Source organism: Phyllostomus discolor, chromosome 8 (assembly GCF_004126475.2).
Source record: "Phyllostomus discolor isolate MPI-MPIP mPhyDis1 chromosome 8, mPhyDis1.pri.v3, whole genome shotgun sequence".
Taxonomy (NCBI): domain Eukaryota; kingdom Metazoa; phylum Chordata; class Mammalia; order Chiroptera; family Phyllostomidae; genus Phyllostomus; species Phyllostomus discolor.
This window is the reverse complement of record NC_040910.2, coordinates 25,924,992-25,997,080: the sequence shown is the minus strand read 5'-3', so window position 1 is coordinate 25,997,080 and position 72,089 is coordinate 25,924,992. Positions and strand designations below refer to the sequence as shown.

General features: G+C 38.2%; 1 protein-coding gene and 1 long non-coding RNA gene across 4 annotated transcripts; one reads left to right on the top strand and one right to left on the bottom strand.

Annotated features, from left to right (window-relative positions):
* Positions 1-23,345: 23,345 nt before the first annotated feature.
* GASK1B (golgi associated kinase 1B) lies at positions 23,346-67,585 on the bottom strand. 3 transcript variants are annotated; one of them, XM_028521027.2, is made up of 5 exons: positions 67,423-67,585; positions 65,073-66,216; positions 50,969-51,183; positions 27,977-28,203; positions 23,346-25,010 (listed from the first exon to the last, which is right to left on the bottom strand). In XM_028521027.2, the coding sequence occupies exons 2-5, from the start codon at positions 65,980-65,982 to the stop codon at positions 24,803-24,805; spliced, it is 1,560 nt and encodes a 519-aa protein (XP_028376828.1). In that variant the 5' UTR covers positions 65,983-66,216; positions 67,423-67,585; the 3' UTR covers positions 23,346-24,802. The 3 variants fall into 3 exon arrangements, with proteins under 3 accessions (XP_028376828.1, XP_035887857.1, XP_035887856.1); XM_036031964.1 differs by having other exon boundaries at positions 67,428-67,585; XM_036031963.1 differs by lacking the exon at positions 67,423-67,585 and adding an exon at positions 66,896-67,116.
* Positions 65,569-68,964, top strand: LOC118501953. Its single transcript, XR_004904609.1, has 2 exons — positions 65,569-65,653; positions 68,797-68,964. It is a non-coding gene; the product is annotated as an uncharacterized LOC118501953 (long non-coding RNA).
* Positions 68,965-72,089: the final 3,125 nt, after the last annotated feature.

The window sequence follows — 72,089 nt, the reverse complement described above, 5'->3', positions numbered from 1 at the left end:
AAGTCAGACAGAATGGGCACTTTTGACACAGGCTGTGACAGCCCTTCACTAACACCACATAGCAAAGAGGAAGCAGCGGAATTTCAAAAAGCAAGTGTAACAGACAAAACAAAAATTAGAAGCACACTGGTAACTGAACTGAAGAAACTAAAACTAATGAAACTAAACTGTGCACTGAACCTTGGAAAAAAAAGATTCTGAAATTTTTACACACACACACAAAAAATGGGTCATGAAGGAATTTATTTTGTTGAAAGTTTGCTTCATCGAAGGCCACAAATCACTCACAAACACTTAACTCATGGATGGTTTCCATGGTGACACAGAAGGCCCAAAATGGAAACAATTTTTACCGGTTCTTAACCCACATAATGACCAAAACTGTCTAGAATAATGGTTACACTCAAAACGTAATGGCTGTAAGCAATTCCACAGTAAAGTAATTTTATTAACAATAAAGAAATGATAAATCGTAGTATTCTAAAGCAATACACACAAACATTGAAACAAAGTAACACTTCCATATTTCTTAAAGTGTAGACTATTTTTACACTATTGTTGATTCTGTTCTTTTCCTTTCATATATTGAACTTGACTCTTTGTGGTTGAATAAAACCCACATAAGCTGCTGCTGTGGCATTTATGTATTCAGTACACGTTTCCTACAAGATAGTTTATGAAACTACATTTATAAAGACATTCTTATTTACAAGTTTGGCTATGCACACAGGGAGCAAAAGGTATTATTACAGGGCACTGGTGAAATGGCATTTGACTCTAGTTACTCATGATCTCTATTAAATAATCACTACTGCTCTCTGGGCTTCCCTCCTCTCATTTAGTGGAAAGGAAATTGCTGTACTATTTGGTGCCACCAACATAGCCTTTTCTAGATGGGAGAATTGCTGTCAGTGATTTGCTTCATCTTTGGATTTCTCTAGCATGTATTCCTTCCCGATACTGGAAGGAAAAGGATGGATTATTTGGGCTGACACACTGTGCAACAATCTTTGCTCCCTGTCTCACCTCTAACACTGCTGCATAAATTGAGAACTAAAATGCTTTTTAGGTTTCCTTGCAGGAGGCCCACTGATACTATCTCTGAGAAGATCTAGCAGTGTATTTCATTCCCTCTTGCAACAGTCTCAGAGTGATAAAACGCAAGGACTAGAATTATGAAATAGCTTATCTTTTCCTGTCATTATTCTGCAATGCTCAATATCATCAGGATGCTCTTTACCCCTAATTATATGTATTAAATAAAAGGACAATGACTTCAGTTCTATTAATTATCACTTCGTACATATTAAATGTTGGGTCTCTTAATATAAAAGCTGATCAGTCATATAAAACATCTTTAATGGAGTTTGTTGAAAGTAGGCACATTCTTCTAATGTTTGTGATAAATTTTTTCATCCAAAAGATATTTACTGGGTTGATATTTTAATCCAAGGACTGTGACACCATCCACTGCTTCTACTAACAAAAATATCTAGTGTTAGCAAAAGAAGTAGGCTTCCACAGCAGTAGGGCTGCCTTGTCAGAATGAGAGTAAAAGGATAAGTAAAACAAACAAGCAAAAAACCTGTGACAGACAGAGGGCGAAGAACAAAACCACTAGAGATGAAAGAATGGCTCTAACTGTGAGAAATTGAGTTGAAAATTAGAAATTAGAAAACTCTGATCGAAGCAATACCTCAGACATCATATTAGTATTTAGTAATTTCAAACATTCACTTTTTATTACACATTTCAAGGCTTCCCAACTATACATGTACTTAACCCTAGCAGCCCATCGGAGTGACATGATGTGTGCATCGTCAAGCCCATCACCACAGTCAGAACGATGACATGTTCACTGCCCCCAAACTCGTCACTCTCTTTGCCTCTTCTGCTCCGGTAAACATCGGTTTGCTTTATGTGACTGTAAGTACAGTTGTTGTTGTTGTAACATCTTTTGTTGTTGTTGTTGTTGTTGTTGTTGTTGTTGTTTCTAACATTTGTGGCAGTTCCAGGGCAATTTCAACTTTCTGATTACTCTTCCCATTATGAATTGTGTTTTCCCACTTCTTTCCATGCCTAGGAATCTGCAGCTTAACAACTAACATGGTGAATTTTGCCTCGTTTGGTTCTTTATTCTGAGATGCAGTTAAGGTGCTCAGATATAATTTGAGAGTTGGTTTTTTGGGGGGGTTATTTTTTTTTTTTGGATCTTGCCTTTCTGATTTTTTTAAGCATCTCCCGAAAGGTACTCAGTGTAGAGCTGGTAATTTCCTAGTACTTGGGCAGGAAGCTTCTTGAATTATGACCTAGCCTAGCTGGTGAAACCAGCAACTATTCTCAGCCCTGGGTGAGTGCCAGTCACTGTCTCCTCTAACCCTGTCAGCTGGCTGTTCCTCAGCTGTGGGTTGTTTTTTCTCCCTAGCCAGGTACTGCTCAGTGCTCTGCTAATTGCTCAAGGGTGCATTCTGCCCATCTCTAGGGACCTAAATCTGCAGCTCTCTTGTCTCCAGTACTCTCTCCTGAGAACTCTAGTCCCTTGGCCTCCCCAAAACAACCCTCCCATTTAACTCCTCAACTCAGGGAGCACCCTGGGCTTGCCTGGGTTCCATCATCCTGTCCTCTACCACAAGGGCCATAAACCGGGGAAGTGATAACACGCATTTCCTTTGCTTTCAGGGATCACTATGCTTCGATGCCTGGAGCTCAATGTCTTGAAAAACAGTTTTTATATGCCATTTGTTTTTATTGTTTTTGTGTTTCGCTCTGATTTTTGGTTTTATCAAGGAAGAGGGTATTTTCAGCTGCCATGTGTCTTGTACAGAAGGGGAAGTTCTCCTTACCCTTCAAAAAAACTACCAAAGGAACAAGGACAAAAGCTAAATACAGTTCAAGAGAGCAGGGAAGGGCTGAAAACGTCCCCTTCCTTGCTTGTTTAATGATGTACAGTAGCTGACAGATTAGCTTTCAATTTATGCTGTTATAAATTACCACAAATTAAGTGGCTTAAAACAACACAAATTTGTTATTTATAGCCATGTGGGTCAAAATTCTGACACAGTTCTCAGGGGGTTAGAATGAAGATGTCATCAGGGCTGCATTTTTTTTCTAGAGGCTTTAGGAAAGAATCCATTTCCTTGCTTTTCCCACTTCTAAAGACCACCGGAAGTCCTCCTCCCTTGGCTGCCTTGCTTCCCTCAAAGCCGGCAACCTTCCATCTCTCTGACCAGTCCCCTGTGGTCACATCCCCCTCTGACCACATCAGGGAATAGATGATCTGTTTTTAAGGATTCATGTGATTAGATTGTGTCCAAACAGATAATCTAGGACACTCTCAACTCCCTCAAGATCCTTAAGGCAACCATATCTGCAACGTTCCCTTTGTCACTTCGGGTAAAATAGTCACAGGATCTAGGGATTAGGAGATGGATATCTTTTAGAGGATCATTATTCTACTTTCCACAGCTAAGATCTTGTGACTTAAAACTTACTGCTCTACTCAGTGTTAGGTAATGAGAGTGACATTCAGAGAAAGCCTTTTAAAAATATTTAATCAAACACAAATTTTTAAGAAAAGAAATTTGCCCGTTTTTCTCTCCCACATATTTAATGAAAAAGAAATTAATAGGGCAGCCTGTTCTCTCTACACATCCTACTGACAAACCCTCCTTTCTTGGCCTTTGATACTGGTTCCTTCTCAGTTACCAAGATTAAAATAATGAAGTCTAACATGCAATAATATGTTCTGTATATTTCAGGGTTGAAGCATGCTTCTTAGCATTTATTCCCAAGAGTCTTCTCTAATTGTGTGTGTTTTTTTTAATGTTGGTCAGTACTGGTTCATACTATTCCTCAAACCAATTTTATTAGTAATATCAGTAATATAACAATACCAATATTTGATTCAACAGCCACTTAAATCAGCAACTACTTTATGGTTTATATACTCAACATCATGCTAAGAACTGTGAGGCTACAGAAAGTGCAATGCGTATGATATTAGGAGAGATCAACCAATCCAGTCTTCTCATTCATTGTCCTTGAAGGAGGAAACTAAGACTCAGAGAGGTTAGCTATTTCTTGAGTTAACCTTATAGTTAGTAATAGCGACAGATATCCCCAGGTACCAACTGCACCTAACCTTTTCTTATTTTCAATTCACTACCACACCACGATGCCTATATACAACAACACAAAAATATATATGGGGCAGTGTCGTTTCAATTTTTTCTTTCCTTTGCTCTCTCACCTTGATTTTAGCCAATGTGGAGCAGAGGGTTATCAATTTTGTCTCCAGGAGAGAAATTCTCCTCTCTTCATTTCACTCTGAAGAAATAGAATGTATTATAAGATGACAATAGGGCAAATGTTCATTACTAATACTGTTTATTTAATTAATAAACCTGCAGGAAAAGCCAAAGTCTCCTTCTAGTTCTATGCAGCTGCTTAAGTCTCAAAGTCAGGTTTCTTCACACAACTCTCCTAACTCTTCTCAACATTAACATTTGCACAAAAAAGCACTAAAGTGTTTGCTTGGGCAACTTCTCTCATCTAGCTCCGAATATAAAAACATAGTTGCACGTAGAACCATCACATTCTTAATCAAATCATGATTTATGCTCTTGAAACTGGGCAATAAAAATTCAGATGGACTTTTTTGTAAGTTATGGCTTCACTGCAATTCACTCATCCTTTCTCCAGTTCTCATTTTCTATGCAATCAGAAACCTGACACTATTGTGGCTTTATATGTGCAGAAATAAATTTTAGAATGAAGCATGATTAATATTACCTCAATCCATTTTTAAAAAATGAAAGGAGATATTTCAAAATATGCAATATTTTTGCAGTATGAAATGTGTTCATTTTTTAAGTTAGTTATCCACCATCCAAGAAAAGGGAAAGCCTGAGAAACTATACAGGAGAAAGAAGAAATTTAGTCAAGATTAAAGGTAAAACAATCCAATTAAACACATTTTAGCTCAGTTACTAAGACAAATACTCCTTAAAGATGTTGCTAACCATAATTTTGATAAGAATTAGACTAAAAATTTTGAACAGTATAATTAACCTACATAAAGTAGTTTGGAGCCCATAACTCATATCTTTAATGAAGAAACAGGGTAGAACCCTGTCTGGTATGGCTCAGTGGACTGGGCACCAGCCTGCGAACCCAAGTGTCGCCGGTTTGATTACCGGTCAGGGCATGAGCCTGGGTTGCAGGCCAGGGTCCCTGGTGGGGGGTATGCGGGAGGCAACCACACATTGATGTTTCTCTCCCTCTTTTTCTCCCTCCCTTCTCTTCCGTCTGAAAATAAATAAATAAAATCTAAAACAATATAAAAAAAGAAACATGGCAGAGTTATTTTCTGGAAATAGAACATTTTATTTTTAATCTACATAAATTCCACCCAAAATAACTTTGCAGAGACACCATATAGCATAACATTCAAATCAAGAACCCTAAAGTTAGGCTTCTTGGATTCAAGGCCAGACATTGCAATTTACTAGCCAAATGACCTTGGGCAAATTAATTAAATTTTATAAACCTTTGTCAATTTTCTTATCTGTAAAAGAGAGATAATAAGTAGCACCTAACTCACAGGTACGTTTCAGCAGATGTAAAGGGATAATTCATATAAAGCGCTTGTATTAAGTGCTCCATAGGTTATCTATTATTACCTGCCTTACGTTGATATGTTAAGTAAGGCATTTGGAGCATAAAATATGGAGCATAAAAACTAATGGAAAGAAAATGCTGCAGAAGGTTAACAGTGATTAACATCAGTATGGTACAAACATAACTGATTTTTTCCATTTTCAAAAAAAATGTTAAAAGCAATTTTAAAAAATGTTAAAATCAATTATATTGTATTAAAAACAAAATATGATTTTATGAATGTCATTAGAGCAAATATGTAACAACAGAAAACTTTAAGTTATTCTTAATATTTTCTCTATGGAAACCTCCAATCCCTAGAAGCTAGCATCTTTCACAAATATACCCACTTCTCACCCCAAAATGAAGCTTTACCAAAGTCTAAACCCCACAGGGCACATGCAGAGAACTCATATAATGGTATTGACTCAACCAGCCCTTTAAGGTTAAGAGTTCTGTTTTAAAACATTGCTAAAACTAGAAATTTGTGTTCTGCAGAACTCAAGAAAAATAAAATTGATTAATTTTTATGAGATATGGGTCGGTTTTATTATATCAAAATGCTGGATTTGCATTAAACACTCTCATAATATATTACTCAAATGTGATTTTATTAAAGTTAACTGGTATTGACTGAATATTGCTTTAAGGAATTGGGAAAAATAGACATTCATTTAACTTGAGGATGGCTTTTTCAACATTGAGATTATGCATGTCAACCTAAATGTCTCCAAATCTAACTAAAAAAATGCAATGATTTTTGGTGGGAAAAAGGGACAAAATTGACTTATTTATTTCTTAACAATAAGAAATTTAGGACTGATTTAAGGTAGCTTATGTAAATACATCTAGAAGAAAAACTATGTACATATAAGTAAAACTTTTTGGAAACGGACCTATGTGTTACATTAAGTGGATTTATGAATAGTTCACTTTGAAACACTTAAAACCCATACATAAGTGTTGCAGGTTTGATTCCCAGTCAGGGGTACATGCCTAGGTTGCAGGCCATGACTCCCAGCAACCGCACATTGATGTTTCTCTCTCTCTCTCTCTCTCTCTCTCTCTCGCTCCCTCTCCCTCCCTTCCTTCTCTAAAAATAAATAAATAAAATCTTAAAAAAAAAAACCCATACATAATTACCATGTTGAAGTTAGTTATTTTATTTATTTTACATAAATTTTCAAACACTATTTTGTTTATAAAAGGGGCAGGAATTGTGCATAAAGATAGGTTAAAGAATTTTCATAAAAATTTTTAATAAGGCTGCAAAAGATGAAAGTTTGGCCATGACCAGTGAAATTTAATCTGGGTTAATTTCCTTTTCTAAAAAAAAAAAAGTGGCTCATATGCTCCCCTGGAATTTAAAAGAATAAAATATTAAAAGCCTATTGTTTGCATGGCCTCCTCTGCAGATGTTTAAACAGAAGATACAGCAAATGGTAGTCAACACAGAGTGTGGCACCAGTGACATTTTCTATAGATAAAATGAAGAAAAAATATGCATCGGAGATGTCATAAAGTGACAGTTAGTCATGAAAGAAATAGGACAATCTGCCTGGACTTCTTGTCCCCCTACGAAGTTCCTTCGAGCCTTCACAATCTCTGAGCAGAAAGGGTAACGGTAGACACTCTGGAAGATGGCATGTGGGGTTGTAAGCAGTGACTGCACACCATGTCATTGTTTTCACCTGCAGACGGGGAACTCTGCCTTATTATCTTCCTGAAGCCGCTCATTCCGAGCAACATAAAGTGGGAGCAACTCTGGAGGCACATATACTTGAGAAGAATATTAACATGAAGAAGTATAAAAAAAAAGTGCCATTTACTCCTTACAGAGATTTGTGATACCAACCTAAACGAGAAAGCACTATTGAAATATCGTTGTTTGGGCCATCATTCTGAAATGTTTACAAGATCAACTGCAGACCAGCCAGCATTAGACTAGAGATTAAGTCCAGACACCTCTAGTAGGGAAGGTGAGACAGAGATTTTTATGCCTGCCAAAAAAGCAAATGTATAATTTATCGTATTTTTCATCTCCCAGAAGAGTGACATGTTTTATATTATTTTTAACTGCAAAATATTCTCATTCCCATGAAATCTTTTTTAAAAATTACTTATTTGCAAAATGTTAAGAAACCTGTGTTTTCTGTTCTTGGGAAATAACTTTGGCATTAGCAACTGTGGAAGCAGATGCTTGTCCACACTGTGATCCAGGAAAAATAAAAAAAATATTCCAAGGTCAGAGCTATCTGGAAAAAAAAAAAAACAACGGTAAATGGCAGATGAAGAAATTACAGGAAATGAAAGACGAACAAGGAGAGCTGGAACCAATGACTCTGTCACTGACTTACACTGAACTCAACAGTGTGTGTTCAGAAGCAGGGAAGGCCAGAAACTCAGAAGCATTCATTCTGACCAGTTTTTATTATGATTGGTTTTTATTATTAATCACCTAGGATTATAAAATTTTAGCAAAAACTTTATAATTAGGTTAAAGGCAATACCCTTAATTCCAGCTTTGTGAAATGTTGCAGAATTTTTTCCCTACATTGCGATGAAAGATTTTTTAAAGCTAAGGTTAAATCCAAAATCCATTCTGCAAAACAGAATATTCACCCCAAAAAACATGCAACAACAGAAATTTATCCAATGTCAACTAGCTGGAACAAAACGGGATAGCTTTACTGCTGTAAAAGATATTGCTGAAAGGAACAGTGAAGTCTGTCCCATCTGGACAAAACACATATAAAAGGAAGCGCCAGACAAATGCTGCTCTTTTATGAGTTTGTTTCAATATTGCTTCCATGCACTTGATTAATCTGAGGATTAACCCATGCCCAGGAAAAAGAAAAAATGAAAACAATGTCAAGGTTATCAAGTGATTAATTTGCTCTAATTAGAAGTAATTCTGCGGAAGCTTTTACAAATCTAATGGCCTGTAAAAATACTATATAAACATTCCCTGACCAACTGTTGCACATGATTTAACAGTGATTCTAGCACTTACTAGTACTTTCTAATGCTTATCTGATATGTCCGCTTGGTAATAAATATCCAGGTTAATTTCCAAGTCTCTATGCTTGGAGATGGGGATCAGGTGAACAGGCCTGTTAGTTAGCCTGGAGAGAAGCACAATTTTTATTTCCTGCTAGTAAGTTCAGGGAGGCAAATATCTTGACCCAGATTCAAGAGTTCCAGGAGGTGGCTGTTAGCTGCCATTGGTCCCCAAGGCAGAAGTTGTAGTTTTCACAGCTAGCCCAGTTCCTTTATCTCCCTCCTCCAGGGGCCTGGCAATTTCCAGGGTGTCAGGAGCACACAGGCCACAGGGGGCAAAGACAGCAGGTAGTTGGTGTTAAGCTTCTTCATCCTTCCCCACACTAAAGGGGAAGTTCATTTTCTCCACATTGGCTGAGAAATAATAATTGGAGATATTCCTAAAAAATTAAAGACAACTTCATCTTCAACAAGGAGGTATTTGGTAAAGCAACATTTTTGACATAAATTTAACTAATATTTTGTTTGGCCTGTATGAATTATGTAGGCTCAGGTAATAACTAGTTCCTAATTACTTTTATTAGGGAGCCACTCAATGTTATAATCCTGTTTTTCAGACATACCTCTGAGTACTAGATCCTACATCTCTTAAAAGCGGATATTTTATTTTACTCATTTTTGTAATGTCCGCAGCATCTGTCCAGCACAGTGCCATGAACAAAGGCTTATTACTGTTCTCAGATCTCAGCACCGAATCTCACTATTTCCTCACCTCCTGCAATGTGGAAATTAGGTCCTATGTCCGTTAGGGGTAATTAATACCATAGACTCCATTTCCAGGATTCACTTCTCTTTCAGCCCCCACCTTCACCCATTTTCTGCAGCTCTAGGTTTTTGCTTTCAGGGATTTGTTTGTTTGTTTGTTTGTTGTTTATGTCAATCCCACCACTGTTTAGTGATGACAGGTCACAGGGGAAGGTGCAGGCATGGGAGCTCATCAATAAATGCATGCCATTTGCAATTGAAAGTTATCAGGGAAAACAGAACAAGGAAAGTCAAGGAAGGTGCAGCAGGAAGAAAAAAAGTATATAGAACACAAGCCGAAGTGGTGCCTCAGGGATGTTCTAAACATAGAACGAGAGTTCCTGATATAAAACACAATAACCTAGAATTTATTGTACAACTTGGTCTCTCTGTTCTGAGAGTCAGCAACCTATCATCACCTGTGGTATTTCCGGACACTAGTTAGCGAGACAAGAGCAGCCTGAGGCTTTCTGCTGGGATCTTCACTAAAATATACCCATCAACGTGAAAGGAGCTTTCTCACGCAAGTCCCAGGAGTTTCTGTTTTAAGGCCATAAATAAAAAGGAGAACTGTTGTTCAAGTTTGACTCTTCCCTTTGCCAGATAAGGGTAATCTTTCATAAAATAAACTAGATCAGCATGTCAGGCTTGTGGAAAGATATGACAGAATTAATGGCCACTAACTTGCTAACAAAATTACAACCAAACAAGCTGTTTTTGCCTGTCAGTGTGATTGATAGGAGCATTGTTGAATCTAGCTTGTTTGCGTATCCACTGGTATTTTATCTAGAGCTACTGTTGCAATTTCCTCAAGAGTATCTTTAAAACAATACTGAATTTCATGGACAATGTGATAATGATTGGGGCTTTTAAAATTTCCTGCAGTAGATGGAAAATAAAGTTTCATGTTCATAAATGTTTATCATGGAAACTTTTGATTTGCTTTAATGTGACAATCCTTCCAATGCCATATATATGTATTCGAAAACTATATTAATACATCTAAACTACACAAAAAATGTTCAGAATCAAACACCAGCTTAGGAATCTCATCTGGAAAATTAAAAATTGATGTTGTTTATATTTGAGTAAATATAACTTTATAATATTAAATGTCTTTACCATAGAGATAGGTACTGCATCTGAAAATGTATGACTGAACTGATGGATTGTTCCATAAAATGTGATAGAAGATGAGTACAAGGCGCTCTTGACTTTATTGGTTTGGTCCTATACTGTGCAAACAAGCCTTTAGTTAATGAATTATTTTCACTTATCATGTATAGCCCTTACGTAGGATGATCTACAGCGTAGAGAGAGATAGAGGGGAAAAGGTCATGGAGTGCTGAGAAACCCAAAGGGCAATGTAATGAAATTAGACTTTCCAAGTGATACGAATTTTAAAACTGTTTTATTACACTAGACCATATTTCATTATATGCTTGTCATCTCCAATTTCTCTCCTCACTTTTTTTTTGAAAACCACTCCACTTGGACTTTCACCCCCACTACTCCAATGAAACATTATTTTTAAGATCACCAACGAATGGTCAATTCTCAGTCTCCAGACACAATTTCTCATTTCCTTCTCTTAGCTATATTCTATTGTGTTTTGTTTTTTCCTTTTCTTGTATCCCAAGCCACTAAAGTAGCTTGGTTTTCTACCTATGTTGTTAGTCACTTCCTTTCAAAACTCACGATACCTAATAAACACATCAATCTTAAATTGTTGCAACGTGAACTGGCCCCTCTGCCCTAAACCTATGGCCTTCCCAGTCTTGAACATCATCGACGCTTCTCTTCTTCTCATACCCACGCACAGTGTTATCTGACCACCTCTCTATGCTGCCACTGCTCTACTGAGGTCCAGCCAACGTCAGGGCTCACCTGGATCACTGCAACCACCTCTGATTGGTCTCTCTGCTTCTGCCTTTTCCCTTATAGTGTATTCACACATCAACTACAGTGAGCCTGTTAAAAGGGAAATTAGATGGTCTCAACCCTTAAATCTTTCAATCTGACAAAAATCCAAGTACTTACAATGGCATACAAGTGCTAGCTCTTTGTTACTCTTCTGATACTATCTATTGCAACTCCCTCTTCTCCAAGCACGCTGGCCTTCCTGTTCTTCCCAAAACACCAGGCAGCTATCACCTCAGGACCTTTGCTGATAGGTGCCGCCTCAGTTTGGAATGTTCTCCTCCCAAATACAGGTCCGATTCAGTCCCTCACTGGTGGGCTCAAGCATTTCTTGAATGTCACTTTCTCACACAGGTCTTCCCAAATCACTCAATTTAAAATTAAACCCCATTACTTTGGCACTCCTGGTCCTCTTTTAACTTGCTCTAATTTTGTCCCCATTCCACTTACAGTCTTTGAACATTCTATGCAATTATTAGATTTGGTTATCATCTGCCTTTGCCCTCCACCCTCACCGCCTAGAGTAGAAGCTCCAGGAGGGCATGGATTTGTAAACTGTTATTCATAAATCAGACTCTCAGTAAATATTTTAATTAATAAAGGATTAATATGTAAAAATAACACACTGTTTATTCATGAGAGGCTGAGAAGTAATACCCTACAATGGTCCCTGATTACCCACTTTCTCTGTTTATTATTTCATCCCCCCTCCCTCAATTTTTCTCTTGTCTCAGTTTTTCTCTCCTGAACAACTGTCTGAATGGGCATGTATCTGCAAAGTTTGGGAACTGCTGATCTAAAAAATGTAAGGTCAAATACACCCCACCCAACAAGGGATTCATCATCTCAAGTCAAACTTCTTCAGGAAGAGAGAATTTATGAATATCTCTGATTGTAAGAAAGTTTCTTAAGTTGAAATGAAACTACTCTCCCTATATCTTCCAACCACAGGTTCTGTTTTTGCTTTTAAGTAAGGCCATGAATATTTTCCCCCTTATACATGAAATCGCTTCAGATATTTGAATATAAAAATATGTTCCTTCTGTTTTCAAAGTCTTCACTTCTTTGCAAAATGGCATTTATTATTCTTATTAAATGGTTTAAAATTTTTAAACACAAAATTTGTTCTAGGGCAAATGATAGCACTCAGGGACTATATTAGGAAGCACATCAATTTGCATTATTTCATTTAACTCTTGCAATAATTTAATCAGACAGGTGCAACTGTTTTATTTCTCACTTTACAGATGAAGATCCCAGGATTCAGCACAGCTCAGCACCATGTCCAAGGACACAGAGCAAGAGAATGACCTAGCTGGGATTCAATGTCAGGCTTTGTCTAGCCCCCATACTGGATTGTTATCTACTACACATTGTAGTCTCTTGACAAATTACTGAACAATTAAAACATTCAATTGCCCATTACCAATTTATAGTCTGCTAAAGTTATTGATCGTTTCAAAAGATTCTATTTGTTGTGTCTGTAAACCAGGTTTCATGGTAAAGAAGTTCTTCATATTTTAATTTTTAATTCTGCACTTCTTTCAAAGGGGTTTGTCTTTGGCTGGAGCCTCCTGTGCTGCCAGGCTGACACCCCCGGGAGCTTTTGCTCCATTTCTTCTTTGCATCCCAAGGGTATCACGAAAACCAACTTTATATTACCATCTCAGCCGAGTGATTCTGGTCTTCTCAGGTACTGCAACTGAGGCCCCAAACCAAAGTAGGACATGGGGTCAGGCTTCTCACTGCTTAGAGTATCCTTTTCTCCAAACAGACAAATATGAACTTCCCTGTCAAATGTTGGGTCAAAAATGATGTATATATGATGCCATTTTCACTGAAGCTTTAGTTTTTTATGGTCCAGACTTTATTATGAAAGAGTTTTTCATAAAGATAAGTTAAATGATATAGATGCATATATGCACACAAAATACATGCCGCACACGATATATACCTATCATGCTGTGTATATATATTATATACATATTTATGAATATACATATGTGCAACATGTATTTTATGGGTATGTGTATTAAATATATACATGTGAATATCATATCTGTATATTAACATATACATATATAGCCATATATCTAATAAAATACTTTCAATTCATATTTAGTATATATACTATATAATGGAAATGTATTATACATATTTTAATTTGGTTCTAATACTGGAATTGGTGAAATTTTTATGTATCTGTGACACTGGAAACACATCTCTCTTACAGATTCATGAAATCTGCTTACACTTTGATTGCTCTAGTCCTGAGCGATTTGTTGATTTTTATTTTTTAATTTCATGAGGTCCTGTATTTAATACCAAACTTCTTCAGAATAATCACTTATTCCTTAGTTAATTTTCTATTTTCCACAATTCATATTTGAAATGTTCATGGTTCATGTGTGTTTTTATAGCTTTAAGTATTTTGCTATTCTTACCTGGAAACTAGGTGTTCCAAGTCCTTTTTGAAAAGACATAGGTTAATGCATTAATACAAATTAATCAATTGCTATACAAATGCATGCCTTCATATATACAATTTATGGAGTTCTGTTTTCCAACAATAGCCTCCTATAAAATGGTTTTTCTGTAACCAGTTTTTTGAGAATGGCCTCTCTCTCTGATGTCTCTGTTCTGGCAGTGGAATGGATTTGATAGATCATCTTGGCTTTATAAGAAAGAACACTGTATTCTTAAAAAGCACCTCGTCCCCCTAAAAATCTGAACCGCAGCCATGAATTCTGCATTGCTCTGTGTATCACGCTCTCAGCTGGCCCGTTGGCTACAAGCTCTGAGGCTGCTTCATTCTCATGATGAGATAGTTGTATGGAGACTCCCAGTGTTCCTTTAAAAGAAAACAAAACAAAACTGTGCATGCTTATCTATGAAAGATGTGTATGTTTCTACACCCCAATCTTCTGCAATCCTCAACATGAAAGTGTTAAAACTTCATATAAGCCAACAAAATAGATACTAGATTGTAGACCATACAGTGGGGACTTAGTAAAAATTTTAAGGGATTGTTACTCATATCACTGCCAAGAAGAATACCAAAAAAAAATGTTTCAATCAAATCAATGGAATACAGTTTTATAAAGTATCATTGTTTGGTCATGAAAATAGCTTTTTTATATGACACTAAGAGAAAGTAAGTCTTTCCCAGCACAGAGCTGATTTTATATGACTTTAAATCTGCTCTTTGTTTTTTCCAATCTCCTGCTTTAAAACATGCTAACTAAATCAGTTGACCAAAGCTCTACTGGCTATTATATATACTTGCAAACTAGCAAATTCAATTTTTGACATAACAACACAAAGTAAAATGAAGTGGAATGCTGTGATTTTAAGGGGGCTTTGCCCTCCTTTGTTCTATGAACTTGACCGGCTTTCACACCATTGCAGTCTCACAGCCCTTTGTTCAAATTCACATCAAATGTAAAGAATAGCTTTACATTGTGCTTTTCTTACCCGAGGAATCCAAATGCATCAAGAAAAATGCTCATCCAGGCTTGGAACAGAAAGAGGTATTTATTTAACATGTGCCTTTGTTCTGTGCAACTCAGCATCATGACAAATGGATGGAGATTGCAATTGAGAGTTGAAATTCTCTTTGTCTCCTATGAATCATGAAGCCCTACATGATAACACTTTTAAATATTAGGAACTGATACTGGGGGACATTAAAGATTACCATCTCACATAACATGAGTAGAACCAGACATAAGAGAGATATTATAAATATGACTGGGTTATGCTTATCTTTATCAGATGTCTATTAGTCAATTTTTCCACTTAAACACCTAGCCATGGTTTCTGCAATTTATCTCAGAGGGTATGAGAAATAGAAATCTCTCAGAGAAGTAAGTCACTGTGACAGAGTGGAGAGAGCACTGGATGGCATTGGGAAGGCTCTGTAATAAGGCTCTGGGAATAAGTATAAGTTGTGAAATCAGGTGGATTTGCATGTGAACCTCCAGATGGTCACTTCCTGGCTGTTTGTTCTTGGAAAAATTATTAACTTCTCCATTCTTCCATTTTCTTATTTGTCAGATAGTCATTAGGACTAAAGTAGATAATATTTCTGAAGCAGATCACATCACATCAGCCTTGTAGCAAGAACCTAATATGGTATTATTATTAGATTAGGACATCTGTCATATTGTTTTATATCACAACTCTCTAGAATGAATATGTAATAATTTTCAAAATGTAAATGAAAAATTTGTACCAAATGAGTCTCAATAATGGCCACATATCCAATTGTGTCATTCTATTCATTATTTGCCTCTGGCTTTATCTCATGCCCTTTCAGTTGATTTAAAAAGTGTCCAATTCTTAGATAAGAAACTTTTAGAGTTGAAAGGTGAGACAAGCAAGAGGTTTGTGAAGGTATCCAGAAATGGCCAGGCTAACTTAGCAATCATTTGCCAAGGCAGCAGAAACAAACTTACGAATTTCTTGAAGTGACAATATGGAAGCAAAGAGCAGATAGAGCCTTAGGGAAGTGAGCAAGCATGAGAACAGGACAGAATACCAAAGCCTGTATCTCTGTGCCCCAGAGAAAGGGGGAGAAATCAGCATTAGTAAAATAAAAAAAATAAAAAAAATAAAAAAAAAACAGAAAGAACCACTAGAGATTTTTAAAAGGTGATATGACTATATATTACAGATAAGTTATTCCAACAGTCAGAAACTGCATTGAAGAAGGTTCTAGAAAAAATAAAATAGAGGTAGCAATTCTTCAGTGCATGTGAAAACAAAATGCAAAGAGAAGAAGGCAGTTGATAATGAAGAAAGAGATCTGGGATAGTGACGGCCCTTGAAAGGGATTGTGTTGCAACAAAGGGAAACCGTGTAAGGGAGGATGGCTTCTTGAACTTCGCTGTCTGGTTCCCATTACTCTTCCTCTTTAAAAAATGTCATCCATTTCTTTCAGGGCAGAACATTTTGCCAAATATGCTATTTAAATATTGATTTTAGAGCATTTCCTTGATTTGAAAGCATACTACCAAGACTGGCAAAAATCCTAACTATTTCTTTCTGTACTCTTTGTTATGATTTATATAGGCAGGTTTTTTCTACCACAGATAAAATGGAGGAAGACCAGAATGCAAACTACATAAAACACACAATCCCTGATAATAAAATGCATTGGCTGGAGCTATTATGAAGCATATTTGAGCTATTGCTCAAGAGATTCTGATTATGTACATAAAGATGTCTGAAAAGTGATATTTCTTTTTTAAATAGGAACACTTGAAGAAAGAAGGGAAGGTTAAGGAAACTCTATATAAAATTAGTTCTTCTTAAGTATGAAAATTTTTTGGCTAATGCCGCTGATATCTCTTATACCACATATACACAGATACTACCTTAAAGTTTAATGATCAAAGATTTGAAGAAAGGAAGCTGCTAAACATGAAAGTACTCTCTTTTTTTTTTCCTTTCTCTCTGCTGTATCCAAGACCCAAAGCAGTGCCTGGCACATAGCTGGCACTCAGCAAATACTTGTTACAGGAATGAATAAATAATGCCCTAAAGCAATTAAATAGCAAATGAATTCTTTAATGATTACCAGCTGAGAGCAAATTGGGCCAGAAAATCCTGAGCCATGGATGTTATCTCATGGTTCTGAACACTCCAACCTGAGTTCAGAGTCTCAATCCTGATAACAGTAGCACTTTATAATCAACTGTAAAAAGAAATCAGTTCACTAAGAAGAAAGAAAAGTGATCTAGCTCCTTATCTGAACTTCTTGTTCCGTGTGCTCCCGTGTCTGGGTCTGTGTCCATCCTCCTGAAACTTCCTCAGTGACACAAACCCAGACGGCTTTCTCTGGTTTACATAGATCTCTTTAGAGAACAGTATGAGTGCGATGACTCTAGCTGAAGAAAATGTATCCAAAGCCCAGAGCAGTCTGTTTTATGTGTTTCTAGAATATCTTTTCAAGTTGTCTCATAGCAATGACATTTTTTCCAGAGTGGCCAGTTAATTCCCTTTGAATCGTAACATATGCAATGATACAAAACTACATATGAAAAATACTTCAGAATTAGACCCATCCTACCTCATTCCTTAATTATCTTACGCCTGAGTAATTTCTGGAGCTTCCTAAATTAAGCATACTTCTCCACATCTTCCCCATTTTCTCCCCACAAAGTACATTCCAATCCACTCTAACAAACACTAAGCCACTGAGATTTGATGGCATTTTTTCACTGGAGCATTTCTTAGCCTACCTTACTGAGACCCACCCCCTCCCATTCTATTTCCCACTCTGATTCCGTACTGCCCATTCATTGCTAACTGCATCATGGCTGAACCTTTCCACTCTAATTCCTTTTTCTACTCTTCTTCCACTTTTGCTTGTAAAGAAGCACCCTTCAGTTCTTTTGACCCTCTGCCAGAGGAGGCTCCCACAGGGCTGGTGCGCCCTGATGAGAGTATGTCTTCATTATAGTGCAGGCATCTTCTAAAGAATACAGATACTGGACCCTGGGACAGAGGGAAGGAAAGGTACAGATTTTCAAGCACTTTTACTTCCAAGTACATCCCCCCACTTCAAAATTTTTGCCATGATATTTTCTTTGTCATAAGTCCTACATTTATTTTTCACCTAATTTTTTTTCTTAGAGTCACGTCTCTTCCTCCTGACTCTCAGGTAGCTTGTTTCAATGATGCCTTTCCCCCAAGTCACAATGACTCTGGGCTCTGATGGATGTCATACAGCGTGGCAAAACATTCCAGTACAAGGAGCTGGAGAGGGAAGCTCTTCACAACCTGAATGTAGAGGCCAAAAGAAAAATTTATAGAAAACTTTCCATCAGTGGGAAAAACACTGGTCCTCAACCAGATGATTTTGCGTCTCAGGGATATTTTGCAATTTCTGGAGACATTTTTGGTTGTCACAGCTTGAACGAGTGTTACTATTGGAATCTGGTAGCCTGGGTTCAAGTCAAGATTTAATTAGGAATTTGTGTTTTTATTAGGAATTCGCTAGTCTGGATGCTGCCATGCCATTCCCCTGTAAACACAAAATAGTATCTCTGCTTGCAACCAACAAGAGTTAAGACAAAGGAAATGACACAATACCAGCAGCAAATAGCATTGTCACAATTGTCACCAAAACTCTTAGGAAAACGCTTATTTTAACTGTCACTTGCTACCTGATTAAAAAAGAGAATGACTGACTGTCTCCTAGGAGATGCTATGAATTATTTCATCATTCTCTTATGAAAATTCTGACTCTTACAAGCTAAGCTATAGTGCATTCTCACAAAGTTAGATGGGATACCTACATTACAGTTTATTTTTTAAAAGTACTGTGAAGTAAAAAAAAGAAAGAAATGTTGACCTCGATGTTTAATACTCCTGAGGGGCTGAAATGAGGATACAGAACAAGCTCTCTTGTTCTCCTAAACAGAAGTTGAGCCAATAACATAGAGTACTTTATGAGCCAAACAATGCGTGGTGTCCTGGAGCTAAAGGAAATGTTGGCACATGGTGCTAAATCACAGCTGTTTCGGTCTCATTTAGTGACTGGTCCCACTCTCTGCAGCCCAGTTCTCCTTTTGAAACATAGCACAGCTAGCTCTTCTGCAGCATGTGATTAAAGCCACTGACAAGGGAGGTTTTCTTTATATTTTAGCTCTTTGTCTCAAAAGCTTTAGAAATCTTGACAAGTGTTGCTAAGAAATACAGATCACTCTTTTAGAAAGAAGATGCATAGAGTTTTCTTAATGTGCACATAATCGTGTATATTTTTATCAACAAACTAAATGCAATCACGAGGGTAAAAAGATACCTTTCTAAGACGAAAAGAAGGAGCTAATTTAACCACACACAATGGTGTTATAAGAAAGGATTTCTGTGACTTCATTCACTTACCATGTGCATTTTTAGGTTGCAAGACAGTCTGCCAACTACCTGTCAGAGGCAGACCTTTCTAACAGCAGAGCCCCGTCCCAGGAGGGCTAAAGAGCTTACAAATTAGGGAAGATGCCATGTTTTGACTTGAAACAGCTGCGCCTGAATGAGAAGGGGGATAAAAGGTGAAATAAGTCTAGACACTAGAATCCTTTGAGTGGAACAGTGAGAAGGGAAGAGTAAGAAAGGGTTACAGTTCTTTCCATAAATGTCAGGAAAATAATTCCATTGGGATAAGTTCATTTATTTTTGTAGGAAATTGTTTTATAAAAAGCAGGAGCATTAAACTCATGTCCCGAAAGCCATTGGTGGTAAATCAAATAACTTCATTTAACTGCATACATTAACTTTCCTCATACTCTAAGACACTACAAAATAAGTGACCATCTGGGACCTTTAGTACATCAGAGCAAAAATCGGGTAACTGATAATCTTTAATAAATTAAAGGATTAAATGAAAACAAACTCAAAGGATTTCCGTCTCAATTTAACGGTGAATGGACATGGCCTAAAATTATTAAGGTATTACTAAAGTAAATGGTCCCTTGACTTTTATTGGTATCTCATTAAACACTCTCAATTTTCATTGGTATCTCATTAAACATTTTATTTAAATAAAATTTAAATAATTTAAAGTTAAGTTTAAATATTTTTAAAATTACTTAAGTAATTTTCCCAGATCCCAAGTTTCCACCTTTGTACAAAAACAAGTTTCCAATGCATTAGGTGAAGTCTCTGTCAAGTGTATAATATTATTTCCCACATTCAGACTATACTGTAAATCAAGAGTTCTTAACCTGGGAGATCACAGGCCTGAGATTGGAAAGGGTTCCATGAATGGCTGTCCAGGGAGCCAAAGCCCTTTGAAATTATCTGCAGAATTATGTATCCAGGCTGCACTTTCAATCAGCTTCTAGAAGTGATCCACAATTTACATAAGCTCACACATTTTTGATTAATCAGGATATTCATTATGAGCATCTACTATGGTACCATCATACTGGAACACAGTGACATCCTCGGGACATGCTTATATAAATAGGTCTATTTGTCCAGTCACAAAAAGGACTCTAAATTATCATTTTAAACAGTAGTAGTCAACAACAGATTAGAGGTACAGCAAAATTATCTGCAAGAAATCCTCACTCTAAGTAAGAATTTCTTTCTAGATATTTCTCAAGGTATTTCTTTCCTCAAATTTTTCCACTAAAGCTATAAGTTAAAGTCTAATTATAGGTCTCAATTGATGATTAACACATTAAAAGTTACTTTTTAATTTGTACATCCACCTTGCCCAGCACACAGAATCCATGATACATTGTACATTTTCAATCAACTGTGCGATGTGATAATCAAAAGTTTCATAGTATGAGAAGCTTCCTTGTTGATTCCACTTCCTGCCAGTTCACAAAAAATATGCCCTAAAATTATTAATACACACATATATGCCTATGTAAGACCTTTGGGGTTTATTAAGCTAGTAATTCTTATTTTATTTTGTAAATAATGAAATCTCTGAGAAAGTTATGGTTCTCTAACTTTTTTAATTGGTTCCAACACTAAAGATTCTAAATCAATTACTTGGGTAAATTCAGGCAAGTAACTGCCTCTTAGCTCAGTTTCTTTATCCAAAAGATAACAGTGTTGGACAAGATACAGATCACATGGTACCATTAAGATCTTAAATTGTGTAAATATATTTTGGACCTTTGTTAAAATAAAATTTTCAAAAATTTAAAATCATGACTCCCAAGCAAGTAAAATTACATGAATTGGCTGTCAAAAGTGTATTTAAGCAAAACTGTTAAAACGGTAAATTTGTGACTCCTAGGCAAATGTAAAATAAATATATGTCAAAGATTTTATTCAAATAATTAATTAACAAGGGAACCAGTAAAGTGGTAAAATCATTTCAAAAGTATTTCAAAAGCTAGTATTTATAGTCAATGTTAGGGTAAGATTGCTTAACTAGATATAAAACTGGTTAATGTACAACAGGGTAATACATTGTAAAACCCAGGGCTACTTTTTCCACCAGACAGAAATTATTTGCATCTCTCAGGTATAAAAATCTACAAGTTAACCTCTGCCCTACACATTTGTTAAATAGCCTATTCAATATAAAATCAAACCCAGCACTGCACTGAAAACCACTCAAAAATCTCCTCTGGCTATGAACTTGGAGTGGTAAACACACAATACAATATGCAGATGATGTATTGTAGAGTTGTATTCTTGAAACCTTTATAATTTTATTAACCTATGTCACCCAAATAAAGTCAATACATATAAATAAACTAAAGTTTTAAAAAGATATCTTCTGGCTATTGCTAAGTGTGAGATAACTTTTCTGACAAGTTGAATTATCTTTCATGAATCAAAGCTCTTAATTCTTGCTGATCCCCTTCAGTTTTTACAGAAAAGACTTGATCGCCTTTATTTAATCCTCATAGAAATTTTCAAAACGTATTTTCAGACCAGTGCCCTAACGTGCCTTACTTTGTTCTGGGCTGAAGTAAGCTTTAGAATTTCATAAGACAGTGTTTTGATGCCTCTGCATCTAAAATATTTTATTCATTAGATATAATGTAACATATATTTAAAGGTACAATGGAAAAAATAAGCTATTACACAAGTTCAGAGATTATAAAAATATTTTGATCATTAGAGTCTAAGACATTTTATATTTTTAGAAGTTCCAGAGGTGCTTAATAAACTTAATAAATATGTATGCTATAAAGGAAACTGGAAACATAATTGTAAGACTCACACAAAGGAAAGAAAGCCAGAAATGATTCCTTTATAGTTTATGATATGTTAAATAATTTGCATACTACCTAAAATAATGCTTTATCTACACCAAGAGGAAGTATAATATCACTAATAATAATATCAAATATATGTCTACACAAGCACAATCCAATAAAATTCTGGACTATTCAACTGTTTTTTTATAATGGATACAGGTGGCAAATATTCCTCTATACTTAACTTCCAAAAAGTAACCCATCTACAAAAGAAAATGAACCTATCCACAAAAGAAAAAGTGTGCATTTTTAATTTATAATATTTTATTACAGATTTTTAAGATAACATTTTTATACCATCAGCTTAAAGAAAATAAATCACATGAGAATAGCTTTTGTATGTCTGCCAAGGTAAATTGTTCTATTTTAAATTTATCAAGTTATAAATAAACCACATAATGTGCTTATGTGAACTAAACCACAGCATAATCTGAGTACACTTGAAAGGCACCGCGTTTTTCATTGTTTCAAGTAAAAGAAATGAAGAGCATTACTTATTAGAATTAAAAGCCTAGCCTTTAGCTAGCTATCCATTATTCAAAAATAACACAGCATGAACTATTCACTGATTATAAAAGAAAATACATTGTTGAGGAAAGCAAAGGTGACTAAAACTAACATGTATCCCTGGAACTTTATTTAATATTAAGCATTTTGGAATAACTGAAGGCAAATAAACAAAGCCAGACCCCCATGTGAGAGGACCAAGCTGCCCCAAAACAGGTGGCTTGAGACACAAAATCAAAACTCACATTTAAGAAGCATGGAATTCCCATCACCACTAGCACAAGTTGGAATGGAGATGGTATAGTTCATTAAAAGCGTATTAAAACGCAAATATGCCACCTTAAAAAGACAAGGGGTAAGGCAATAACTCTTGACCAAGAGTTATTTCAAGTTAGTGGCTCAAAGTAGAACCTGGGTCCCCAAACTACTGTTAGGCCAATTTTTCATTAATCTAATAATTAATCAGAAGGAAAAAAAAGCGATCTTAAAAAGCCCAAATACAAGAGGTAAAAGTGAAGACTCAAGAGATCCAAAGAGTACTCTGAACCTGTGTGAGACCACAGGGAGGCTACAGAGGGAACACGGAACAGGAGGATGGCCTACAGACCATCTCCCCAAAGGTTAGCCCTGCAAAGAAGGGAGCTAAAGGGTCGTACTTGGCTCTGAGCCTAAAGAAGCTATAATTAGATGATAAATGATTCCTTTCTTCTTGCTCTATTTTGTACTTAACATGTTATTTTAACTCTTTGTCCCTATACTTTTGTAAATATTAGAATCTACAGATAGGTTCTCATTACTATTAAAAACATTCTTAAATTGTAGTATTATTAAAAACATTCTTAAATTGTATTTTTAAACTTCCAGGGAAAGGAAAAGTCAGCAAATCAGCTGCTCAATAAGGGGTTGGGGGTATGGGGATGGGAGAATAATGATAATTTATTCAAGATTTGAAATCTCCATATGAATATCTGTCATCCAAGATGACATATCCTCCAAGGATATAAAGATCCAACACATGAATACTTTATGTCCACATCCTTCCATCTAATTAAAAACTTGGTAGTGGGGGTTTGGGGAGAATTATTTAAAGTTCAATAATATCAAAGTATACTGTTTTTGTTCTAGTCGTGTTCATTCCTCAAGGAGAAATGACCAGAGTCAAGTTTTAATGTATTTGTTCGTACTGAAACAAGCAAAACAATATATTTCAACACAGTCAATACCTGATCTGATTGTCAATATCTAGACAATATCAATTAAATCAGTTTAAATATAATTACACAGAACAAATTTGAAGAATAACACTATTTTAATGAAATATACAGAAATTACAGTACATCCTTGTAAAAATGACAAAAATTTTAAAAAGAACATTTTTAAATGTGTTCTATAAGTACAGTTTCAAATAGGTAACTTTAAACCTTGATATTATTTCATTTTAAGCAACTAGACGTAAATTAGCCCTAAACTGAGAAGGCAAAACTACCTAATGTATAAATTGTCAGATTTAGATGTTTCCTACACTGACAACAAAATAAATATCTGAAGATAAGTAGAAAATGTGATTCTCGCTGCTCAGAATCATGGAAACGGCTGATTATTTATAGACACAATAGGATATAAACTGGTGGTTTTGCAAATAACTCATCCTTTCCATTTAGAATGATTGTAGGCACTGATGTATTTGCAGATCACGTGCATGTTTCCCAGTGCAGAGTCACCTCCGAGTGAGGGCTGGGACTGCTGTTTTAACAATTAGCAATAAAACAAATTCAGGTTCATTCCCATTAGTATTTAGTCAGACCAGTGAAAATGGCATAAAACATAATTTATTAAAGAAGTTGGTTTACACTGTTCTGTTAAACAAGATGACCAATGTTTTACCAAATCTAGCTGGAATAATAATTTCAATCATTCTGTAATCAGATGCTGAGACTCACATGACAATGGTATGAAATATACAAACAAATATTTTTTTGAGGAGTATGTTTCTTAAAGCTTTATGAGCTGCTTATCATGCTCAGGTCCATCATATATACTTGGTTAAATTCACTCATTTTATGTATTCATCTACTCTGTCTCATTCCTAAAAGGAGTTGAGGTTTGTGTACTTGATTTAAAAACAACAACACATAAATAAATATATCTAGTACTCCAGCCAGAAGATCCTTTCATTATTCATTCATAGGTAATACTTTGGCCCCATGTGCATTGATGTAGGTGAGAAGGATTTTGGCTCTTTGTTCTATTACATCAATAAGCTTTTCAATTCCTTGTCTACCTCCTTGACTCTCCCAATAAACTTTATCAAGAAACAGAGATTGAAGGAGTTTCTGCCGTAAGTGCTGGCTCTTCAAAACAGAAACTGCAGATTCGGGAAACCTAAAATGATAAAATGATATTTCATTCTTAATAATTGTTTGGAAATATTATGCTTTACCCAATTTCTCTCCCTTCCACTAATCAGATATAGATCATACTACCGAAGAGTACATACCTTGAGAATCAAACTTTTGTCACTTTTTTTGACAACTTCTTTGTCACTGTCAAGCAGACACTTCTCTTAATATCTTAGAAGAATATGTTACAAGAGAAGTAAATTATCTATACCTTTCAGAATTTGACATACTAATATTTGGCTTAAGGTCTTTATATGTAGGCAAAGGGAGGCACAGAATTAAAAAATCTCTGTTAGCCGGCAAAAATACTTTCCTCAATCTTAAACATCATTTCACCCATGGAAACCACTTTATGAAGAATAGTATTCTCATAAGTGTCAATGTGTGGAGTTTATGCCAGAAAATATGAGAAGCAAAATGCTGACAATTTCGGTAAAGATTTCTTCCAGAGTAGAAGTTGCATGATTGAATTTAATGTGAAATAATCCATAATATACATAATAAGAAGAGAAAGGAATCATTCCAAAATGCCCAGTTAAAGAAAGAATTGCCCTTGATTCAGATTATACTTTGGGAATTCTGAGGATCAGGAAACATTTTATGATACTGGAATACTAAATTGTTTTCAAATAAATGTAGTGAAACTCCAGTTTTAGAGCCAGGGCATTCCACAATGGACCATCTCTCTGGAAAATCCAAGGCCCACTCAGAAGGGTCCTTGCTGAATTACCTTAAGAGAGTGCATTGTGCTTTCTACTCTTCATTCCAAAGTACACAGCCAGGGGTCTAGCTCGTGCATTATCTGAAGATTCATTTCATAAAATTTCTGGTTCAAAATCATTAAGTAATGTTTTGCTGAATCACCAGTTTGGCCTCTCCCAGCCTTCATTAAAATGCTGATGAAAGCACAGTAAAAAAATGTTAGGGTTTACTAGCGATTTTCAAGTAAACTTAGTTGTTCCTTAAAAATTAAAGCAAGAACATACACTTGTTTGAAGAGCACTGTTTACCAGAAGTTTCAGGACTTCTAAGCACCTTTTCCAAATGTCAACAGAGCAAGTTGGGGACGATATTCGGGGCAGAGTGAGGGGAACATGAATGCCAGGGGAACATGAATGCCAGGGACACGGGTGCTCCTGCCCTTCCGACGCTGCAGAAGACCGAAGGCCACAGAGCTGGATGCACTTAATGAGTCTGAGTGAGTGTGGAATTAAATAATGCTGGTAAAACGCTCTAATCTCCCTAAAGACGTACACTATGTAATTTAGTGACCATAGTATTAAGTAAGCATTTTTGATCTATGAAGTATTAACAATCCATGATTTAGAAATTCTATGGCCCTTCAACTAATTTAGCTCTGGCAGAATGTATGAAATGAAATTGTTAAAAACCATGGTTCTTTTCAGTGATGAATCTTTTTTATAAAGGAAAATTTTTAAATCTGTTTTCACATAACTTTGATTAATAGCAATATTCTATTCATGAATCTAGGTTAGCAAAGTCTTCATTTTTGCTTTTCAATGTGTACATACACATTCAAAAAAGATTTAGCTTTGACCTCATTGCTCTTCATAATGCATTTAAAGTTCAATCTTCACTGAAAGCACAAATAAAACAGTATTCATACATATATGAATGAAAGGACTGTATTCTCCATGCACTCTTAACTCTAAAAGAAAATTTAGGGTTAGGGATTCAAGATGACCCATAATATCAACTCAGTAAATGATGCCTTAGGCTTTTAAATATTTCTACACACAAAATTTCCTTAGTGTAGACACTTAGAAGACAGAATCTGTCATATACTCATATTCTACCTTTAATCCACAAAGAAATGTGAAGAACAGGTATTAACAGGGAAAGACTTCACAAAAACTCATAAAACTGGGCCTCATGAAACTCTCACAGGAAGAGCACTGTCTCTAGCATTGAAAGTACACAAAATTCACATTATCTCATTGTCAGTGCTAGGAAGAACTACTGAAACATGCTTCAGAGTATCATTTACAAGAGTAATAGCAACAACATGCACGTTACAAGTTACCGTAGATAAATTATTGCACTTGAATTTGGAAGACCTAGGTTCTACCTCCCCAATTTTAGATTTGCTCATGTGTTTTCCAACAGTCACTGAGCTTCACACAGCTGTTTATTATTAATGCACTCCTTTATTTTCAAGTCTCAAACACACCCCAATTTCTTAGTCACTCTAATTTCTAAGGTGGGAAGACCATGAAGACCATGTATCTATACATGGAGCCTGTTAACCAGCCTCAATCTCCATCTTGGGTTGAATGGCTCAGACTCTACAGCAGGGTTTCTGCCACTACTAAGTGTCTCAGTTCCCTTTATTTCCAATTAAAGATAAGTTCAAGGTACTTTATTTCATAATCTATGTCTACTAAAAGGATTTCCAAATGCTCAAAAATTTTCCCACCTCATTAAATAGCTGCTGTCCTGTCATGCTGTGCTCTCATCTGCAGACTGGCTCTAATTTTTCACCACATCCATAAGTCACTTGAGTTTACTGTGTCTTTGGACACCCTGCCATGTCAATATCTGCATGTCTGTCAGCTCCCCCATTCCATGCCCTAATAATGGAGCCTCTGTCGCCTGCTTATCCCTGTTCTGCCGGCTCCTATTCTAGAGATTCCTGCATGTTTCCAACCGAATCCACATGGATTCTCACAGTGGGGCCAAGCACCATGATGGATGTGAGATGTTAGCGGGAGCTTTGCAGGTTGCATTGGTTGCTGATAGTGACACCCTGGCTGCCCTCTCATTCTGTTCCTCTTGGGTTTGTTTCCCTTTTCTGGGCCTCCATTCCCCAGGTTCCACAACCACAATTCATTTCAAGGGTTAAAACTGATCAGACTCAGGATGTCATTTTTCTCCACACCCTTCTACTTCTTTAATATAAATCTGATGTTACTACATTATAAAACTTACTCTTTGATGCCTGTTAACAATTTGAAGTTTAAGTTATCTTCACTTCTGTCAAAGAAACCCTTGTTGTCTATAAAGACCAAATGCCTTGGGTCGTGCTTTCGCTGGATAATGTGCGCGAGAGCCACAGAATCTTGGTCGTCACATTTTGGCTGCAGTCCATTCTGTACACAGGCATCTTCCTTTCGAGGTCTGAATCCACAGCAATTTGTATCTAAGCGATTATAAATCTGAAAATGGAGAAAAAAACAAAAATCCAGGATGCTGAGTAAAAACAAAACTTGGGAAAGTTAGAAGATTTCCCAACAACTGCTTTCTAAATAGCTGACTGGCCAGAATCTAATAGGACCAGGCTCATTTAATTAAAGGCAACTATCAGAATAAGTGCAAGGTTCACATCCTGCTGACTAAGCCATGGTTATAAGCATTTCCAGCTTCTGCTAACAGCTCCACAGTAGATCATCCAAGTCAGGCATCTCCACCCTTAATATTCAAAGTTCCCACTGACATCACATGTAGATGCACAGCCAGAAGACTATCTAATTCTATTCACAACGAAAGACAGACGCTGCTGTTCTTTCACATATCCACAAGACTATATCTTGTTTTCTTCCTCGAATGGGGTTTAGAAGACATGAGTTATCCGAGTGGCTCTAAAATTTACTGCATCTCCTAACGTCTCTGGGCCTCAGTATTACTGTAACTACACTGAAATAACATAGAACAAGTCTATTGAAAAGAATTGGCATCCAATAATGAGAACTAAGAACACTGCCTATATGGAGCACACAGCCAGATTCTAAATAAGTGAGCAGAACAAACAAGATATTGGCCCTACCGGGGTTTCCTATGGGGAATAGGGCTACTGCCATGTAGAAGAGGCTAAACAGAAACACCAATTAGAAAAGGGAGAGTTGTCTAATTTCCATTTCTTCAGAGCAAGGAAGGAACTAATATTTATCAATCATAGTAAATTAAAGTCTGGGCTCAGGTATTAGATAAACTTAAAGTCAAATCTCTGCCCCCACACTCATTAGCTCTGCGGCCTTGCATAGATTCCGTTACATCACCGCCTCCCAATTTAGTTACCTGTGTAGTGGCAATGATACTATTCACCGTGTACGGTTAATGGGAAAATTAATGGAAATGTTTATACACCCTCCAGCCCTGACCTAGACATCTACAAGATGCTCAAGAAACAAAAACTGTTAATACTATTTTGAGATACACAGATACACACAAATGAAGTGCTTTACCTGCAAACAAGGCAAAAGGCTTCCAAGGCTATTTCATAAGGCTTCTAAGGTAATTTCTCCATTTTCATAAGGAAAACTGAGCCCCAGAGGGGCTAAATAATCTGCTCTGGGTAAGATATTAGTTAGTAGCAAAGTTAAGATTTAGACGCAGTTGCCTTTGTGTCCAAAATTCCATGCACTTTCTCTAATATGTCATGTTGAGTAGTTTAAGGCTAGTTAAAGATAGTACAAATGCTCATGACTCAAACGATGGCTAGACATGGACGATCACTTTTATTCTTTGGGCACAAAATCCCCATCCTTTCTCCTCCTCTGGTGATTTTTTGTGTATCCTGCAGGGCTGGCCACTTTAGGAGACTAAGAAATAGATGCAACAAGAGGAGTTCCAAAATTTAGCCCTCTTTGATATGATCACTCATTCATTCATGCAACAAAAGTTTATGAAATATCTTCTGCTACCAATCACTGGGCTACACACCCTGGTTAATGCTGGCCATGGCCAGCACCTCCCACCATCACTACTTCCAGAGGAAAATGGTCATTTAATTTTGTCTCACTACCACAGTAAACTTCCACGACTAGGTCTTCCTCTTTTCTGCATGCATGTGAACTTTGTAGCAAGTAGCATGCTTTCAGATAGTATAAGAGAAGTTAGCCTGAGCAAATTTTCCATGAAGTTTATGTAAAACCAGTCACGTGGGGCAGGGGTGGTCACTGAGTCGCAAAGCAGTTCAGCTCCAAGAGCTCACTGCTGGTCTAGAAACAATATGTAGATAAGGGAGGCCTCGGTCAGGACAGGTTCCAGGCAGCTCATCCACTGGGGCCATAGTCTAACCAATGGTTTATCCAAAAGGTCACAAGGCTGACTCCAGGGAACAGGAAGTTCCCCCTGCTGGTTAAAGCGCATTTGTTTGACATGAAGATAGGAGTTTCCCAAAGGTGAGCAAGAGTGCCCCCAAGCAAATCACTATAGGTTAAAAGAAAAAAGCACACATTAGAAACTATTAGAAAATTTTACTGAGCCCTTTCTATGCCATTTCATTCATTTTATATAGTACCTTGACTACCTTTGACTATAAGGAAAACCAGATGGTATAAAGAGATTGAATCTGATTGGAAAACCAAATGATATAAAAAGATTGAATCTGACTGTAAATCATTTAAGAACAGGGGGCCTGGGGGAACATGAAAAATAACTCTTCTTAAAGCTGCTTCTCATCCAATCTCCCTTTTAAAATATTCACTAGTTAATAATTGTCAAAGAATTTCTAGACCATTTCCCATAATCTTTATCTGTTTATGTCCAGTTATAATGACACTACACATGGGGGGTGCAGCTAAATTCTATTTAATTGTGATGATAACATCAAGGTCCGTTAGGTTGGATGTACAAGTTTAGAACTTAACCCTTCAGGACAAATCTACCAACCACCTCCTAAGCACTGCTCTAAACACCGAACTCATCCTTCACTGTTGATTTCAGAGTAGTGGGGAAAGGACTGACACATACATGGCTGCAGTTCTGCTGTTTCTACAACACAGCCATGTAAATCGTATATATTAATGTTAATAAGCACCTTATAGCTTAGGCCCTAACTTTCAGTACTTCTGTAAATATTATACTTTTCTATTTTTAAACTACATTAAAAAACATTAAAAATTAGAGGTGGAAAAGAACGATTTAGGTCTTTTCATTGCCTTCCCAACATTACATTGTTTCCCACAGGGTATTTTTAAAGTGCTTCGTCTGATCTAATTTTGAATCACTCCACAGTCTGTGATGATTTCACCACTTCCCCGACAGACCATTTGTGCCACTTAAATCTAACAGACCTAATTATTGAAAACGAATGTGTGTGTTTGACTCAACCCCTCCTCCAGAAACTGTTTACCACTCCTTTTATTCATCTCTGCACATGTGCTTGGTGGGTATGTTCACGTGCATCTAGTTCATGTATATGGATGTGTGTTTGTGTGTGTATACTAAAGACATAGGATTGAATTCAAATCTGGGATTTGCTTTGCTTTTCTCATCCTCCAACTACAGTGAATTATGTCTCCTTATTATTGCCTTTGTCAAGCAAGGGCTTAAATGGCTCTCAAATCTTGTTCCCTAGCTCTGCTCAGTATTTCATTTATAGTGTTCCTTTGAATTCATATCCAATATACCAAAAATAATTTGACCACAAAACCATAATCCACTCCCTTAAATTCAGTGCCCTTCCTTGGTATTTAATTTGGTTACATACTGAATATATCTCTGCTTACTTTTAAGAGAGTTTACGTACTTTTTAAAGCCTAATAAAGCATACTCTAGATAGCTATGAACCTCTAATACAATTTTAACACACTTGTTTAGTGAACAAATACAATCACTTCATTTAACTATGACATGATTAGCATGGTAGTCCAAGCCTGTGTTCTTAGATAATTATCCTATGAAGATTATTTGAGGGTAAATTTTGCCAGTGAAGCAACTGTGAGTATTGAGCATCATTACTGCAGTTCATTCAAATTTACATCTGCTCACTCTTTAAAACAAGGAAAATCTTTTGCAAAATTGATCTGCTGAATCTGAAGATTACTGCCAACCTTCACTTTCCATAAAATTACCCTTAGCTCTTTTAGGAAAATATATCTTTTCAATGTTTACCTAACTAAAATTATACTCAGAAAAATCCAGGTGTTCCAGCCAAATTTTTTGTTGGTGGGATATTTTTGGATATATTGCCTTCTCTCTAAAGTTTCTTTTTTTCATTCTATTTTTCTTTGGCAGTCTTAGCTTTGCCTGTAAGAAAAGCATCTTCTGAGTGACTTACATGATGCTCACTTACAGCGCCTAAACACGATGCCTCTGCTCCCCTGACCTGCTCTCCAAAGCCCCTTAGAACTCTACAGAGCCCTGGGTACTTGATGACTTTCTACCCTTCTGCACACCAGCCCATTCTAGCTGTGTCTTTGAAAAGTGGGTCTATCAAAGCAGTTGTGGTAGTTTTTATTCATATATTCATTTTCCTCAAAGGAATGTGATTAAATGATTAATTTCAGGCAATCCCTGTGAAAAAGCAATAAAAAATTCTAAAAGTGCTGCTAATATTAATAATGAAAAACATATTAGGAGTCATGTATTGAGTGTTCAGTATAAGCCAGGACCATGTTAATGCTTTACATGTACTATTTCATGGAATTCTCATAGAAACCTTAAGGTGCTACCTTATGGCTGCTACCAATAGTCCCATTTGACCAATGAGAAAACTGAGGCACAAAAATGCTAGTTGACTGATGCCAGCTCAAAAATGACAGAACTCAGGATTCTAACCCAAATGTCTATGACTTCAAAATTCATGCTCTCATCAATCCTGATGGTATCTCTCAGGTGTGGCCTCCAAGACAGTATTTCAAAAGAGCAAGCATATTTACATAGAATGTTAAATGATACTAGATTCAATAAATGCTGTGTATAAAGTTTCAGCAGAAATAGAACATCAGAGTAAGAGAAAAACTCACGAAGGAGAGGATATTGGAGTTGGCTTTTAAGAGACAGGCAGTATTAGCTAAAAAAAAAAGTGGGCAAGGACATGAAGGCAAGTAATCGAAAGGCATGTTTGGAGAAACTGAGACTACATTAGACCGATGCCTCTCAAACTACAGTGAAAGATGAGGTGTTAGTCGTTTTTGGGGTTTTTTTTTTTTTTGTCTTCTGGCTCCACAACCCATGTGCACTGTTGCTTGGTTAAAATAATAAATAAATACTTTATGGCTGGAAAAATAAAGTATAAAAGACTAATATTTTGTTAGATTCAATAAACGAAATTGCTAAATTACTACCAAAGTGTTCAATGCTTACTTGCAAGTTCAGTGCTAATCATGGGCTGGTGTGAACTGGCTCGAGTCCCTGAGCCGCACTTTAAATCAGCACAGTGCGAGGCTCCACCAGCCAGCGAGGGTAAGCGGGACGTGAAGGCAGGTAGTCAGCAAAAGATGAATAAGAGCATTTTGCCTATAGGAAAAAGCCGTTTAAAAAAAAGCTGATGTGTTCATAAATTTCCCTCTCTCTTCCTCATGTAGAGTTGGAAGAAAGGTAACAGGCAAGGGAGCAGGGCATCATGTGAAAATGTTAAAAGAGTAAAAACTGAAGGAAACCAAGACCGAATGTAGTTGGAAGCTGAAGAGTTAAAGGATGTTCTTAATGTAGTTTATAAATTGGCCTCAACCAAACATTTTTATATGAAGTAATTATTCAGTTATTTTAGTTAAACTGCATAACCTTCTGTATTTGTCATTTAAAAATATCACATTTACCCCCAAAATTCATTTGTATGGAGAAAGTTTAAATTATGCAATAAAACATGTAATGAGTAGAACCTGACAACTCACCATAGTAACTCATCCAATGCCTGACACATAGTAGGCACTTCAGGAATGTTTGTTATTGAAAGAACTCTGCTGAAAGTTGATGTTCACTTTCTATTCGGCTTTTTACAAAGCTCCTCCAAAACACTGTCTTGTACTGGGAAGCGTCAAATAAACTGAATAATGGTGGTATATTAAGATGGTTCTTTTTAAAGTAGCATCTAGTGAATGGAGTTGGAAAAAAAAATAGGAAGGGAGCAAACAATGGAACAGCCTGTGCTTGTCCCTTGCTCTTGGTTGACTTTTTTCTTTTATAAACTCTTTTTTTTTAAGATTATGTATTTATTTATTTTTAGAGAGGGAAGGGAGGGAGAAAGAGAGAGTGAGAGAAACATCAATGTGCGGTTGCTGGGAGCTGTGGCCTGCAACCCAGGTATGTGGCCTGACTGGGAATCGAACCTGCGACACTGGTTCACAGCCTGCATTCAATCCACTGAGCTACACAAGCCAGGGCTTGGTTGACTTCTTTATGCGGGTTTAATTTCAGTAATCAGGAACCATGAGCTCATGTCCCACTGAGAGTGCACCACGACACCTTGCATATAATGGGCATTTGATAAATACACAACAAACAGATGTGACAGAGCTAACAATAAGACATTTTTTTCTATAATTAGAATTTCTTCTGGAAGTTTCCTTTGAAACTTATCTCACAGGATATCTCATTTGTTTTTCGAAAATGCATGGAGGGGAAAAGTCATATTTTTAGCAATTACCTTATTTCAAAAAGGCCAAAAATAAAAAAAAAGATGGTGAGAATCATTAACATTATCGGCCCCACCCTAGGTACAGCGAAACACAAAAACATATGGATTTATTTAGTCATCAGCTAACAACTCACACTGAAAAATTCTTCTACATGAATTTGTCCTGATTTAAACCAGTGTATGGTTGGTTGCCATGTTATCAGGCACACTGGACTTGAACCCCTGTAGTCTGGTCAACTTGTGAAGGCAGGGCAGACCACAGAGAAGGGCAACTTCCAGACAAATCCCACAATCTCCACGGAACTTGTGAATGCAGATCTAGCCTCTTACGTTGGGAGCTGTACAAAACGAAGCGTATTCACCAGCCCGCACCTGTATCACTTGGGAACTCTCACCTCATAAAATAATAGATTTCATTTTTGTTCTGTGCTGCCATGGTAACAGGTCCCTGTTAAATTGGTGTGCATGCAAATGTGACTAGCAGAGCAGTTGATGAAGGATGATAAAAGTAAGAATAGTTTGCAACATCTACATCTAACAGAGAGCATAGGCTCCCTTGAGCTTCTGCCTCGGTGTATAACAGCACGGATACTCTAGATTTCCACCTCTAAAAATAGCTATCGGTGTATACCAATTCCATGCAGAATCTCTAGTTTCTTCCACATTACTGAACCATAAGTAAAAACATGCCAGTGTTTCTTATGTATAAGCACAAACATTTTAATGTTACAATATCTTTAAATCTATTTCTATAGATACAGAGTTTAGAATCCATACACTGCACCTCTGAGTATCAGAAGTCAAACACAGTTGGGCCACAGAAAGATTTTTGAGTCACCAGGCAAGTGACAATTATTTTTAGAGAAAGAAACTCACATTCTATAATTTGCACCAGCAGAGCTGCATGAAAATAGGCTCTGCCAAAGGCACTCCCACCTTCCTATAAAGATTTATAAAAAGCACTCAGACTAAGAAAAACAATCATTTTTATATTTTATAAAATTCTGATTTATAGATTTATATTAAGCACATAAAAATTTAAAACAGCAATAAAATAACCTTCATATAAGTAAAATATTTAAATGCTTTCTTTCAACGAAATGAAACACCATTTGTAATGATTTAACATTAAATAGCATTGTAAATAAGCTTACATCAATGTTGTCCTTGAAATCATTTCCCTTGCTTGATTTGATGTATATTAAGTTTTAATATTCTTACAGAATTTCTGTCAACCTTAGCATCCCCCAGAATACAGTGTTTTATTATAAGGAAATTGACAAAAATAAGTAAAGACAAACTAAGTGATTATACTAAAACTCAGTTCTAGTTATGGTGACAAGGATTCTCTGCCCAACCAAACTTTAGTCAGGCTCCTAAACCTCCCCCTAGGCCTGTGTGCACACTTCCTTATAAAATCTAGAAATCTACTTTTAGCAAGAACCCTGCTAAGTCATTTTAACCAGAACCTACCCCTCAATTCCCTCCTTGATATCTGATCACCCTCAACATCTAATCCCGTTTCTCATCTTCCACCATCCCCCGGATGACCCTGACCTGTCTTAAGCAAGAATCTGGTCAGGCCAGTCTACCCAGACCTTCCCTTCCCCCTGATGCTTCCTCCTAGCAATTTTCCATCCACTGACCCCCTCCTCAGCTCCTTGGCTGCCAGGTCTTGCCCTGCCAGTACTGTGATATGCAGTACTCAGGGTGGGGCCCAATCTCTCTCACACACAGCAAAACCCAATGCACTGGTGCCTGTGTGTATCACAGCGGTCCTGAATAAAGTCTGCTTGCCATCTTTACAAAGTGTCATCTGATCATTTTCCTTTAATGATAATTAACACAGTCTAACGTAACATATCTAAAAGCTACTTAAACTCGTTTTTTTTTCATGAAAATCAGTTCTCTTTACAAAAATTTAATTAATTCTGACAGACTACTGTTTGGTTATTTAAAAATAAAGATTGCTTGAGAGTAGAATGGTGGTTGCCAGGGGCTGGGATGGGGAAATGAAGAGCTGTCTGTGAAAGAGCATAAACTTTGTTATAACATGAATAAGTTCTGAGGACCAAGCGATAGTTCATACAGCCTACAGGTTCTGCACTTGAAATTTGCTAACAGGGTAGACCTCAGGCATCCTCACATGAGTGTTCCCACACACACAAAGGGTAACTATGAAAGGGGATAGATGTGCTAATTAGCTTGATTGTGGTAACTGTTGTACAAAGTATTAGGTATATCAAGTTACCACATTGTACACTTTAAATGTATACAACTGTATTCATCAATTATATCTCAATAAAGCTGGAAAAAAGATAAAATAAATAAATTCTGCTTTATTAAACTTTTCCAAAGATTATTTTTACATGTATATATAAAACTTCCCATTTGAAATAGATTTGTTGCTCTGCTCCTTTGGTTAGCAAATAGCTACAAAATAAAGCCCTGTCTCCACATTGTTACAGAAACAGTTTTGACCTCATTAACTTCTGAAAGGGCCACAGAAAAGCCATTGCCCCACTCTTTCAACTTGACCATAAATAGTAATAACTGTTTGAAATTCCATTCCTGTCTTATTCATCTGCGTAAATAAACAACTTGAAAGTAGTTTGGAAGAGCATGAATTACCAGAAGCCTTATGAATCAGTTTTCATTTAACCCTTTCTGGATCTACTTCAATGAGCAAAATTAACCAGAAATTTTCTTAAAATAATTACATACAAAAAAATATATTGAGCCCAATGAATATTTGCCTGCCCTCTCTCTTGAGTGTTCCTATGAAGATATTACTGGGTTAACTTTCCCATGGTTTTCTTATTTGCCTCCTGGAAGAAATCTTAGGCCTCCTATTTGAACCTCAGTCAAGCTCAGTCAAGGTTAGTTGCAAATTGCCTATGGTTCAACGGCATAGAATTAGTGGCAAAGCCATTCCCCAAAGCTAGCTCAAACAATGCATTAAACAATTTTTGAATATCTAAAGGTTACTTATGGAACCATACAGGCTTCTTCAAATCCCTAAAGTCTCCAGCTCAGCTATGTATACAAAAAATTTAGGATTTGAGCATACTAAGTATGATTGATTTTAGCACAAGATAAAAATTCCATGGCAAGGATTGAAATAAGCAAAAATGATATAAATTACATAACATATGCTGCACTTTTGATCAATAATTAAATTAGAATTGACTCAGAAATGTTCAGTTGGTTGTCACTTGGCAATGAGGTTTATGAATAGAAGTTATTTGACTGGACATTTTCCCCTTTAATTCAGACTGATACAAGAGCAAAGACCTATATTGTCAATCAATTTCCTAGCCCATGTTTTATGCAAATGAAGTATTAACATAATCAATACCAGCATAAATGGGAATAAATGCTAGCCATAGTGCATGTGAAGAACATACAGAGTGGGGCCAAAGTAGGTTTGTAGTTGTGAGTACGCTAAACACAGATTTTATTCTTGTATTATTTATTAATTACTGTATTACTTTCCATACAAAAAAATTTGTAAATCTACTTTTGCCCAACCCTGTAATAAAATTCTAAAGGCTTTTAATTTGGAAGCAGACATTTAAGGGACCTGTCTGCTTCTTAACAGAAGGGATATGCTTTGAGACACAGAGAGCTTTTGAACTGGGCCAGGATCCGGAGAAATACGGGGGTGTTGCAAAGGCCAGGCAGCTGACAAGCTATGCCTTTGTGACAAACCAGGGTCAGTGTGGCGAGACAACTTTTTCTCTTCAAAGTTGCCTCCGTGAAAAATCAAATAAATAACAAAATTCTGTGAAGTGAGAGTAAGTGGCTTCTACAAGGTCTCCACCAGAGAAATAATGTCAAAGCTCAAAAAGAGACTCGTGGGTCGATGCCTTTGTATTTACGCTCTCCATCCTGTCATATTCTTGCAGAGAATTTTTAGCAACAGAAACACATTCCATTCAAGGGCCACAAAAAGTGAAACTATTTGCCTTTTGAAGTTTAGGCCAATATAACTCAACCGTTGGTTTCCTAATCTCCTCCAAGATTTTGAGAAGGTCCAGCTTCTCAGAGAAAAAGGTATAATCTGGCAGGTCAGTTTCTGTAATGGGAGATTTTATAGACCTCTTAGATCAGACTCTCTTTGAAAGGGAGGACCCTAAGGAGCCAGCCTGTGTAAATGTACTTATGGGCAGTCAAAGTGGAATTGTGTGGGTCAACCAAGAGGACACGTGGGAAGGAATGTCTCTGAGAAATAAGAGGCCAATAGTTCTAAGGCGTGAAAATAGCATCAGAGTCGACAGCCAAGTCACAAAATATCAAATGATGACTAAGGTCCACAGGTTGATTGGGAATTGTCTTGATAGAACACACAAATCCCTCAATTCAAGTTTGTTGAATTTAACTAAATTCCATAAGCAGTATCCTGTATGTTTATCATTCCTAATTTCATTTATAAAGTAAAATAAAAAGTACAAAGCTATGCTAACAGAAAAACCAGGACAAAGGATTTTAAAGCAAACTATTTAAATAAAACACAAAACTAAGCACAGGCTTTCACATAATGCTAAAGTGGCCAAAAGCAATGAATAAGTGTTCTGTGGTATTAGTCACATTAAGATTCTGGTTCCCATCTAAGGGAAATTTCTTGGCTGCTGCCATGCAGACCTTTGTTCTCAGGAATAGACCCCCAGTAATATCCACCTCCCACTACACCCCTATTACTGGCATCGTAAAAACCACAGCCTGGCTAGACCCTGCCCCTGTCCAACTGTTAAAATAGGAGTAATTGTTAAAAACAGGAGTAACAAGTTACATAAAAATGTATGTGATCAACTGCATTTACAATATGTAAGTTTTAAAAAACAAAGACATCCACTTAACTCTGCATGTAAAATGATTTTTCAATTGGCTGAAAAAAATGCATACTAATCTCATGAGAGTGTTAGCCTCTGAGGAGAAAATGCAGGAAGAAGACATAAAGAGATGGTCAGAAGGGACTTTAACTTATTTTTAACATCTTTCTATCTCTAAAGTAAATACCGAAAGCAAATACGCAAAAGAAATAATCACAGGATAATTCTAGAAAGTAGAAACATGATATTTGTTTAGTTTTTGTTCTTTGGGATTTTATTTTTAATGACTCAATGAAGGCAATGAAAACCTTGAGGAACAAAATCTGGGAATAAAATCCCAACTAGCTTCCCAAATTTTGTAGGCTGAGAACCCTGTGCTTATGACAGCCCCTCACCTCAGCCTGACCTGAAGGGCACGGCCATGGGAACTGCCGTACGTGAGCTCAAGTGTCCCCACAGCATCACATGTTATAATGAGCAGCTCTACTGTGCAGAAATTTAAAAAAAAAAAGACCTATATGATCCCTACCATTACAGGCCTGCAGTATTTGGAGATGTATACATATAAATACAATAAATTCAAATTCTTATAAAGGGGGTGGTTCTAGATAACTGAGTCAATGTATCAACTCATTGCTATCTGTCAGTGTCTTAGTGCATTTGGCTGCCATAACACAGTACCACACACTGCGTAGCTCATAAACAACAAATGTATATTCCTCACAGTTCTGGAGGCTGGAAGTCTGAGATCAGATTACCAGCCTAGGCTGGTTTGGTGATGTCCCTCTTCTGGGTTGCAGGCTTCCCTGCTGTGTCCACACAGGAGAAAAGAAAGTAGGGAGCTTTTTTGGGTTTCTTTCATAAAGACACTAATCTCACTCGTGAGGGCTTTGTCCTTATAGCCTAATCACCTCCCAAATGCCCCACCTCCTAATATTATCACATTCACATATTAAGAGTCAACATATAAATTTGGGGAGGGGTATGGTGAAACAGACACTTAAACCACAGCAGCCAGCAACCATGATAAATACTTCATGTTCATTACTTCATGTTATTCTCAAACAAATTTTCAAGGGAAGTAAAATCATGTCCATTGAAATAATGAACAAAATTATTAGAGAGATTATGAACTTGATGAAGATTACATAGCTGGCTACTGAAGAAGCTGGGATTTGAACCCAAGTCTGTTTTACATAAACATTGTTCTATGTATTTCTCTATAAATTTAATGTACTAAAAACTTGTAGAATTTTTTTTGAAATGATATTAGAAGTTCCGAGTAGAAAAGGAACTTTTTGTTAAAGTCACTTTCTTTTCTTTTTTAAAGATTTTATTTATTTATTTTTAGAGAGGGAAGGGAGGGAGGGAGAGAGACAGACAGACAGACAGACAGACACAGACATCAATGTGCAGTTGCTGGGGGTTATGGCCTGCAACCCAAGAATGTACCCTGGCTGGGAATTGAACCTGGGACACTTTGGTTCCCAGCCCGCGCTCAATCCACTGAGCTATGCCAGCCAGGGCAGAAAAGGAACTTAATCTCTTTAAACTTCTCCCAGAAGTCTTTGCAGAGAGGGTATTACAGCTGAACTTTGGGGGATGAGCAAGCTATACATTAGACAGGAAGGAACAGGAGTGGTATCCAGTGGTGAGTAGGACATATTCAGCTGACCAAACTACAAAACACATGCACATGTATGCACATACATACACACACCCTGCAGTTAAACGCACATGTCTCCTTGTGTGTTTGTTAACTGCAGTGTTCTCAGACTACAGTACACAGTAGAGTAGCAATGAATCACAACAGATGAGAATGAAAAGGAAGTTAGAAGGTCAGGTCACAGTGTTTCTTAAAAGTAAAAGTTGATTTTCTTTCTATATAAACTGTACCACAAGGTAACTAGGTAAGAGAGGAAGGGAAATTGCTCTTTTAAAAAGTATTCCAATTAACAAATGAGGAAGTCATGACAAAATTAAAATATGACCATTTTTCAATGCCTAGTGAATCAACACAGAACATCAAAAGCTGTCACTCTCATGAAAAGGACTAACCAGACATTATGTTTTTCCCAGTAGAAAAACACATCAATATCTATAAATGCTCTGTATCCTAACATTATCACATTATAAAGAAACCTTGAGAAGATGAATTAACTCTCAATCTGATCACATATCTGGAGCTGACACCAATGTATATGGCATATAGATGACAGAAAGACACATAAAGTCACTGAAGAAATACAGCTAGCTAAATCCAGAGTCTAGAACCCTGCAAAACAAGTAATCTGATTTATTTAATAAGTAAAAACGATAGGGAAAAAAGGAGGAGATGCTGGTGAAGCCTACATATTAAAAGACATACCAACTGATCACAAAGTATAGTGGTCACCTGAATCCTGATTCACATAAACAAACTGGGATAGATGGATAGAGGACAGACAGATGGACAGATAAATGGTTGAGTAGATAGATACACACACGTGAATGAGAAAATTAGAAATTTGGCCGCCGATTAGATATTTGCCTGGAATTATTGCTAATTTTTCTTTTTGGGTGTGATAATGGTAACATTCTTGTGTGTTTTATCTCCCAATGATTCAACATATTAAAATATTAAATTTTTATTTAATATTTATTAAAATATTATATTTTATTAAAATATTAAATAAAAAAACATTCTGTGGGATTTGCTTCAAATTAATGTGGACGAGGTAAATAAAAACAGAGATGAAACAGGACTGGTCCTGGTCATGAGTTAATTATTGTATTTGGATGATAGATATATGAGGCCTTATTATATCTTCTATCTACTTTTTTATATGCTTAATTTTTTCCATAATAAATTATTTAATGCACTAAGGCATTTAAAATTTATTTTTTATCCAAATGAAATCTACAAAAGTTTTCTGCAAGGAGCAATATGATTAAAAGGGAAGTAGGAAAGGTAAATTCAGCAATAATTTGCACAACAGTGAAGTCAAGAAAGACCAGAGATAGGGAGATCAGTTAGGAGTCTCAACAACATCTTGACACATTTTCTTAAGAGTCTGATCATATTAGTGTTAACAGGAATAAAAAGGAAAATGTGATTGGGGGGATTCTGAGGCACTGTCAAAGTTTAGCACTACTCAAAGAGGAGGCACTAAGCAAAAGTAGGTTCAAAAGATGACTCAAAAATTTCAGGCCCTGACTGGTGTAGCTCAGTGGATTGAGTGCAGGCTGCGAACCAAAGGGTCAATAGTTCAATTCGCAGTCAGGGCACTTGCCTGGGTTGCGGGCCAGGTCCCCAGTGGGGGCATGTGAGAGGCCACCACACATTGATGTTTCTCTATCTCTTTCTCCCTCCCTTCCCCTCTCTCAAAAAATAAATAAATAAAATCTTTAAAAAATTTTTTCAAACATGGCTGATTTTTAAAACAGTAATGTCATAAATAGAAATAAGAAGTCAAGAGGGCAAATTGTTCAGGGTTGAGGTGACAAATTTACCTCTAGAAATCAAATTTGAGAGGCTGAAATGACAACATGCTGTCTGAAGTATAAATTCTTATTTAGCTATATGTGCATAAACGTGATGTCATTTATTCTCTCTCACCAACTATGATGACTGATTTTAAAATAAAGTCATAAATTAAAATTCTATAATAAAAGAATTAAATAAATAATGTAAGTCAAATCTTTTTGGAACTCTTATGATAGCTCAAATTCTTCTTTAAAAAAAATGCTTTCTTTTGAGCCCGCCCAGGGACCCCAAACAAACAAACAAACAAACAAACTTTCTTGGCATACTGTCACCATTTCATTTATATCCATTTTCCTGCAAACATGTTTTTTTTTAACTCAGAAGCAAATCCACATGCTTCTTTTATATCACATCCCCTGTCTCTACACAACTAAACATGTAAAGCAAGAAAGACATTGTAGGTGCCCATTAAACACCAAGTTTTCTGGCCAATTTGCTCATGTATTGCAAGCAATGCTCAGAAGAATAAAACTATAGTGTCACAAGATAATTGGAAAGTCTTCTGAGGCCTCCTTAAATAAGATAAGCTTTATATTGTAGCATCATTAACACTGATAATAACTTCTCCTAGTTCCACATATGTTTGGAAGAAACTGTCAAACAAAACTTTTGAATTTCATTTATTTGTTGTAAAGGGCACAGTTTATGCAATTGAAATTCTTTAGTAACCACAGTAAATTTCACTACTTATTTAGCATGTCTATACCTGTGAGGATTAGAGTGCTATTTTTAATGGCCTACAATGACACACTTTCCATGTCCTCTACCTTAGTCTCTGTAATCAATTGAACATTGTGAGTCTCATCATAAAAAAGTAACTTTTTTTCAATAAGCAAAAAAAACAGGACTATATTGTTTCCTAAACCCTCTGATCCTTGGCAGTCTTTACTCCCTAAATCCCAGCCAATTCTGAGTGCCAACCAATATTGCCAAAGCAAATCCCCATATTTCTTTGCTACTTGAAGCCAAGATCGTATCTGACTGCATCATCCTTCATTGTTTGATTGCAAATGAACAAGAAACTATATCATTTGCTTGCTTGGTTTTGCCGATAAATAATAGTTAGAGGCTATTTAGATTGAAAATGTACTAATTCCGCAAAACAATAAAACTGACCCAAACTATCTGAAATCCCAGTGTCTTGTAGCCTGGGTTGCTACGCCTCTCCCTGTCAGAGCATCTGCTTGTAAGTCTTTTTCCTCACTGACCTCTGAAAGTAGGAGGGGAAACAGTTGATCACTAAGCGATGGATGTAAGAGGAGGGAATAATTGGAAGGCCCTCATAACTCTCACAGTGGCTGTATGTGAAATCTTTCTTTGCTTAGCACATAGAACATTTCTGCAGAAACAAATATTCTTCTATTGAAAGGTAACATTTCTTCTTGCTTAGATTACAGTTAGTTGGAATTTTTACTTTAACTATTATACATTAAGAGTGGAAAAATGACACAGAATATAAGTGGAAGAGAATAGGTCAAAGATTAGCAGCTATTAATATAATTCATTATACTAAATAGTCAAATCATTAGAAGCCAGTAAGAGTTAGAAGAGTTTACCGAAGAGAGACCAATACCAATTTTACTGAGGAAAGCCATACCAATTCATATTTGCCTGTGGAATTTAGGAACATAAGTTTATTACTCAGAGTCATCTGACAAAAAACTACCTTCATGGAACAGGAAGTTTCCATAAGCATCATTTTCCTACTCTGAACATTTTCACACTTGCAACACTTTGTTCAGAGAATCCCTCTCTGAAACTCTCTTCCTGTCTCCTGTGCGCATCTCATTTCTATATTAAATGCCACATTCTCAGTCCACACTCTCTCACCTCCAGTTCCTCAGGAACAAATACCATCCTGTTTGTTTCCATAGGACGTTAAACTTAACTCAATTTTGACACCCGATATATTCTGCTATGATTGTGTCTTTTCAGTTAGGTTGCATAAATCTTGAGGGCATAGATATGGTTTCATCCACCTTTTTATCACCAACACTAAACCCACTAAGTGAAAGTAACAGAGAAGAGCTCAAAAAACACCTGTCAAATCTAAGTGAAAAGAAATTGTGTGACTTATCTTGTTGATGGTGGAAGCAAACATCTCCCAAGATGCATCTCTGTTGGCTCCCCTCTCCATAAAAACCTCTTAGTTTCTCATCAAATAGGAGCAAGATTTCCACATCTTAGAAAATATAACTGTAGCGAGAACTTCATTAAATAGTAAAAATATTAAGTATTTTTATTCATTTGATTTTTTATTTTCTAAACTTCTCTTTCCTTAGCAAACTGCATTTCTTATTGAAAGTACACTTTATTTATTATTTCACTTCTAACATTTTTTTAAGATTTTATTGATTTATTTTTAGAGAGAGGGGAAGGGATGGAGAAAGAGAGGTAGAATAATATCGATGTACCAATATGTGAGAGATACATGAACCAGACACCTCCCACATTCCCCCGAATTGGTGACCTGGCCCACAACCCAGGCATGTGCCCTGACTGAGAACTGAACCAGTGACCTTCCGGTTCACAGGCCAGTGCTTAATTCACTGAGCCACTCCAGCCAAGGCCATTTTTAATTTGACATTTGTATTTAATATTTTAATATAACTAGGTGGTTTTGATTGATCAAAGATGCCCTGAGTAACTGACATTTTCAGACATTCTGCTGCTCATTGAAAGTTTACAAACTTGAGTAAGACAGTCACTGCCATTGAGAGGCTTATAAAAGAAGACAGATTGGTCAAAAATAATTAAAATGTAATATCCTAAGATCTATATAAGGATGAAAGTACACAAGAGTAGGAAAAAATAAAAGTATTTGGGAATGACACAACTTAATGAATAAAGGTAATGATAAAATACTTCAATTAATTCTTATGTTAATATTTACCTCTGTTATTATTGCTGGATGATCAATTTCCTAATTAATATGTAATATTCAGTGAGTGCCTACAATATACCAGGAATGTTCTAAATCCTTCTTTATGTATATAAAAGTATTGAGTCCTCTAAGAGCCCTCTACACAAACCATAGCATTATATGTAATTTTACAGATGAAGATACTGAGGCAGAGGGGTGTTAAGTTACTTCTCAATGTTAAAAAAAATAATTAGTACTGGCAACTGGGATTCAAGTTCATCAGGCTGGCTCCAGAACTTCAGTTCCTAACCATTCCCAAGTCAGTTCCAGACTATCTCTGAGTTCAAGGAGCAAGATTTCTACATCTTAAATCTTTTTTCATTATTTTATATAATCTTTTGAAAGAAATTTAACCAAATCTTGGAAACTCAAATGCTCTCTAGAACACTGCTTTTGTCATCATAATAGAGGTGAATTTTTGTCTACGAAGTTCGTCCCCCCACCACGCTTCATGAATAAAAGGTCGCCTGTGCCTCTGTCACATTCTACAGACCCAGTAAAATGGTGCCTTCGTGATGAATGTGGGTTTGTTGACTGGCTGAAACAAAAGGAATGCTGTGGACAGAAAACAAACAACAGGGCTCTGTACTCTCTCGCCCTCACGGCAGCATCCCAGAACAAGTACTTCTAGTTTGCTTCAGGCGTAACTTTCCTAAGACTGTTCACAACACCCATTCAATACACTCCAACACACCATAAATAAAAAAAATCAGTGAAATTAACAATAAGGATCACTACATAAAAGATAATGACTATTATGATACTCATCAAAAAGGGCCCAATTGGTGTATTTATTCATTTATTTGCTCAGTAAACATCTCTCTAAGCAGTATATGACGCTAAACATAAGAATTAAAATGATCAGTTATGGTATGATTTATTTAAACAGTGTAAAATTTCTCTGGAGTAAAATCTAACTACAAGCAAAGTCGAAAGAAAAACAACAAAGCAAGAAAAATAATTTAAGACATATAGTACTGATAAAGGCAACTGTTCATGATATGCTATACAAAATGTTTCTATAAATCAAAGAGAAAATATCTACGGAATGTAATATAAAAGGGCAATGATTCGAATATACAAGTCATAAAACATGAAATACAAATAATCAATACTTGAAAATACGTATACGCTCAATCTCTCTCATAACGAAAGCACTGGAAATACTGCAATATAAACAAGACCCCATTACCCTCCATAAAATGAGCAAAAACAGTCATTAGTTTTCCACTTCCCAAAGTTGGCAAGAAAGAGGCAAATGGGCACCCTTATACCTTACCACTGACGTAAAGTGCTGCGACATCTAAAGGAGATTAGCCTTTAGTGCATTGCACAGTGGGAAGTAAATAAATGTTGGGTAAATGAAAAAATGTAAGTCCCTTTCTCACAGATGCCATCCTCACATAATTCGATATGCTTTTGTAAATAGTAAGCAAATTAACTTTTAACAATAGATTAATTTCTGAAATCAAGATTCAGGGCTTCTTAACCAGAGTCAAAATTAAAAACACCAGTCTTAGTACCATAACTTGAACAGGTCCGGGCAAGTGTTGCAAAGATCTTGTCCTCACGGATTATCAGAACCAAGAAAACCCCACACACACACCTCCCACAGGCAGAAAGAACAAGAGGGTATACTACAAAAAGAACTGACCTACCAATAGAGAGGTCCCAGCAGCTTGATGCCTAGTATCTCAAGCCAGAGGTCATCTGGGCTCATACAGTGTGAGAGGATTGGAGGGAGTCATCCAGGTAATAAATGACAAAGCCTGAACTAAGATAGGAACATAAGTTATACCTAAAAGGTAGATTTGGGTGATACTGAGGATATCACTTTATGGATGTGCGGCTATGTATCACAAAGCATCCAGGCGACTCCCAAATTTCTGACTTAGAAAATTGGATGATGATGGTATACTCCCCCATAAAATAAATAAAAGCGTTGTTCAGAAGTTTGTCTCTTAAGCCAGATCTCAAGTTCAACTCCAAGTTCTATTGCATACCAGCTATGTGACCCTGCCCAAGTTATTCCATTTCTCTTTGCCTAGATTTCCTCAAATCTAAAACAGGAGTAACAATAATGTCTATTCATAAGGTTGACATGCAGATTACATAAAATAATAGCTTAGTGCTTAGTATCAAGTTCTTGGGATAGTGCCAGGAACATAACAAGGTAGTATAATTGTTAGATTGTTAGTATTATAATATTAGTTTAAGTATTTGAAATATTTATCTTTGTTGAAAATTTATAATAACAATTCATGTGCCCATGGTTGTCCTAAGGACCACAGACAATGGACACGATGACAAAGGCTGTCAATGCACTCAGACTGGAGTCTGTTCTTGCTCAGTCAGGGTAATGAGCACACGTCTTAGGAAAACAGCTCTCTTCCTCCATGTGCTGTCATATGCCTCCAGGCAGAATATATATCACTGCTCCCCTAAATAGCTCTGCTTCAAATGAATGGTATATTTAGGATGCCCCAAATACCATATGAATGCTGCCAATTCCGTGTTCCTCCTCACGTGTTGCCTTATGCTCTTTATCATGTGATGCCTACAGTCCTGCTCCAAACTCTTCCCCCTCCACTAGCTATTTTATGGCAAAGTGCGCTCCCTCTTTTGACCTCATAACAATAAGAACTTAGATTATTTCAATCAGTCATTCTTACATAAATCTATCTTTTTGTTTTACACACTACATTTTTCAAACTAAATATATTTTTCTAAAAAAGTCAAACCCGGGATGGGGCAAAGGGTATACAATCTTATACTACTTTGTTACCCCTGTGGTTGTTTTCCACAGTATGATGCATAGTAGATTTGTGTAAACACATATTCAGTGGTTGAATGACAGTTGTAGCTTCCCTCAACGATGAAAACAGAGGATAGGATGAGATTTAACTGAAGATTCCAGAATTAAAACAAATGTCACTGGAAACAACTTCTGAAAGTGTTTGCCCTCGTACACGATATAGGTTAGCTCTTAGGTTCATCAGCTACAAACCTCAAGACTTCACTACCAGGGTCATAGATTTCCTTTCCATCCTCCTACCATTCATCATCTTTGGAACTTCAACATCTGTGCTGACCACTCCCCAAACATCTGGCCACACAGTGAGTACATAACCGTACAATTCTTCATTCGTTCTCCATTTGATTGTTAATGCATTTTTATCACACCAACTTCTTTTTAGTAACCAAAAAATAACTTGGCAGTTGTTACACAATAACGGTTAAAAATATGAAATCTAGAGTTAGTCAAACTTGCTGAAATCTCTTTTTGGGAACTTAGGAGCTATATAACACTGAACAAGTTAGTACCTGTCGAGAGACAATTCTTCAGGGCATTTCTGTACCTCTTCTATCAGGTTTTATTCTGCATTATCTGTACAGGTATGCTAGTACAGCAATCAGCTTTGGAAGAAACAAAAAGTGTCTCCCTCTGGGAAGGAAGACAGACTTATTTCGCGACCGAGATAATAAAGACACTGTCTCCTTCTGGGGCAAATTTTAAGCAGATTTGCTAGCAGCTTCTAATGAGATTGGGAGTTTCCTGAGCTTAGAGTTCTGAACTGTGACACATTGCCACCACATGCAGCATTCACCAGGGCCATTCAGTACCACCCCACTGGGACCTGAAGGGCAAAGGACCATGACGCTCTCACCACCTGCAAGGCCATGAGGAATGAGGTCATTTGCGTCTGATTGGGGAGCCTTTCATTTCTGCTAGCATCCATGAACATGTGGCTGGCAAACTTGTTAGTTTGCAAGAAGGGTAAGAGCTCAGACCTATCACTGTTCTTAATAATAACCTCTTTATGCCTCCATACCTGTAAAATGGAGAGGGTATTTAAGACCAGCCTGGGCCTCACAGCAAGACTCTTCAACAGCATTTGGTGACTCTTGACTGCCTCCTTGCCAAACCAAATTCCATGCTTCCCAGCCCAGTTCTGATGGTGGCTCTGCGGCACTAACAGTATAAATCATTCTCCCCTTGAAAGTTTCCAATCCCCAGGCTGTGACTCTAAACTAAACTCATTTTCTTTCTACATTTTTGTCCCTCTTTAGCTCCTTCCTGAAATGTCACACACATACACAAAAAGAAGGTTTTGCAAATGTCCAAAGACTGTCCTAAACTTCCAGAAAATACTAATTAACAATACAACAACAGAAAACCAGTTTTTTTTAATAGAGGAAGAAAAAAAAAGGAGTAATTGGAATGAGGGGTAGACAGAGTCATGAGATCTTTATCAAAAGGAGTTAAGCATTACAAGAAACCTATTAAATGTTGGGTCACTCAATTATGTAGATGGTCAATATTTATTATTCTCTAAGGTCTAATCTTAATTAAATATTTGCAAAAAATCACTGGAAAGAAAACAAAGGATATGCTGGCTGTAAGCTATGTGGCCAAGTGACCACTGAAACACAGTGAGAAATGATGGAAAGATGACAAACTATTAACACATTGACAGATCCCAGGGAATCCCAGCCCCAGCTTTCCGTAGTTTTAAGAACTTGGGTTAGTTACTTAACCTCACCAAGCTTCAATTTACTCACTTTCCAAATGGGGTAAGACTATCAACCTTGAGGAATTGTTGACGGGTCACCCTTACCAGTGAGGATCAGTTGGATGGAGCATCATGCTATGAACCAAAGGTCACAGGTTTGATTTGGGGTCAGGACATGTGCCTGTGTTGCAGATTCAGGGTGTGTGTGAATGGTGGCTAACCATTCGCATCAATGTTTCTTTCCTTCTTTCTCTCCCTTCCTTCCCTTCTCTCTGAAGTCAATGAGCATGTCCTCAAGTGAGTATTAGAAAAACAAACTGTTCATGGGTTAGCTCAATACATTTTTACCTATGGTGAATATAACTATTGTAAAACTGAAATACTAAAGAATTGCTTCTTAGTAAACTAATAAAAGAGTTGAGAGACATTTCTAAATATTTCCCTAAAGCAGCAGTCCCCAACCTTTTTGGCACCAGAGAATGGTTTCATGGAAGACAATATTTCCACGGGCCTGGGGGCTGGGGGTGAGGGGTAGAGGGAACGGTTTGGGGATGATTCAAACACATTACATTTCATCTCACCTCCTGCTGTGTGACCCAATTCCTAACAGGCCCAGACCGGTACCTGTCCACAGCCCAGAGGTCTGGACCCCTACCCTAAAGGACATAAAATTGTGTAACGTGGTACTATACTTACCAAATACAGCATTATAGAACTTAACCTCTGGTTTGTTAAAATTCAAGATGCAGATAATTCCTTAGTGTCAGACTGACATAACTCAGTGCTAGTCTTAGAAAACCACTTACTAGACTCGATGAACGTACCTGCAACAGGAAATCGAAGAGGGCCATCTTGGACCACTCGTGATGATGCACTGCAGTACAACCCCGGTCGGGTTTGGGCGCTCGGCCGTTCTGCCAGCACTTCTGCTTTAGCGACTTCTGGTAAGTCCCCCAGGTGAGCTTAACGGAAGAGTGGGTCTCATTACTCGTTGGAGATAAAGATGAATCCCAGAAAATGACAGGACATGGGCGGCCATCTAGGGAAATGGAGACACAAACGCACGTTTAGCCTGCCATCGCTCAGTGCGCACCCTTGGGCAGTCATCCATTTTCACAGCTTCTCTCTCTCACCTGCCAAAGGTGAGAGTTTGATTAGATGCCACTTTATGATCCCATTGTTCTCTGAGGCTTCAATATTTTATACCTCAATGATGCTTCCTTTCCGTTATGAAACGGAAAGGTACTGTTAGACAATGAAAAAAATTTTTAAGCAAGATACTTTATAGATGGGCAACACTTGCCCACTAACCACCAATAATGACGTCCTCTGGTTAATGTGGTTTTATTCCACATCTAAAAGTAACCACCACAAAAAAGGAAAGGTTCCAGACATTTATAATCATCTATCCAGTGTCTGAGTGGAGCTGCTCTCTATTTGTAATAACAACTGTCTGATTTTCTGAGGCCGCATTATGAAGAATTTTTAGAAGTCACAAATTTAACAGTGAAATTGTATGGTTCACACCAGTCACTATAACCTCCAAAGAAAAGAAAGCAAGAGTGTTTTTGGTTTTTGATAGAAACATCAGTGCTCTTGGCAATAGATCCTGTACTCATGTACACCCTCACAAAGTGCCTTGAAGCAAACGTCATTCCTTCAACTGCAAGTGTACAGATGATTTTTCAAAACATCTGTCACCCAAATGGTTCTTGTCTCACCCTTGATCACTTAGAAATTTCATTGCTGAACTGCATAAAGAGGATAAGCCTGACTGAAGTCACAGTAAACAGGGAAGACCATGACGGGGTCCACTGAATGACACTTCAAGCTGAAAACCAGGAACATCACTGCCAAGCTCCCATTTCTACCAAATAAAGCCGCCAAGCGATGACCCTGAACAGGTTTGCTCCTAACTAAAAAATTAGAATGACGCTCTTTGGGAAAAAAACAACAACAACAACAACTAAGTCAGAAAGATCTGAAAAAGCCCACTCAGCTCACTCTCAGCAGGCCTGGACAACAGAAGCCTCTGAAATTATGAGTGGAATGTCTAGACACAACACAGGAATTTTTAAAAGCCCTTTGAAATAACTGAAGAGGTTGTCAAAATATAACTTTTCCATGTTGTTCAAGGCTTTCATTTTACCACCTTGCTTGCCTGCCTTCTCGCACAGTTCTTATCTAACCACTCTTGAATTTGGTGTTACAGTGACCTCAGTAACTTTAGCAGCCTTCACTTAATCATTCTAACCACCTGTATTCCATTTTTGTTCAAAAAAAAAATAAAATCTTTCTCCTCTTAGCCTTGAAAGTTAGACCAGGGTATGTGAAAAGCCCTTTAGATCGTGGAGAATATGCCATAGTCATTGCCATACAGTTAAGAGAAAAACAGAGAAAAAAAAACAAAAAACATGAACCATAAATAAAAAACTTCATTTTTAACATCACCCCTCTCTCTTTTTTTTATGTTATTTTGTTGAATGATTTGGGACTACTGGGATCTCATTATCTCCTTAGATATAAATATAATTTTAAATGAGGGTACTCCAAATATTATGCCAATTTAAAATAATAATAATAATAATATATTCAAGGCAAAAACAGTCCTTTATGCAGCAGAAGATATACATAGACCAGTGTAACCAAGTACCAGCAGAAGACAAAACAGCTTTCAAAGACATGGGTACTTCAGACTTCTGGAGACAAACGCCAGGAAGTGCTATCAGCCAGTGTCTTTGACCCAAGTTACAGATAGCACTTTGCATTCCTAGTGCTAGGATGTGTTCGCAGGGAGTTGAAACCTGATACTGAAGGTTAACACCACAAATCAACCCAGGAGACAGGCCAGGACAGTCTCCTGGGCAATTCCCTTAAGACCCTCATAAAAACAAGGAAATGATCTACATAAACAATGGAAATGGTTAATTAACAACCTCTGAGCTGTCTTTCCTTCCCTTTAGAAACATTTGTTTTTTATTTTAAAAGTAATTAAAAGTAAACCTGCTCATTTTAAGATTCATCAAAAAACATTGAAATGTGTAGCTAAGAAAACAAAAACGCTATAATCTCCTATCCCAGCTTTTTGTTCTGTTTGGGGATTTTCCTCTGGTATTTTCCCATTGCTTTCTTTCTCACCTGACAGACAGGTGAGAAAGTTAAATTTTTGTTTTTAGAAATTTAAGGAGTATAGGTTATAGTTAGAGCTCAGACTCTGGAATCCAACAGACCTTTCGATTGTGGTCACATTACCTTTTAGCTTTGTAACATTAGACGCATTTACAACCTCTCCTTGCTCTTTTCTTCTGCAAAGTGAGGGTGATAAGTGTACCTTCCAAAAGGACTTTCTTAGGATAAAAGGGTTCACGCACTTAAAATTCTCAGCCTGGTACCTGACATATATGCATATCTCAGGAAGGTTTTGGTATAATTATTATTATATATATACACACATTGTACAATTACATAATTTAGAGTCTTAAATTGGCCTTTATTTGTTTATGGAGCATCTACTATGTACCAAGCACTATTCTATTAATTAGTGCTTTTTTTTCTTTCATAAAGCTTACATTTCCACCAGGGGAAAGAGGCAAAAATTATGCCAAGAAAATAAACTATTTGGGATCATCTTTTATATTCAGTTTGTTATAATTGTTTCACTAAATACTGTACCATAAGCATTTCTCTTACAATGAACTGTTTTTAAATAGAGTCACTTTAACTACCTACCATACAGTAATCTAGTCCAGCGGTCAAGCAAACTTGGGTAAGGGCAGACAGTAAATATGAGTCTTGGAGGGCCACACTTTGAACAGTCTGCACTGTAGCTATTCAACTACTCAGGTGCTCAACTGTCGTGGCATGAAAGCAAAGACACTGTATCAGTAAATGGCCTTGACTGTGCTCCAATAAACTTTATTTCAAGTGTCATAGTAGTATGATTCTTTTTTTTTCAACCATTTAAAATCTTAGAAGCCATAAGTAGCTTACAGACCACACAAAAAACAGGCAGTGGGCCCTCTTTGTTCCGCAGACTGTAGTGTATCAGTCCCTGATCCAGTCTATGAGGACGCGGTATTTCACTGACCACTTCCGTACTTTACATCATCAACTTTTTGAATGGTACATTTTCTATACCATTGTTTAAAATGTTCTCCAACTGCCAAAGGGAGCTTTCAGCTGATAGGAATAATAGACTTTCAATTAATATTCTATTTTTCTCTACACCCAGTCATGTTCCCTTAACAAAATATTTTGAAACTCTCGCATAAAGACATTCCATCCTGCCCTGCTGGAATCAGTGGACCTCAGCAAAAGGGGATTTACAGAAAGCGAGGGAAAGGCAGGGAAAGCAGCAATTTTCATGCTGAACCCCCAGGAAGGGGGTGCTCTGGGGCCTTTTGACACTCGGGTCACCTTGCTCTGTATCCACATATGTGGCCCTTGAGATCCTAAGAGTAGTCAGGATGGCTCCAGACCTCAGAGCTAGGAGTACTTGTTAGAATGTCCTGGGGCATGGACCTAATCCACCGCCGGAACAAAGGAGGTATACGTCGCCAGCTAAATACCTGACCGTGAGATTCCCCATATCAGAAGCAACTGAGGCATAGTTGTTGGCATCCTGCTGGAAACCTGTAGAATCCTCATTGCCCCCTCCCCTCTCCTTCCAGCTAGCTACAGACTCAGCCCTCCCCGGCCAGGTACCCAGGACACCTGGAGCAGATCAGCAGGGGGAACTCACTCTGCCACACACCTTAATAGCCTTTCCACCCTTTCCCTGGGACAGCACTCGGTTTGGACCCAACCCACCTGATCATAGTGTCACCCCTCACCTTGAATAAAAGCCCTTAATTGGATTTTTCTGGCTCCGGTCCTTTCTTAGCCACCTCAGCTACCTAACAGTACTACTGCAAGAATTCCACTTTTCATAAAAGATGGCCGTTAAAAGAATTAACTGAACTTTGATAGATCTGAAGGGATGACAGAAAAATAGCCTTTGAAAACTGGAAATGGATTAAAGGAACTTACCCTGAAATCTTTCAGAGATGAGGTGCATTCATCTCTTCACACCCAGGTTTGTCAAAATGATGCAGTAATGCACTCTCTAGAGAAACCTTAACAGTGAAGAGGTAAAACTCTAACTGTCAGAGTGGTGAGAAGGCAGGTTTTAAAAGCTACGTGGGTGTTCAAGTGAATTAAAGGTGATCCAGCTGTCTTTAAAAATGCGACTTGCCAGTCAAATTTTTTCCCCCAAATCTCAATATTTTCCCTGAATTTCAAAGTTCTACCAAGCTGTTTTTTTATTCAAAATCACCCAAAAAAGACATTCTTTTAAAAAGATAATTGTGCAAATTTGCTGAGAATGAACTCCTTTGCCTAGCTTTATGAAATGTCCTTCACTTTGAACACTGGCCGGCTGGTTTCCTTGAACTGTATGTGGATGCTGAACATGTTGGAATGACTTGTGCATGTCGGTCTGTATTTGTCACTGAGCAAAACTAAGCAAAAAATGGCCTGAGCACTGAAATTGAAACTCTTTTCTGTTGTGTGGGCCAAGTTCCTTCTTGTGAACAAGGCAGAAAAGGAAAGTGACAATCCAGCTCAGACCCCTTCGTTAAAAACAACTCTACAAAAGCCACTACAGGAAGCAAGGGCCACTCCAATGTGAGGCCCAGCTTTGTCCTAGGGAACAGATTCCGTGGGATTCCATAGCCACTGTCCAGTGCGCTGCAGGCAAACCTCAGTGCTGCAGGTCTCTGACTGATAAAGGCAACTGCTGGTGTTGATGAAACTCCAACAACAGCATAGCAGGCATCTAGTTGTTAGTGATCCCTTAAGTACGGTCTACTCGGTTTTTTGGCAGTAGGGTTTGGCAATAAAAGTATTAGACTGAAGTGAATAAGAAGGTCAGATCTCTTGGCGTAGAGCTGTCCAATGTGAACAAGTTCATCAGTGGGAGCCCTGGGAAAATAGGAATGCAAGGTTCTGTAACAGCCTGGGGGGTGGAGAAAATGTGAAGGATTATGTGAAATTTTACTCCTAGCCGGGGTTTTAAGTATTGTTAACACGCTTACTTTAATTTTTAAAAAAAGTATGTACAATTGTGCCTTCATTGTCCTCAAATGGACCTGTTGGTTCCGGCGCTTCAGATAAAAAGAGTTGAGAGCGAGGCAAGCTGAGAATGGAAGCCTGTTCTTCGAGAGCTTCCAGCGCAGTGGGAACAGATAAGGGCACATGCACAATGATGATCAAGTGAGCTGTTTGCCTGTTTAATGAGTGTTTTGATGGGAACAACTGAAGGACTAAAATAAAAACTGAGCTCTCAGTGTAAAGCCAAGAAATGAAGAAATGCAATGCCTCTGAATAGCAAAACGGTGAAATGCCGCAGTTAATCAGGAGAACCTTTGCTAAAAGGGAGCTGAGAGTATGGGTTAGGAAAAAAAAAAGTCACAATGTTGATTCTATTCTTGACTCCATCGCTGGTCTCCCCAGGACTTGAGCCAAGTCCTTCAGCCAGCCACCCTGACCCAGGCGTGGGGTTCCCTCAGGTGCAAAGAATACCTGCCAAATCAGCCTGGCAGGGCTATGTGACAACCCAATGAAATACTTAAAATGCAGCACCGTCAAATACGAAAAAGAGCCAAACCTATGCTCAGATTTTATGACTTAAAAAAGGGGTAGGTGGTTAAGAGGCAGAATTCCACAGATTTTACATGTATAGATTCTATACAGACAGCCAAGATTTGGATATAGGGACTTGTCTTAGAAAATCGAATACCTTGTTCAAACAAACAAAAATAACCCTATTTATTTATCTAGTAGCTTTTCACTTCAAAATTTGGTTTCTCTAGGTTGAGCTGAGTTAAAATTAATCTCCATGTTTCCTCAGGACTTTGCTAAGTGTGGAGCTGAGGAAGCAGACAAGGAGAATGTCTTGTGACTTCCTTCATCACAAACTATTTAAACAATCTAAATCATGAATTCTAATTTTAAAAGTGTCCTTCTTTGTTCTGAACCTGTGACTAACAACAGGAACTTCCGCTTTCTAGGTCTGCCCTGGACTTCAACTATGTAAATGGAAACTCCCAGGCGCTTCCTATCTCACTATTCCATTAAAAAAAAAAAACCAGGAATCAAACTTGAATTCAAAGGATGGTGATGATGCAGTCGTTGTGCCAGGCTCCACAAACAGTCACATTTTGCAAACGAAGTGCTGGTCACATCAGGGTGGCCCAGTCTGGGGCAATTCATTGTTTATTAATGTAGATAAAGGAACCATGAGTTCCTGACCAGAGTGACCTTCACACAGTGCAAAGCTCATTGCATCACTCCTCTTAAAAACCCTTCAGTAATTCCCCATTACCAGCAAGGTAATATCTATGACCTTATATGACATAAAACCCACCCACTCTCCACAACCATATCTTACCTCAGCCTCACCCACAACCCCGCACAACCCTCATCTCCTTTTCACAGAACTATCTGCATTTTCCTAAGCACACTCTGCCTTCACTCATTTTTTACACATCTATTTTTTTACCCTTTCTACACCTACTCCATGTCACTCCACCCACAGTGACTTTTAAGAACCAATGCTGACATTACCTCTCCTAAAAGTTTTTACAGTCCCCCAACCTACCTTCTTACACACACACACATACACACACACACACACACACACACACACCAGGAGCAGTTCTCTTAAAAATATCTCCACAGAGGTCCTTAGGGTACCCTTCTTGCATGATGGGTTTGCTTAGCTGTCTCCTGCCCTCCAAGCTGAGAGCTTGGAGAAAACAGGGACCATTTTCAAATCATCCATGGATCTCCAACTCCTGACATAATGTCTAAGCCAAAGCAAGCATGCAAAGTTGTGATTAATGAATGAATGAATTTTTCAGAATCCCCCAATTTTTACCTACAGCCCTCCAGTTCAAAGGAACAGTTGATGGGCTCTGAATAAAAGTTTGGTTGGTGTGACATCCTAGTAAGCAACGATTTCACTGTCCTTACTCTCAGTGGATTGGGAAGGACTGGAGAGCAACTCAAGAAACAGAGGTGGGAAGTACAGAGGTTTCCACACCCTCGGTCCACCCAGCCTGGGCTCAGTTGTCTTGGTCCAGGTCTCCCTAGCGCTAGCGGACCCTGGAACGGTGAAGACGGGGGTGGGAGGAACACCACAGCCTCTCTCCTCCTGACACCTAATCACTGTCATGAGAAGGGAAACAGGTAAGCATCATGGCTACGTTCAAAAATAAGGCCCAAAGGCAGGGGGAAAGCGGGTTGCAATCTGGATATAGGATGAACTGGGAAAGCCCCAGGCCTCAGCCGTTGGAGGCACACACGCCACGTGAAGGGCTGACGGAAGACAGCGCACACGAGTGATAAGGAACGAGACTACGGAGTCCTCCCGACCGGTATCTACACCCCGGCCCCACTGCACACGACCCGTGGGCCGTTAGAGGACGTGCGTTCCTCTCCAAGCCTCATCTTCTCCCACAGAAAAATCCATCCAAGAACATCTGATGCCTGGGGCTGTTACAAAATTTAGGGAGATAATGAACATAGAGTGCCTGGCACTCCACAAATGAGTTACTGGCATTATCTACTTTCAATTCCAAGCACTTTCTTTAATTGACAATTTTAGGTGCTTTTTACTTAGTTCAAGCAAACATCAGTCTAGATAAACAAACTAAGGAAATCTAAGGAAACATCACAAAGAGCCAAATCAGCTTGGAAACTGGATGAAAATAAAAGGTAACATTTACTGTTACTATGTGTAAGATACTGTCCTAAGTATTTTATATCTATCAACATAATTTCCATAACACCTCTATGTGATAAGCACAATTACCATCATCATTATTTTTATTTTCATCATCCCTATTACACTAATGAAAAAATAAGGTACGAAGTGATTAACTGTCCTAGGTCACCCAGATATCAAGTACTGGCACCAGGATTCGAACTCATGGAGTCTAGATTGCCAGTTACAGGCTGAAGGGCATCCTCCCAAAATTCACATGTTGAAGCTCTAATCCACAGTACCGCAGAATGTGTCTGTATTTGGAAACAGGCCCTTTAAAGAGGCAATTTTGAAATGAAGCCCTACGGTGGGCCCGAGTCCAATGTGACTGCTGTCCTTATAAGAAGAGGAAATCAGATCCCACAGACACAGGGGACGAGCCATGGGAGGGCACAGCAACACGGTGGCCCCCCGTAAGCCAAGGAGAGAGGTCTCAAAAGAAACCAAACATACCGGCACCTTGATCCTGAACTTCTGGCCTCCAGGACTGTGAGAAAATAAATTACTGTTGTTTAAGCTATGCAGTCTGTGGTATTTCCGATGGCAGTCCTGGCAAATACACCTACCTGTCCACACTCTTAACTACAAAGCTATTTGAATTAAAGACTACACAGCTTCTTCTCCGTGCCTCGAGCAGTGCCTCACATAGGGAGAGTTAATGTTATCGATTACAACTGAACTAGACCGAAACGCCAATATTTGCCCATGAACTGAGGTGTGAGGGAGCCCTGGGGCCTGTCTAGTCCTCCCTCACTTGTGTTGTCCTTGGGGACTGAGACAGCAACAGATTCAGTTCTAACAGAAAGGTCATGACCTGGAAATCAGCCTGGTGTTGGGTGAATCCTGAAATCAGTGGCAAAAAGAAGATTCCCTCCAGGCCACTGAACCCTCACATGACCAGCTAGTGTCAATTCCATGGGGGCAGGGATTCTTGACTGTTTCCCGCCCCTTCCCCCCTCCCCCGTGGCTGGCACAGAGCAGGTGCTCAATAAATATTTCTTAAAAGAAAAAGAGATAAAGGTGATACTATAGTTCAAGTAAACATCAAGGGAACGACTTGCATGTAGCCGAGGCCCGTGCACCCTCTACGTTGTGAGCTCCTTCAACCATTCATCGTCCCTCGGTGCCGGCCTGGGTGAGGTCAGGGCACAAGTGGCAGAGACACAACAGAGAAAGTTACCAGGGTGCCCTACTCTGTCTATGAAGGTATGTGATGAGCTGACAAGTAGACACTGGTGCAGAGCTGCCAGAAGCAGATGCTCAGAAAACTTGTTTGCTGAGGAATGAAAGCATTGAGCTGACCAGCTCAGTTTGATGGCTAAAGAAATGCCCTTAGGGCTTTTCTGATTACAGAACACAATGTGCTTTCAATCCCGATTTTAAAAAATAAAACATGATTCCTGTGCTCCCAAATAAACATTGTAAGAAAATGTGCACATATGTCTAAGATTTCCAGGATTTCGAAGCCTGTGTGTGTTTCCAAGTGGTGAGGGCCCCTGGGTTATTCTCATAACTCCCTGCAAAACAGCCCTGTCCTCCTCACCCGAGAGCGGAAATGATGTGAAATGCACAGCTGCCATCCCTCTGCTCGGGAACCTGCACCAGCATGGAAGAGACCATGTATTTCTCCTGCGTTATAATAAGAAGAGGCGATACAAGTTGGAAAATAGCGAGCAACTTGGGATCTACAATGAATTTCAATGGAAGTTAGTGGGATGCCTGCAGTTTGTCATCTAAGCAGCCTTGACATACAGAATTCCTGGAACTAGGCTGCCTTAATTCAGTACGACAGCTCTGTGGCAATAAAGCAGCATCCTAAAAATAAAGAATACATAATGCATCTTCCATGTGGGGAATGAAAAATAGTACAATGCTTAAATGCTACCAAAGTGGCATCCCTGGGGATTCATTCCCGTTACCGTGCGGGCTGCTAGGGACAGCTTTGGCAAAGCTGCTAAATCAAAGATCAGAGAGTGGTGCTGATTTTCCTATGCTTTTGACTTTAACATAGACATAGTCCGCTTCATCTTATTTTAGACAAATATGTTAAAACATTTTGTTAAAATAATTATCTAAATATACCAGCACCACACAGTGTCTCATGATCTTTGTAATGATTTATGACTTTTGCAAGGATGGTTTGGCAGAAAACATGCTAAGATGTTCAGTTACGTTAGCATGCATGGGATTGTTTTTGTTAAAACAAGAAAATCTGGTAATCACTGGCTTGCATTAAAAACAAAAAACAAAAATAAAAATCTCTCAGATATATTATCAATGTTAAATTGTTAGCTTGAAAAAGAAAATTAAATGGAAATGTTGGCATGATGATAAATCAGAAATCACCATGCTTACATTTGCCCATTTCTGTCACTGCCCCATAATTATATCAAGTTATATTTGAGAGGTGGAGTGGGTGAAGTAAAGCAACATGAGGAGGATTTAGTATCACACAGGACTGGGTACAAATCCCAGTTCCACTGCTCACTAGCTATGCGTCCTTAGGCAAATTTCAAAACCATGCTGAGCCTCGGGATTCCCATATTTATAGCATCAATGCTATCTGTTGTGTGGGAGTGTTAAGTGATTTAGTAGACAAAAACACAGACGTAGTATAGGCACTGGAGATTTTATAAAGTCATAATTGAAGATTTCATTATTGCAAGTATGGGTTTTTTTAAGCCCTTTGATGCTATATTTCAAAATACTTTTGCATTTCCTGCAAAGACATGCATAGGATGAGACTCTGCTCCAAGAATAATTGCTGGATTTTGCAGTACAGTACACTGCAGGCAACCTATGTAATTATAACCTTGCCCTCCCCCACGTCCACCCTTCTCATGTTCTGGGTTATCTTCGGGGTAACTAACGCCTGTCAGAAAACGGTCTGGTAAACAATACAAAGCCAATAACTCCACTAAATTCACATACATTCAAGAAGAATCAACTAGAATTCATTGTTATACAATCAAGAACCTATCTCAGACTAACCTGTGCTTATGGCTCTGTGCTGATGTCAATTTTACTAAGTAAACAAACAAACAAACAAACAAAAGCCACCTGAAGATAAACTTTATAACTGGGACTATTTGTCTGTGGACTGAATCAACAGAAAGCTTCATCTGAGGGGCTGGGGGCAAGGACGTCATTCAAATCACAGTAATTGATTCTCTTACATCTCCTTTTGCATATTACAATATATACCCGTTTAACAGCCAGGCAATTTATATGACCCTGAGCAAGGCACGTACTCAATTACTCTGGGCCTCTATGTCCACATCCACAAAACGTCTCTCTTAGTGTACCCACCTGGTAAAAATTTTATTAGATAAACACTAACCCAATATATAGTAACGTCAATATCATTCTTGCTATGATCAAGACTGTTGTTTCCTTCAGAAAAAAAAAAAAAGAGGTTTCCATAGCAGCCTGTATCTGTGTACCAGTTGAGTAAATCATCCGTTTCTAGTTATATTAAATAACTAAATATACTAACAGGTTGTGGTGATGGAGAAAGAAGGCATGCCTTAAGGCCCCTTAAATGATTTGTCAAGGGAAGAAGATTGGAGAAAACAAGAAAGACTTGGAAGTTACAAAACAAGGGTTTGAATGTCAGCTGTTTTATCACTTTTCCTTCGTCTCAAAATTGAGGTGATAAAAAGAATGCCTACTGCATAGGTTTCTTGGAAAGGTTAACTGAGATAAGCCAAATATCTATATTCAACCAACGATACAGACTAGTTCTGTTCTTCGTACTAGGTATGACTTTATTTCCACAAACATTAATCAATAGAGAACAGAAAAAACATTTAGAGAAGATAACTTACAGGATTTGCTAGCTACCCAATCTCCTAGATATTAAAAGATTAAAAGATCATCAGAGAAATATATACCTAAATAAATCTTACTGCTCCTACTATAAAAAAATCTCTTTATCAAATTACATTATAGTGTGAGGCCAGCAGACCATATTGCTGGGCTTTATAAGAAAAAGCTCTATAAACTTCATTATTCGAATTACACAGAGGATGCCAAAGACCTTTTTCATTATCTCTACAATGGCCTCTTAATAAGATTCCCCGGGAGAAATCATGGTCTTAGGACCAAAATCAGTAGCACTTGTCCTGAGTATTGGAAGCTAAGGATAAATATAGATTCGCTGTTTCGAGTCAGTGAAACAGGCCAAGAACGCATTCCCGAATTATTCAAAAACATTTACTGAGCACTTACTATGTGTCAGACTCTCCACTAGGATCTGTAAATGCAACAATAAACAAAATAGGAAGTATCTCTGCCTTCACAAACCTAGAGGCTAGTGGGAAGGAACAGATTAGTAGACAAGAATTATAATACAAAGTGATGAGCCCCAGCTCCCACCAGCCACTTTATTCTCCCAACTCCCACTGAGAGCACCCCAGGGAAGCTAAAGTACATATCAGGGTACTGTGCTACCGAATATATTCTCACGAGCCTATGATGACACAAAAAGGAAGGGCAGTATGACATAACAAGGATGACCGCATGCCCTGCTTAGCCCAGGACAGCCTCACTGTGTGTGCACCAGTTGTCTCAGTGCCCACCCAAATCTTCTCTTACTCCAGGGTGTTCCAGTTCAAAAAATAAGTAATAGTCCCCTAAACCCAATGGTTAAGAGCTTATGTTTTCATGTTTGCTGGGCCTAGGCTCGAAACCTAGCTTAGTCATTAACATTAGCTGTGGGAGTCAATTACTTTGCTTAAATAAACCTCAATTTTCTCATTTACTAAATGGAAATAATAACAGTGCCCACCTCATAGCATTGCTGTGCATGAGAACCATGGGAATCAATGCATGTATGAACTATACGAGTCACTTAGTACAGTGTTTAGCAAACAGTGAACATCCAATAAAAAATAGCTTTACCTTTTACTGACCATCGATGAAAAGTTTGAGAGGCTATCACTCAAACATTCACAAAATCATGATGGACTATTTTGTGAACTGAGACATTAACACATACCTATGAGTCTGAAGCACTTAGATGTGAACCAGGGTAAATAAGAAATGCCAAATCTCTCGAAGTAAATCACTGGTATTACAAGAAGTATCAATTCTAAAATTAAATTATAATCCTAAAGCCACTGGAAATCCAGTTTAGTTCTCAGCCACTGCCAAGAGTTTTAATCCATTCCAGTCTAGACCCCACGAGAATCTCACTAAAATACTAAATTTCATGGTGACAGGGAATAAGGAAAAACCTGCGAGTTTACAACCTCTTTGAAGCCCTTTTTAGCCTTTTAAGCCAGCATGGATTCACAGTGGCAACTTCTGGGAGTCTTCTGCTTTTAAACCCAAGCCACTGACTCACTCTAGTTTGTATTCCAGCCTTGGAAGAGCCTCCAGACGCAGAGAATATCCACTAAATGGCAAGTGCACAGCCACAGACCAGCCCTTTGCCTGCAACGGAAGTGACTGGCTACATACGCAGAACCTGCCAAAATGTTTGTTGCCCGAGAGGTTCTTGGAAATCAGGCTTAATAAACCGTTGTCATGGACTTTAAAAACTATATAGCTAGTCAGCAGATATACTGAGCAAATAACCTATTTTTGTCTCATTTTCCTTGTTAAATAAAGGGGTTAAATCCATTGTGAAAAATCAAGAATTTGAATCTAATGTGGTCTGGCTCTGGGCTTCTTAAAAAGATTCCATCTGCTAAAGAGAGATTCCCCCTTACTTTGGGAAACAAACAAACAAAATTTTGCTTACTTCCATAATAACCTGCTTAATAATATGTCTGTCAACAAGATCTTTGCCTCCACCCTGGCTTCCTTTCCTCATCATGCAAATTGCCATTGGCTTTAATTGGATTTAATAAGCCACTGGGAAGTGCAGTCAGGGAAATGGGGAGCAAAGTTGATACACTGTAGGCATGTTGAGTACAGCATTTCCCTGAAACTCTCCTACCCTCCCAAAGCTGGGAAAATAAAGAACGCCAAGCATATGGGAACAGACGCTGCTGCTGCTGCTGTCCAAATGTGAAACGTGGGAGGAGAAAATAGTTTAGAAAAAGAGAGTGAGAGAAAAGAGAAAATCAAGCCCAAACCCCAACAGCTGCAAAGACCGAAGCATATGAAGCTGTTACCTTGGATGAACTCTGATTTCCTGCTCACAGAAGGCAGGGTCCTGTTGAGTCCCAGGATCCTGTCCAGGTGGAAGGCAAACACCTCACTCATGTCCAAAGGCTGCTTGACCAGCCCGCAGGGGCTAGGGCCGCAGCCAGGCACAGAGCCAGCGGCACTCCCCTCGAACATCAGCAAGCGCACTTGGCTGTTTGAGGACACTGGCTGGAAGCCCAACACAACACCATCGGCCAACAGTCGCATTCTACGGATGTCTTCTTTGCTCAGCCATGAGGGGGCGCTCTCGCTGTAGATCCTGATGTTGCTCTCCCTGGCCTTAGGCAGCTGTAAATCTGAACCCCCAACTCGCACTCCGGGATCCCGTATCAATCTCCAGTGTTCTTCCCCAACGTTGGCCAGATTTCCTCTCTGGACGTACCCAGGCACATCAGCATCAGCTGCCCTTACAGCTTCCTGTGGCTGGAGGGATGGTCCCACCAAAGCCTCCTGTCCCGGGGCTGGATATACCACTGCATACTTCTTCCTGCGCTTCGGTTTCACTGTGCCACGGATATTGGCGGGCTTGCTTCGTCTAGAGCGTAGGGTAATGTACACCACATTGGGCTGCAGGGTGGATCCATTGTCCTGGGACTCTGGAGGGGCCAGGGTACCATCCAAGGGTATCTCAGGGAAGGATGCCTTGGGGGTGTCTCGGCTCTGATGGGCCCCCCTTTCCGCAGCGGGTCTGTGCTGGAGCGATGCGCGCCCCACCTGGCTCACTAGGAAGCCCAGGTAGATGGCGCAGGCAGTGCCCAGCAGAAGGTTCCTCCGGGTCCTTGGACGGCGGCTGCTCCAGAGTTTACACACCCGCGGGATGCAAAAAGAGCAGATGAACCAGTTTATGAGCTGCCCTGGCTTGTCTGGACAGGTCATTTCTCTGCCGCATCCACATGTTGAACACAGTTTAAAGTCTGCAGTTGTCTCCTGGTGACATGATGCATGGTTTCCTGAATCCAGCTGTCGCCTTTGCGTAGGTGTCTAAGTGGTTTACAGTGGACAGAGATGGAAGTAAAGGGTTGGTGATGGAGTTGGGAATGTTTGTGACACCCGCCACAACAAACCTTTTAAACTCCCATTAGCCTCCCCAAGGAGCAGTGCAGCTCGTTCCTGGGAATGAATGGAAACAGAGTTAACTGAGTCACAGACTCATGCTAGTTAGGTTCCGCTACAAGAGTAAAGGGGAAAAGTGACTCTTTCCTTTCATAAATGTCACCACTAAATTTTTTTAATGAAGTGTAAAAACCAGAAACAAGATAGACGTATAAACTGATAGTCAGTATAAACTAGTGAGAACAAGCCCCCAAAATCCAAGAATATTGTATAACTTATAACTAGAGTAACTTAATTTGACTCTAAAGGAAAAGCTTTAAAATTTGACAAATCCAGTCTCTTTTTGAAATTCAGAAATAATTAAAAGGAAGTAATAGATTTTAAAAAAAAATCTACAGCTATTCCATATTTATTGTTTAAATCCTGCACTAATTAGTTAACTAAATAACTAGCACTCAAGTTCATAAATATATTATCTAACACTACAATTTTTCTTCATAATGTTCCATTACTGTATATTAATAGTTATTATGACAAAACACCATAAATACCTATATAACTTAAAAGCAGTTAACATTTATTACCACACACCCACACAGAAACACAACACACAAATCTGACTGCTTTTTATTCCTTTTCTTTCCACCAAAATCAGCTGAAAGAAAATAAAAGGATCTCTTGCTCTGCTTTTTTCTCCTGTTATTAAAAAGAAGAAACCATAAGCAACCTTACTTACACAGCTGGCCCCATGCTTGACTCCAGAAACAATGTAATCCCCGACTCTAATGCAAAGAACTTTTAAAGGCTGAGGCATGTAAGTAGAACATATTTCATGGTCAAGAGTGTTCCTCATTTCAAATATTTCAGCTCGGCTTCAAAAGCTCCCTTGAAAACTACTGATTACAAAGCAAAAAAAAAAAAAAATTCCAGTTGCTTGCACACTGGTTTGTTATATCCCAATTTTCAGAGAGGTGATTTTTTTAGTTGTTTAGAAAATAAACTTTAATTTTAAATTCTGCAAAAGCAAATGCCGTACAGAGCAGTTTTCATTCAAATAATTTTCCACTCATATTTAACCCCTGGGTGCCCTCTAGTGTCCTGTTTGGAAACAGACTCAAAAGCGTCAGTCTCAGAGTTGAATTGAGAGTGTTTGCTTAGCCACAGAATAAATACCTTATAAAATGAGGAATGCTATCACCCCACCCCGCTGTCCATCCCTTAGCTGGGGGTTAAAGCACCAGTGTTGCTGGGACTACAACTCACCTTACCGTCTCGACTGTTTGCAGAAAAACATTTGTCTCCCACCACTTCTGCGGAGGCCTGGAGGTTCAAATAAGGTGAGAAAGGGTTAACGCAAATGAGGAAAAAAATAGAACAGTGAGATAAGGGTGCACACAGATAGGGAAAGACTTTTGGAGTGTGCAGTTGAATGGAGCAACAGTTCACCAAAAAAAAAAAAAAAAAAAAAAAAAAAAAAAGTCATGGATTCTCTCTGATTGGAGGTTTTTTTAAAAACCGGTTAGTAATTGGCTTAGGTAGTTTGCTTGTCCTGGCACAAAGGCAGGGGTGGATGACCTCGGGGCCTCACTAAGGCTTATTCTTTTGGCTTCCGTGGCCAGTAGAATCAGAAGGCAGGGAGGGGATGGTATTGTTTCCCCCCCCTGCAAAAGAAGTTTGTGATACCAGGGTGTGTGTGAGAGATCAGAGTATGGTATACAACCCTAAAAATACGTTTTACAAAGCAAAGGAGATTAACGAATTGTAATCTATAGAGAAGGAAGGAATAAACTTCCAAGTGATAAAGTGACAAAACTTATAATAATAGAACTCAGACCTCTCTTCCCCTGTAAACATTCTGCCACCTGGGGGAAAGAGAAGGTGAAATTCCAATATTGACTGAGCCTAGAAGTACCTGCTGATTTGGGATAAACTTCCTAAGAAGTCAAGCCTCAAAGCAATTTTCTTTGTGCACCAAAACTCTTAAAGCACACTTTCATAAGCACCGGCTTATTTTCTAGATAGTAAATGCTAACTTCTTGAAAGGAAACCACGAGAGAGCTGTTTTATTAGAACTACCTTACTGTTTTCACATATTGAAAATAATAAATGACCTGACCCTTTAAAAATTAAAAGTACACCTTGGGCAAAAGCCAGATTTAAAAAGCAGAGGCCTTTGCTAACCGCTTCTAAAGCAACTTTTTTAGTGGAAAATGCTTAGGAATTAGATTAAGAATTATATGACTTAGTAAATTTGGTTGAATGACTTTTCACTCCCTCCCCCCCCCACACCAAATATCTCTTTATTAGAAGAAGAGCAATACATTGTTTCCCCTTACAAACAAGAAAGGGATTAGTGGAGGCTGAAGGCTATAATGTTGAGAGAAGGGACTCCAGAGGGAGGAAGTCTTGCTTTGAAGCTTCCCGCCTTCACGACTAGCTCAAGTCCCTTGTGGCAAGTAATTTGACCTCTCTCATCCTCATTTCCATCTCTAAGAGAAGACCATTAACACCACTTGCCTCATCAGCTTCTCTGGTGATTAAATGAGATAGTGGTGAGGGGGGATGACAACCAGGCAATGGGTTTTTATCCTTCTACAAGCCTCTGGACAATCAGGCAACCAAACCTCTCAATTTCAGCTGTGGATGCTGAAGGGCTCAATGCTCTGCTTCCCATCCCCGCTCCCTGACCACACACACAGAACCAGGAGAGACACCTGGCCCAAGTCATTCTTGGCTTAGGATAGAATAACCCAAGCAGCAGTGGTTTTCAGCCTCTGGAGAGGAATAAAGATTGGATAAAACTGTCTTGATTCTTTGGCTCCTTCCTAGTGCGGAGCTACAAATTATCTCTCCCCTCCTCACCTAAGGCATAGTTTGTGTAAAAGAAATAGGCTGCAGAGTACTTTTAAAAGTAGGAAGGACCTGGTTACTCTAGATTAAATCTGGCACATCAGAAATGCACTGGGGTTATAAACGAACACCTTCAAAGAGGTAGAGAGAAACTTGGGGTCCTTGTTTCATTCATATCTAGTAGTTTTGAGACTCAGTTGTGTCCCCCACTGCGATTCAGACGTGTGTGGCATATCTGATAAGTTGCTGGGGTGCGGAAACTACACATGCATGTTTTATGGATTGATAGAGAACTAGGACTAAAAAAGGCAGACTGTGTTAATATCACATACCCTGTTCACCCACCCATCCCCACCTCCCCAGCTCTGTAGATTCAAGCCCCGGGAAAGAACTATAGGCAAACAGTGGTGGACATATTTGCATGTACTGGATTGACTAAAAAGTTCATAGTTTTTTGCCGTAAAATAAAAGATTCATTTTTTATTTTCACTAATAACTTTTTTGATTTGGATATTTTGAGTGTGTCGGCTATCTCCCACGTAGTATCATGTTGATAGGTCTTAATTAATATCTCACTCTGGTCTACCCAGCTGCGGAGCGAGAAATCTCCAGCACGAAACTTCGCAAACCAACTTGGACACATTTGCCCAGTCACAGCTCCTTCTCCATGCACTGCACAAATCATTTTCTTTTTTGCACTTCAGTTGCATGTTTACCTTTCTTGAAATAATAAAGCATAATGTTCTGAGAATGCATATTTTCTTCTGTCTTTAATATTAAAATGACTACACAAAAAATTCACCAGTTTTGATACGTTCTTTTTTAAATGCACGCTGGTATGACAGCTGTCACAAAAAAATCTAACGAAATTGTTTCAAATGAAGTTAAAGACAACCAAGCACTTCTAGAGCCATCATACAGGAAAAAGGGCAAACAAGCTTTTTTGGCCAACCCAGTATTATTCTGTGAGATACGGAGGCGCCAGCAGCGCACTTCGGTTTACAGACAAGAAAATGTGACTCAGGGTCAGGGAGCATCCCACGCTCCCTGCGACTTCCAGGTGTTGTCTATTTTGGAAGCACTGGTGGGCAGCACTCCTGGCTTGGACCTCATGGTTGTCATGGAAGCAGCACTGGTAGCAGGAGCAGCAGCAGTGGGCTCAGCAGAGAGTTACCTTTAAGTAGATGCACAGACAAAAAACATCCAAAGAGAAGCTAGTGTGTGGTAACCAGAAATGCTGGGTTATGGCAAATGAGTGGCGAGCCTTCGCATCCTTGTGACACAGTTGAGTCCTTTTGAGAGGTAATGCAGGTCTTGTTTCATGGAGGACAGACTACTAGTCGGCACAATTTGAGTCACTCCCACTAAAAAAAAGTGCTTGGTACCCATAGGCCATTGATATTCAGGAAAAATGTAGGTTGCACAGCCACTTAATATTTATTAAAGACACATTAAAGAACCAGTCACTAAAGCTGGGTTCTGCGGGGAGTAAGCAGTGTCTGAAGCACTGCGTGGCTCAGTAATGTCTAGTAAATACTGAATGAAGGAATGACTGAATGAACAAGTGAATGAAAATATCAAGATGATAAAGCGCCACCCCTAGATCAACGGTCCTCACAGTGTGGCCTGGACCAGCAGCATCAGCTTCACTTGGGAATTCGTTAGAAATGCAAATCCTTGAACCCCACCCCAGACCTACCAGATTAGGAACTATTGGAGGAGAGGCTCTGTAATCTGTATTGGAACAAACCCTCCAGGTAATCTGATGCATGCTAAAATTGGAGCACCCTTGCCCTAGGTAAGGAATTCCAAAAAGAATGGGGCAGGCCAGGAAGAAAATAGGAACTTGCCAAAAGAGGAAGGATAGAAAAAACTGAAAAGTTGGAGAAAAACTCAAAACATCATTTTCAGTTTACATAAGACTTTTCTGTACCTTTTCCTTCTTATGAGGGTTTAATTTCCTTCTCAACATTTCATCCATTGGTTGGAGAAGACAGAATGTGTTAATCATGTACTCTGAGGAGCCAGCCACCCTCACCTACCCATCCCTATAGATTCTAGTCCCTTTCTCAAAGCAAGGTCATCACGTGTAAATATTGGGGAAAGGAGAAATTTGACAGATTACAATTCACGATGCGTGGAATAAAACCCAGGAACACTTGTAGCTGGATATGGAGGGGCTGTCTAAGGAAAATTGCAGGAAGTCAAATCCTCTGTAGGCCATTCCCAGTTCTGCATCCAGAAAGAGACCTCTTATAGGAAAATCACACTGTTTTCTAAAAGGCAGTCAGAGAGTTCCCATGGTCACATAATGTGTATCATAAGCAAAAATTATAAGTCAAAAGGATTTGCTAGGAAGCCTGGTATGGGTTTTGAAATTAAAAAGATGGGCAGATATAATGCACTGTAACACATGGAAGAAAGTTAAAAATTTTGATAAGAATGAACATGTCATTTCTCTAAATATAACACACCTCATTTATTTTTCCACAGGAAATCACCCATGCTTTGGTTAAGAATGCACATTGTTTTGCAGCTCTTTAGAGAATGAAGACAACCTTGAGCTAATCAATAATTCAATCGCAACATTCCTTGCTTTATATTTGTAGTAATTTCTTACAATATAGAAATAGCTAAGCAACAAAATAATTTATTACAATAAATCTGCATTTAAATTCAGTCGAGTTGAGGATTTGTAAACAAAATATTCTTACCTCAGCTAGGTGCTTTTGGCAAGTGTTACAGACTGAATGCTTGTGTCCCTTCCAAATTCGTATGTTAAAGCTCTAATGGCCAATATATTTGCAGATGAGGCCTTTGGGAAGTAATTAGGTCATGGAGTTGGAGCCCTCATGATGGAATCCGTGGCCTTATAAAAAGAAACAAAAGAGAGCTCGCTGCCTCTCTCCCTGCTCTCTGCCCTGTTAGGACGCAGCAAGGAGACAGCCATCTGCAAACCAGGGAGAGGGCTGTCGCCAGGACCCCACCCTGTGGGCACTCTGATCTCAGACTTCAGACTATGAGAAATAAATTTTTGTTGTTTAAGACACCAAGATATTTAATTTTGTTGCGTTTTTCTC

Bases quoted from the DNA above. Each gene is read 5' to 3' on its own strand.
- GASK1B (XM_028521027.2), bottom strand. From the start codon at position 65,982: ATGACCTGTCCAGACAAGCCAGGGCAGCTCATAAACTGGTTCATCTGC. The intron at 51,184-65,072 runs GTAACAGCTTCA...CCATTTCCCTAG, and splicing joins GAAATCAGAGTTCATCCAAG to ATGGCCGCCCATGTCCTGTC. The intron at 28,204-50,968 runs GTACGTTCATCG...CTCCATTTTCAG, and splicing joins TCTTCGATTTCCTGTTGCAG to ATTTATAATCGCTTAGATAC.